This window comes from Anser cygnoides, chromosome 4 (genome assembly GCF_040182565.1).
Source record: "Anser cygnoides isolate HZ-2024a breed goose chromosome 4, Taihu_goose_T2T_genome, whole genome shotgun sequence".
Classification (NCBI taxonomy): domain Eukaryota; kingdom Metazoa; phylum Chordata; class Aves; order Anseriformes; family Anatidae; genus Anser; species Anser cygnoides.
The window spans coordinates 43,142,660-43,214,748 of record NC_089876.1 but is presented as its reverse complement, the minus strand read 5'-3'; the positions used below and the strand labels follow the sequence as shown (position 1 = coordinate 43,214,748).

The 72,089-nt window shown below is 54.6% G+C and overlaps 2 pseudogenes; both read left to right on the top strand.

Annotated features, from left to right (window-relative positions):
- The first annotated feature begins 29,857 nt into the window (after positions 1 to 29,857).
- Positions 29,858 to 31,456, top strand: LOC136790707 (cytochrome c oxidase subunit 3-like; annotated as a pseudogene).
- A 12,266-nt stretch (positions 31,457 to 43,722) lies between these two features.
- On the top strand, positions 43,723 to 45,136 carry LOC136790706 (cytochrome c oxidase subunit 3-like; annotated as a pseudogene).
- Positions 45,137 to 72,089: the final 26,953 nt, after the last annotated feature.

The following is a 72,089-nucleotide window of genomic DNA, read 5'->3' as shown; positions in this document are numbered from 1 at the left end:
GGGATGCAGTGCAGTGAGTCCAGAGAGTGCACTGGTACCACTTGGGATGCAGTGCAGTGAGTCCAGTGAGTGCACTGGCACCACTGGGGATGCACTGCAGTGAGTCCAGAGAGTGCACTGGCACCACTTTTGATGCAGTGCAGTGAGTCCAGAGAGTGCACTGGCACCACTGGGGATGCAGTGCAGTGAGTCCAGAGAGTGCACTGGCACCACTGGGGATGCAGTGCAGTGAGTCCAGAGAGTGCACTGGCACCACTGGGGATGCACTGCAGTGAGTCCAGAGAGTGCTCTGGCACCACTGGGGATGAAGTGCAGTGAGTCCAGAGAGTGCAGTGGCACCACTGGGGATGCAGTGCAGTGAGTCCAGAGAGTGCACTGACACCACAGGTGATGCACTGCAGTTACTCCAGAGAGTTCACTGGCACCACTGGGGATGCACCTCAGTGAGTCCAGAGAGTGCACTGGCACCACTGGGGATGCAGTGCAGTCAGTCCAGTGAGTGTACTGGCACCACTGGGGATGCACTGCAGTTAGCCCAGAGAGTGCACTGGCACCACTGAGAATGCCCTTCAGTGAGTCCAGAGAGTGCACTGGCACCACTGGGGATGCACTGCAGTGAGTCCACAGAGTGCACTAGCACCACTGGGGATGCACTGCAGTGAGCCCAGAGAGTGCACTGGCACCACTGGGGATGCACTTCAGTGAGTCCAGAGAGTGCACTGGCACCACTGGGGATGCAGTGCAGTGAGTCCAGAGAGTGCACTGGCACCACTGGGGATGCAGTGCAGTGAGTCCAGAGAGTGCACTGGCACCACTGGGGATGCACTGCAGTGAGTCCACAGAGTGCACTGGTACCACTGGGGATGCAGTGCAGTGAGTCCAGAGAGTACACTGGCACCACTGGGGATGCACTGCAGTGAGTCCAGAGAGTGCACTGGCACCACTGGGGATGCAGTGCAGTGAGTCCAGAGAGTGCACTGGCACCACTGGGGATGCACTGCAGTGAGTCCAGAGAGTGCACTGGCAGCACTGGGGATGCACTGCAGTGAGTCCAGAGAGCGCACTGGCACCACTGGGGATGCACTGCAGTGAGTCCACAGAGTGCACTGGCACCACTGAGAATGCACTTCAGTGAGTCCAGAGAGTGCACTGGTACCACTGGGGATGCACTGCAGTGAGTCCAGAGAGTGCACTAGCACCACTGGGGATGCAGTGCAGTGAATCCAGTGAGTGCACTGGCACCACTGGGGATGCAGTGCAGTGAGTCAAGAGAGTGCACTGGCAGCACTGGGGATGCAGTGCAGTGAGTCCAGAGAGTGCACTGGCACCACTGGGGATGCAGTTCAGTGAGTCCAGAGAGTGCACTGGCACCACTGGGGATGCAGTGCAGTGAGTCCAGAGAGTGCACTGGCACCACTGGGGATGCACTGCAGTGAGTCCAGAGAGTGCTCTGGCACCACTGGGGATGCAGTGCAGTGAGTCCAGAGAGTGCATTGGCACCACTGGGGATGCAGTGTAGTGAGTCCAGAGAGTGCACTGGCACCACTGGTGATGCACTGCAGTTACTCCAGAGAGGGCACTGGCACCACTGGGGATGCGGTGCGGTGAGTCCAGAGAGTGCACTGGCACCACTGGGGATGCAGTGCAGTCAGTCCAGTGAGTGTACTGGCACCACTGGGGATGCACTGCAGTGAGTCCAGAGAGTGCACTGGCACCACTGAGAATGCCCTTCAGTGAGTCCAAAGACTTCACTGTCACCACTGGGAATGCAGTGCAGTGAGTCCAGGGAGTGCACTTGCACCACTGGGGATGCAGCGCAGTGACTCCAGAGAGTGCACTGACACCACTGGGGATGCACTTCAGTCAGTCCAGTGAGTGTACTGGCACCACTGGGGATGCACTGCAGTGAGTCCAGAGAGTGCACTGGCTCCACTGAGATTGCACTTCAGTGAGTCCAGAGAGTGCACTGGCACCACTGGGGATGCAGTGCAGTGAGTCAAGAGAGTGCACTGGCAGGACTGGGGATGCAGTGCAGTGAGTCCAGAGAGTGCACTGGCACCACTGGGGATGCAGTGCAGTGAGTCCAGAGAGTGCACTGGCACCACTGGGGATGCACTTCAGTGAGTCCAGAGAGTGCACTGGCACCACTGGGGATGCACTGCAGTGAGTCCAGAGAGTGCACTGGCACCACTGGGGATGCACTTCAGTGAGTCCAGAGAGTACACTGGCACCACTGGGGATGCACTGCAGTGAGTCCAGAGAGTGCACTGACACCACTGGGGATGCAGTGCAGTGCGTCCAGAGAGTGCACTGGCACCAGAGGGAATGCACTGCAGTGAGTCCAGTGAGTGCACTGGCACCACTGGAGATGCAGTGCAGTGAGTGCAGAGAGTGCACTGGCACCACTGGACATGCAATGCAGTGAGTCCAGAGAGTGCAGTGGCACCACTGGGGATGCAGTGCAGTGAGTCCAGAGAGTGCACTGGCAATACTGGGGATGCAGTGCAGTGAGTCCAGAGAGTGCACTGGCACCACTGGGGATGCAGTGCAGTGAGGCCAGAGAGTGCACTGGCACCACTGAGAATGCACTTCAGTGAGTCCAAAGAGTGCACTGGCACCACTGGGGATGCACTTCAGTGAGTCCAGAGAGTGCACTAGCACCACTGGGAATGCAGTACAGTGAGTCCAGTGAGTGCACTGGCACCACTGGGGATGCAGTGCAGTGAGTCCAGAGAGTGCACTGGTACCACTTGGGATGCAGTGCAGTGAGTCCAGTGAGTGCACTGGCACCACTGGGGATGCAGTGCAGTGAGTCCAGAGAGTGCACTGGCACCACTTGGGATGCAGTGCAGTGAGTCCAGAGAGTGCACTGGCACCACTGGGGATGCAGTGCAGTGAGTCCAGAGAGTGCATTGGCACCACTGGGGATGCAGTGCAGTGAGTCCAGAGAGTGCACTGGCACCACTGGGGATGCACTGCTCTGAGTCCAGAGAGTGCACTGGCAGCAGTGGGGATGCACTGCAGTGAGTCCAGAGAGTGCACTGGCACCACTGGGGATGCACTGCAGTGAGTCCAGAGAGTGCAGTGGCACCACTGGGGATGCAGTGCAGTGAGTCCAGAGAGTGCACTGGCACCACTGGGGATGCACTGCTCTGAGTCCAGAGAGTGCACTGGCAGCAGTGGGGATGCACTGCAGTGAGTCCAGAGAGTGCACTGGCACCACTGGGGATGCACTGCAGTGAGTCCAGAGAGTGCAGTGGCACCACTGGGGATGCACTGCTCTGAGTCCAGAGAGTGCACTGGCAGCAGTGGGGATGCACTGCAGTGAGTCCAGAGAGTGCACTGGCACCACTGGGGATGCACTGCAGTGAGTCCAGAGAGTGCAGTGGCACCACTGGGGATGCACTGCAGTGAGTCCAGAGAGTGCACTGGCACCACTGGGGATGCAGTGCAGTGAGTCCAGAGAGTGCACTGGCAGCACTGGGGATGCAGTGCAGTGAGTCCAGAGAGTGCACTGGCACCACTGGGGATGCAGTGCAGTGAGTCCAGAGAGCGCACTGGCCCCACTGGGGATGCACTGCAGTGAGTCCACAGAGTGCACTGGAACCACTGAGAATGCACTTCAGTGAGTCCAGAGAGTGCACTGGCACCACTGGGGATGCACTGCAGTGAGTCCAGAGAGTGCACTAGCACCACTGGGGAATGCAGTGCAGTGAGTCCAGTGAGTACACTGGCACCACTGGGGATGCAGTGCAGTGAGTCAAGAGAGTGCACTGGCAGCACTGGGGATGCACTGCAGTGAGCCCAGAGAGTGCACTGGCACCACTGGGGATGCGGTGCCGGGAGTCAAGAGAGTGCTTTGGCACCACTGGGGATGCACTGCAGTTACTCCAGAGAGTGCACTGGCAACACTGGGGATGCACTGCAGTGAGTCCAGAGAGTGCACTGGCACCACTGGGGATGCACTGCAGTGAGTCCAGAGAGTGCACTGGCACCACTCAGGGTGCAGTGCGGTGAGTCCAGAGAATGCACTGGCACCAATGGGGATGCAGTGCAGTGAGTCCAGAGAGCGCACTGGCTCCACTGGGGATGCATTGCAGTAAGTCCTGTGAGTGTACTGGCACCACTGGGGATGCAGTGCAGTGAGTCCAGAGAGTGCAGTGGCACCACTGGGGATGCACTGCAGTGAGTCCAGAGAGTGCACTGGCACCAACGGGGATGCACTGCAGTGAGTCCAGAGAGTGCACTGGCACCACTGGGGATGCACTTCAGTGAGTCCAGAGAGTGCACGGGCTCCACTGGGGATGCAGTGCAGTGAGTCCAGAGAGTGCACTGGCACCACTGGGGATGCAGTGCAGTGAGTCCAGAGAGTGCACTGACACCACTGGGGATGCAGTGCAGTGAGTCCACAGAGTGCACTGGCACCACTGGGGATGCACCTCAGTGAGTCCAGAGAGTGCACTGGCACCACTGGGGATGCAGTGTAGTGAGTGCAGAGAGTGCACTGTGAACACTGGGGATGCTGTGCAGTGAGTCCAGAGAGTGCACTGGCACCACTGGGGATGCAGTGCAGTGAGTCCAGAGTGTGCACTGGCACCACTGGGGATGCACTGCAGTGAGTCCAGAGATTGCACTGGCACCACTGGGGATGCACCTCAGTGAGTCCAGAGAGTGCACTGGCACCACTGGTGATGCACTGCAGTGAGTCCAGAGAATGCACTGGCACCACTGGGGATGCAGTGCAGTGAGTCCAGAGAGTGCACTGGCACCACTGGGGATGCAGTGCAGTGAGTCCAGTGAGTGCACTGGCACCAGAGGGAATGCACTGCAGTGAGTCCAGTGAGTGCACTGGCACCACTGTGGATGCACTGCAGTGAGTCCAGAGAGTGCACTGGCACCACTGGGGATGCAGTGCAGTGAGTCCAGAGAGTGCACTGGCACCACTGGGGATGCAGTGCAGTGAGTCCAGAGAGTGCACTGGCACCACTGGGGATGCACTGCAGTGAGTCCAGAGAGTGCACTGTCACCACTGGGAATGCAGTACAGTGAGTCCACAGAGTGCACTGGTACCAGTGGGGATGCTGTACAGTGAGTCCAGAGAGTGCAGTGGCACCACTGGGCATGCAGTGCAGTGAGTCCAGAGAGTGCACTGGCACCACTGGGGATGCACTTCAGTGACTCCAGAGAGTGCACTGGCACCACTGGGGATGCAGTGCAGTGAGTCCAAAGACTTCACTGGCAAAACTGGGGATGCAGTGCAGTGAGTCCAGAGCGTGCACTGGCACCACTGGGGATGCACTGCAGTGAGTCCAGAGAGTGCACTGGCACCACTGGGGATGCAGTGCAGTGAGTCCAGAGAGTGCACTGTCACCACTGGGAATGCAGTACAGTGAGTCCACAGAGTGCACTGGTACCAGTGGGGATGCTGTACAGTGAGTCCAGAGAGTGCAGTGGCACCACTGGGGATGCAGTGCAGTGAGTCCTGAGAGTGCACTGGCACCACTGGGGATGCAGTGCAGTGAGTCCAAAGACTTCACTGGCAAAACTGGGGATGCAGTGCAGTGAGTCCAGAGAGTGCACTGGCACCACTGGGGATGCAGTGCAGTGAGTCCAGAGATTGCACTGGCACCACCGGGGCTGCAGTGCAGTGAGTCCAGAGAGTGCACTGGCACCACTGGGGATGCACTGCAGTGAGTCCAGAGAGTGCACTGGCACCACTGGTGATGCAGTACAGTGAGTCCAGAGAGTGCACTGGCACCACTGGGGATGCACTGCAGTGAGTCCAGAGAGTGCACTGGCACCACTGGGGATGCACTACAGTGAGTCCAGAGAGTGCACTGGCACCACTGGTGATGCAGTGCACTGAGTCCAGAGAGTGCACTGGCACCACTGGGGATGCAGTGCATTGAGTCCAGAGAGTGCACTGGCACAACTGGGGATGCACTTCAGTGAGTCCAGAGAGTGCACTGACACCACTGGGGATGCAGTGCAGTGAGTCCAGAGAGTGCACTGGCACCACTGGGGATGCAGTGCAGTGAGTCCAGAGAGTGCTCTGGCACCACTGGGGATGCACTGCAGTGAGTCCAGAGAGTACACTGGCACCACTGGGGATGCAGTGCAGTGAGTCCAGAGAGTTCACTGGCACCACTGGGGATGCAGTCCAGTGAGTCCAGTGAGTGCACTGGCACCACTGGGGATGCAGTGCAGTGACTGCAGAGAGTACACTGGCACCACCGGGGATTCACTGCAGTGAGTCCAGAGAGTGCACTGGCACCACCTGTGATGCAGTGCAGTGAGTCCAGTGAGTGCACTGGCACCACTGGGGATGCAGTGCTGTGACTCCAGAGAGCGCACTGGCACCACTGGGGATGCAGTGCAGTCAGTCCAGTGAGTGCACTGGCACCACTGGGGGTGCAGTACAGTGAGTCCAGAGAGTGCACTGACACCACTGGGGATGCACTGCAGTGAGTCCAGACAGTGCACTGGCACCACTGGGGATGCAGTGCAGTGAGTCCAGAGACAGCACTGGCACCACTGGGGATGCAGTGCAGTGAGACCAGAGAGTGCACTGGCACCACTGGGGATGCACTGCAGTGAGTCCAGAGAGTGCACTGGCACCACTGGGGATGCACTGCAGTTAGTCCAGAGAGTGCACTGTCACCACTGGGGATGCAGTACAGTGAGTCCACATAGTGCACTGGCACCAGTGGGGATGCAGTACAGTGAGTCCAGAGAGTGCACTGGCACCACTGGGGATGCAGTGCAGTGAGTCCTGAGAGTGCACTGGCACCACTGGGGATGCACTTCAGTGACTCCACAGAGTGCACTGGCACCACTGGCGATGCAGTGCAGTGAGTCCAAAGACTTCACTGGCACCACTGGGGATGCACTGCAGTGAGCACAGAGAGTGCACTGGCACCACTGGGGATGCGGTGCCGGGAGTCCAGAGAGTGCACTGGCACCACTGGGGATGCAGTGCAGTGAGTCCAGAGAGTGCACTGGCACCACTGGGGATGCAGTGCAGTGAGTCCAGAGAGTGCACTGGCACCACTGGGGATGCACTGCAGTGAGTCCAGAGAGTGCTCTGGCACCACTGGGGATGCAGTGCAGTGAGTCCACAGAGTGCACTAGCACCACTGGGGATGCACTTCAGTGAGTCCAGAGAGTGCACTGGCACCACTGGGGATGCACTGCAGTGAGTCCAGAGAGTGCACTGGCACCACTGGGGATGCGCTACAGTGAGTCCAGAGAGTGCACTGGCACCACTGGGGATGCAGTGCAGTGAGTCCAGAGAGTGCACTGGCACCACTGGGGATGCAGTGCAGTGAGTCCAGTGAGTGTACTGGCACCACTGGTGATGCACTTCAGTGAGCCCAGAGAGTGCACTGGCACCACTGGGGATGCACTTCAGTGAGTCCACAGAGTGCACTGGCACCACTGGGGATGCACTGCAGTGAGTCCAGAGAGTGCACTAGCACCACTGGGGATGCAGTGCAGTGAATCCTGTGAGTACACTGGCACCACTGGGGATGCAGAGCAGTGAGTCCAGAGAGTGCACTGGCACCACTGGGGATGCAGTGCAGTGAGTCCAGAGAGTGCACTGGCACCACTGGAGATGCAGTACAGTGAGTCCAGTGAATGCACTGGAACCACTGGTGATGCAGTGCAGTGAGTCCAGAGAGTGCACTGGCACCACTGGTGATGCAGTACAGTGAGTCCAGTGAGTGCACTGGTACCACTGGGCCTGCAGTGCAGTGAGTCCAGAGAGTGCACTGGCACCACTGGGGATGCAGTGAAGTGAGTCCAGAGAGTGCACTGGCACCACCGATGATGCAGTACAGTGAGTCCAGTGGGTGCACTGGCACTACTGGGGATGTAGTGCAGTGACTCGAGAGAGTGCACTGGCACCACTGGGGATGCAGTGCAGTGAGTCCAGAGAATGCACTGGCACCACTGGGGATGCACTGCAGTGAGTCCAGAGAGTGCACTGGCACCACTGGGGATGCAGTGCAGTGAGTCCAGAGAGTGCACTGGCACCACTGGGGATGCAGTGCAGTGAGTCCAGAGACTTCACTGGCACCACTGGGAATGCAGTGCAGTGAGTGCAGAGAGTGCACTGGCACCACTGGGGATGCAGTGCAGTGAGTCCAGAGAGTGCACTGGCACCACTGGGGATGCACTGCAGTGAGTCCAGAGAGTGCACTGGCACCACTGGGGATGCACTACATTGAGTCCAGAGATTGCACTGGTACCACTGGGGATGCAGTGCAGTGAGTCCAGAGAGTGCACTGGCACCACTGGTGATGCAGTTTAGTGAGTCCAGAGAGTGCACTGGCACCACTGGGGATGCACTTCAGTGAGTCCAGAGAGTGTACTGACACCACTGGGGATGCGGTGCAGTGAGTCCAGAGAGTGCACTGGCACCACTGGGGATGCAGTGCAGTGAGTCCAGAGAGTGCTCTGGCACCACTGGGGATGCACTGCAGTGAGTCCAGAGACTGCACTGGCACCACTGGGGATGCAGTGCAGTGAGTCCAGAGAGTGCACTGGCACCACTGGGGATGCAGTGCACTGAGTCCAGAGAGCGCACTGGCACCACTGGGGATGCAGTGCATTGAGTCCAGAGAGTGCACTGGCACAACTGGGGATGCACTTCAGTGAGTCCAGAGAGTGCACTGACACCACTGGGGATGCAGTGCAGTGAGTCCAGAGAGTGCACTGGCACCACTGGGGATGCAGTGCAGTGAGTCCAGAGAGTGCACTGGCACCACTGGGGATGCACTGCAGTGAGTCCAGAGAGTACACTGGCACCACTGGGGATGCAGTGCAGTGAGTCCAGAGAGTTCACTGGCACCACTGGGGATGCAGTCCAGTGAGTCCAGTGAGTGCACTGGCACCACTGGGGATGCAGTGCAGTGACTGCAGAGAGTACACTGGCACCACCGGGGATTCACTGCAGTGAGTCCAGAGAGTGCACTGGCACCACCTGTGATGCAGTGCAGTGAGTCCAGTGAGTGCACTGGCACCACTGGGGATGCAGTGCTGTGACTCCAGAGAGCGCACTGGCACCACTGGGGATGCAGTGCAGTCAGTCCAGTGAGTGCACTGGCACCACTGGGGGTGCAGTACAGTGAGTCCAGAGAGTGCACTGACACCACTGGGGATGCACTGCAGTGAGTCCAGACAGTGCACTGGCACCACTGGGGATGCAGTGCAGTGAGTCCAGAGACTGCACTGGCACCACTGGGGATGCAGTGCAGTGAGACCAGAGAGTGCACTGGCACCACTGGGGATGCACTGCAGTGAGTCCAGAGAGTGCACTGGCACCACTGGGGATGCACTGCAGTTAGTCCAGAGAGTGCACTGTCACCACTGGGGATGCAGTACAGTGAGTCCACATAGTGCACTGGCACCAGTGGGGATGCAGTACAGTGAGTCCAGAGACTGCACTGGCACCACTGGGGATGCAGTGCAGTGAGTCCAAAGACTTCACTGGCACCACTGGGGATGCACTGCAGTGAGCACAGAGAGTGCACTGGCACCACTGGGGATGCGGTGCCGGGAGTCCAGAGAGTGCACTGGCACCACTGGGGATGCAGTGCAGTGAGTCCAGAGAGTGCACTGGCACCACTGGGGATGCAGTGCAGTGAGTCCAGAGAGTGCACTGGCACCACTGGGGATGCACTGCAGTGAGTCCAGAGAGTGCTCTGGCACCACTGGGGATGCAGTGCAGTGAGTCCAGAGAGTGCAGTGGCACCACTGGGGATGCACTTCAGTGAGTCCAGAGAGAGCACTGGCACCACTGGGGATGCACTGCAGTGAGTCCAGAGAGTGCACTGGCACCACTGGGGATGCGCTACAGTGAGTCCAGAGAGTGCACTGGCACCACTGGGGATGCAGTGCAGTGAGTCCAGAGAGTGCACTGGCACCACTGGGGATGCAGTGCAGTGAGTCCAGTGAGTGTACTGGCACCACTGGGGATGCACTTCAGTGAGCCCAGAGAGTGCACTGGCACCACTGGGGATGCACTTCAGTGAGTCCACAGAGTGCACTGGCACCACTGGGGATGCAGTGCAGTGAGTCCAGTGAGTGTACTGGCACCACTGGGGATGCACTTCAGTGAGCCCAGAGAGTGCACTGGCACCACTGGGGATGCACTTCAGTGAGTCCACAGAGTACACTGGCACCACTGGGGATGCAGAGCAGTGAGTCCAGAGAGCTCACTGGCACCACTGGGGATGCAGTGCAGTGAGTCCAGAGAGTGCACTGGCACCACTGGAGATGCAGTACAGTGAGTCCAGTGAATGCACTGGAACCACTGGTGATGCAGTGCAGTGAGTCCAGAGAGTGCACTGGCACCACTGGTGATGCAGTACAGTGAGTCCAGTGAGTGCACTGGTACCACTGGGCCTGCAGTGCAGTGAGTCCAGAGAGTGCACTGGCACCACTGGGGATGCAGTGAAGTGAGTCCAGGGAGTGCACTGGCACCACCGATGATGCAGTACAGTGAGTCCAGTGAGTGCACTGGCACTACTGGGGATGTAGTGCAGTGACTCGAGAGAGTGCACTGGCACCACTGGGGATGCAGTGCAGTGAGTCCAGAGAGTGCACTGGCACCACTGGGGATGCAGTGCAGTGAGTGCAGAGAGTGCACTGGCACCACTGGGGATGCAGTGCAGTGAGTCCAGAGAGTGCACTGGCACCACTGGGGATGCACTGCAGTGAGTCCAGAGAGTGCACTGGCACCACTGGGGATGCACTACAGTGAGTCCAGAGATTGCACTGGTACCACTGGGGATGCAGTGCAGTGAGTCCAGAGAGTGCACTGGCACCACTGGTGATGCAGTTTAGTGAGTCCAGAGAGTGCACTGGCACCACTGGGGATGCACTTCAGTGAGTCCAGAGAGTGTACTGACACCACTGGGGATGCGGTGCAGTGAGTCCAGAGAGTGCACTGGCACCACTGGGGATGCAGTGCAGTGAGTCCAGAGAGTGCTCTGGCACCACTGGGGATGCACTGCAGTGAGTCCAGAGACTGCACTGGCACCACTGGGGATGCAGTGCAGTGAGTCCAGAGAGTGCACTGGCACCACTGGGGATGCAGTGCAGTGAGTCCAGAGAGTGCACTGGCACCACTGGTGATGCAGTCCAGTGTGTCCAGTGAATGCACTGGCACCACTGGGGATGCTGTGCAGTGAGTGCAGAGAGTGCACTGGCACCACCTGTGATGCAGTACAGTGTGTCCAGTGAGTGCACTGGCACCACTGGGGATGCAGTGCTGTGACTCCGGAGAGCGCACTGGCACCACTGGGGATGCAGTGCAGTCAGTCCAGTGAGTGCACTGGCACCACTGGGGATGCACTGCAGTGAGTGCAGAGAGTGCAATGGCACCACTGGGGATGCAGTGCAGTGAGTCCAGAGATTGCACTGGCACCACTGGGGATGCAGTGCTGTGACTCCAGAGAGCGCACTGGCAGCACTGGGGATGCAGTGCAGTGAGTCCAGAGAGTGCACTGGCACCACTGGGGATGCACTGCAGTGAGTCCAGAGAGTGCACTGGCACCACTGGGGATGCACTGCAGTGAGTCCAGAGATTGCACTGGCACCACTGGGGATGCACTGCAGTGAGTCCAGAGATTGCACTGGCACCACTGGGGATGCAGTGCAGTGAGTCCAGAGAGTGCACTGGCACCACTGGGGATGCACTACAGTGAGTCCACAGAGTGCACTGGCACCACTGGGGATGCTCTGCAGTGAGTCCAGAGATTGCACTGGCACCACTGGGGATGCAGTGCAGTGAGTGCAGAGAGTGCACTGGCACCACTGGGGATGCACTTCAGTGAGTTCAGAGAGTGCACTTGCACCGCTGGGGATGGGTTTCAAGCCAACTGCATTAACCGCTCATGCTTCTTTCTTATGAGACGTTAGTAAACCAATTACATAGCCTTGTCAAGACTAAATCACAGGTAAAAATCCTGTACATCTCATGTGGCCAACCACTCCCAACTAGGATTCCAAGAACCAGGAGGTTCGGTGAAAATAGGGCTAGTGCTATTAGAGGGGTGATTATTAGGGTAAGCCCTAAGCTGTCTTTAATGGAGAAGTATGGGTGGAATGGGATTTTGTCGCAGTCTGATACGATTCCTAGTGGGTTATTTGAGCCTGATTCGTGTAGGAAGTTTAGGTGGACTAGGGTGATTCCTGCAATTAGGAAGGGCAGTAGGAAGTGGATGGCGAAGAATCGGGTTAAGGTTGGATTGTCTACTGAGAATCCTCCTCAGGCTCATTCTACTAGAATTTGCCCAATGTACGGGATGGCTGAGAATAGGTTGGTGATTACGGTGGCCCCTCAGAATGACATTTGTCCTCATGGTAGGACATACCCTACGAAGGCAGTTGCTATTAGGGTGAGTAGGAGGATTACTCCTGTGTTTCAGGTTTCTTTGTATAGGTAGGAGCCGTAGTAGAGGCCTCGTCCGATGTGTAAGTAGATGCAGATAAAGAAGAGCGAAGCACCGTTGGCGTGGAGGTTGCGGATGAGCCATCCGTACTGGACGTCTCGGCATGTGTGAGCTACTGAGGAGAAGGCGAGTGAAGTGTCTGCGGTGTAGTGTATGGCTAGTAGCAGGCCTGTTAGGATTTGTGTGGCTAAGCAGATGGCTAGAAGGGAGCCGAAGTTTCATCAGGCAGAGATGTTGGAGGGGGCGGGTAGGTCGATTAGGGAGTTGTTGATTATTTTTAGTAGGGGATGGGATTTGCGGATGTTAGGGGCCATTAGTGAGTCTGTGTGTTATTAGGATTATTACCAGGATGGAGAGGGCGAAGGATCCTAGGTAGGCCTTAATTAGCCCTGTGTGTATTGAGGTTGCGGCTTTGCTTGCGGCTACTTGTAGTTCAGCAAGGCCCTCTGGCCCTATTTTTTTGAGTCAGGAGAGGTCGATCAAGTGTAGGGCAATGTTTTGTCCCTTTTCTAGTAGGTTTTTGGAGAAGAATCGGTGTACTAGGGGGTTGAAGTACCCTAATGCAGAGGAGAAGTTTATGAGGGGGTTTGGTTTGGGGTGAGTGAGGGTGTGTGTTATGTTCGATAGTTCTAGGGCTAGGATGATTCCTAGGATTGTTATGAGGATGGCAGCGGTTTTGGTGATAAGGGGTATGGTTATTGGGGGGGTTTTGGTTGGTGTGATGAAAGAGGTAATGATTATTCCTGCTGTAATGCTGCCTAGGGCGAGTCGGGTTAGGGGGGCGGTGATTAGTGGGTTGTTTTCGTTTATTGATACTATTGGGGGGATTCGGGTTTGTCCAGCTTGGACTAGGATGGTTATGCGGATGCTGTAGGTTGCGGTGAATGCTGTGGCTATAAGGGTTAGGAGTAGGGCTCAAGTATTTAGGTATGATGTGTTTAAGCTTTCGATGATGAGGTCTTTTGAGTAGAATCCGGCTAGGAATGGGGTTCCTATCAGCGCCAGGTTTCCGATGGTTAGGCAGGAAGTAGTGACTGGGAGTATTTTCTGTAGGCCTCCTATCTTTCGGATATCTTGTTCTCCGTTTAGGTTGTGGATGATAGACCCTGAGCATAGGAATAGTATGGCTTTAAAGAAGGCATGGGTTGAGATGTGTAGGAAGGCTAGTTGTGGGAGGTTTAGTCCGATAGTGACTATTATTAGTCCTAGTTGGCTGGATGTTGAGAAAGCAATGATTTTTTTGATGTCATTTTGGGTTAGGGCGCATGTGGCAGTGAATAGGGTTGATAGAGCACCTAGGCATAGGCAGGCAGTTAGGGCTGTCTGGTTGGTGGCTAGCAGGGGGTGCATGCGGATGAGCAGGAAGATTCCGGCTACTACTATGGTACTGGAGTGCAGTAGGGCTGATACTGGGGTGGGGCCTTCTATTGCTGCGGGCAGTCATGGGTGGAGTCCAAATTGGGCGGATTTTCCTGCGGCTGCGAGGATTAATCCTATGAGGGGGAGGATTGGGGTTTGGTGGGGGTGTATGGCTTGTTGGATCTCTCAGGTGTTGAATGTTGAAGCTAGTCATGCTATGCTCAGGATCAGTCCGATGTCTCCGATTCGGTTGTAGATTACGGCTCGTAGGGCGGCGGTGTTGGCATCTGCTCGGCCTTGTCATCAGCCGATGAGAAGGAAGGACATGATTCGTACTCCTTCCCAGCCTACGAATAGGAGGAATATGTTGTTTGCGGTTGTTAGGAGGAGTATGGCGACTAGGAATGTCAGTAGGTAGGTGAAAAATTTTGTTACGTATGGCTCTGAGGCCATGTATCATATGGCGAATTGTAGGATTGATCATGTTACAAATAGGGCGATTGGAAGAAATGTTATTGAGTATTGGTCTATTTTTAGGCTCAGGGGGATTTTAAAGTTTATAATGAATTTTCACTCCCAGTGGCAGGTGACAGATTCTACTCCCGAGTAGATGAATGCGGTTGTAGGGGCTAGGCTAATTAGGAATGCGGTTTTAACAGCGCGGGTGGTGGCTTGTGGGGTGTTTTTAAAGTTTTTAAATAGAAATGGCAGGATGATTGGGGTTAGGAGGATTGTCAGCGTGAGTAGTGTGAGGGAGTTGATTAGTAGTGTGGGGTTCACTACTTTTACTTGGATTTGCACCAAGATGGGTGGTTCCTAAGACCAGTGGATTGCTGTTATCCTTTAAAAGTAAGGGGGCTGAGGTTTTAGGCTCAGATGTAAGAGTTAGCAGCTCTTGTTGGTTAAACCCTCCCCTCGGCAGGTAAGAAGGTTTGAACTTCTATTCTTAGAATCACAGTCTAATGTTTGGTTTAAACTATACTTGCATGAGGGGATTCCGGAGATCAGTTCGGGTTTGAGGATTAGGAGGAATATTGGGATAATGTGGAGTGTTATGAGCAGGTGTTCTCGCGTGGTTGAGTTTTGCGTAGATGTGATGTGGGAGGGGATTGAGCCTCGTTGGGTCATTAGTAGTATGAATAAGGTGTAGGAGGCGGTTAGTAGGGTTGCGATTCCTGTTAGGATGATCGTGAAGGCAGATCAGTTGAATAAGGTGATTATAATGGTTAGCTCTGCTATGAGGTTTGTTGTTGGGGGTAAGGCTATGTTTGTTAGATTGGCCAGCAATCATCAGGTAGCTATGAGTGGTAGGAGAGGTTGTAGGCCTCGTGTGAGTAGTAGAATTCGGCTGTGCGTACGTTCATAGTTTGTGTTGGCTAGGCAGAATAGTATGGAGGAAGTTAGTCCATGGGAAATTATTAGGATCATTGCCCCTGAGAATGATCAGTGGGTTTGGATTATTCCTGCGGCGATAACTAGGCCTATGTGGCTAACGGATGAATAAGCGATTAGTGATTTTAGGTCTGTCTGTCGTAGGCAGATTGAGCTAGTCATTAGGGCGCCTCATAGGGCCAGGGTTAGGAAGGGGTAGTGCAGGAGGTTGGACAGTGGGCCCATAAATAGAGTGACTCGTATAATTCCGTATCCTCCTAGCTTTAGTAGTAGGGCGGCGAGGAGTATTGAGCCTGCGATGGGTGCTTCTACGTGGGCTTTTGGCAGTCAGAGGTGTAGGCCGTATAGTGGGGCTTTTACTATGAATGCTATGAGCAGTGCTAGACCTGATAGTATTCCTGTCCATGAGGTGGATAGGGTTGGGTGGGTTAGTTGTAGGGTTGGCAGGTGCAGGGTGCCAATTTTCACGTATAGGTGTATGATTGTGATTAGCAGGGGTAGAGAGCTTACTGGCGTGTAGAATAGCAGGTAGATGCCAGCGCTTAGGCGTTCTGGTTGGTTCCCCCATCGGGTGATTAAGATTAGGGTGGGAATGAGGGTTGCTTCAAATGAGATGTAAAATAGTGCTAGTTCTGTGGTGGAAAAGGCTAGTAGGATGAATGGCTGGACTGCGACTAAGGTTGAGATAAAGATTCGTTTGCGTTGTAGGGGTTCTTGTTGCAGGTGGTTTTGGCTTGCTATGATTATGAGTGGGAGTAGTCAGCAGGATAGTACTAGGAGGGGGGATGAGATTTGGTCAATTCCTGTTCAGTTGGATAAAAATTTGTAGGGGTAGTAGGTTGGGATTAATCACTGTAGGCTTAGGGCAGCGATTAGGAGGCTGTATAAGGTGGTGTTAGTCCATAGAAATTTTGGTGGAGACAGCAGGGCTGTTGGAAGAAGTATGATTGTGGGTAGGATGATTTTTAGCATTGCAGGAGGTTTAGGTTGTGTAGATGGTCGGAGCCATGTGTGCGGGTGGAGGCTACTAGGATGGCCAGGCCTGTGCCCGCCTCACACGCTGAGAAGGTTAGCATGAGAATTGGTACCATGGTGAATGAGGAGACTTGGTTTTCGATGGATCATATTGATAGGCCTACGAATATCGATAATATTATGCTTTCAAGGCGTAGTAGGGCGGATACTAGGTGGGTTCGGTGGAAGGCTAGTCCTAGTCCGCTGAAAATGAAGGCTGAGTAGAAGCTTAAATGTAGGGGCGACATAAAAAAGTTACAGGGTTGGCTGTAATCTGCTGGGTCGAAACCAGCTATCTTTTTGGTTAGACTAACTTTCTGTTATTCTGCTCATTCTAGGCCCCCTTGAATTCACTCGTAGGCCAGTCCGAGTGTTAGGAGAAGGAGGATCACTACAGTTCAGGTGAGGGTCATTAGGGGGGATTGGAGTTGGACGGCTCATGGCAGGGGGAGTAGGAGGGCGATTTCTAGGTCGAATAGGACGAACAGGATGGCTACTGAGGAAGAATCGGACTGAGAATGGTAATCGAGCAGATCCAAGTGGGTCGAATCCACATTCGTACGGTGAGAGTTTCTCTGAGTCGGGGTTTATTTGGGCGAGTCAGAAGTTTAATGCGGTTAGGGCGGCGCTTAGGATTGATGATAGGGCGAATATGAACATGAGTGCGTTCATTGCTCTCCTCTGGGTTTATACCAGATTCTAGAGATTGGAAGTCAATTGTAATTAATATACTAGAAGAGCAAGATCCTCATCAGTAGATGGTTATGTAGAGGAATAGTCAGATGATGTCTACGAAGTGTCAGTATCAGGCTGCTGCCTCGAATCCGAAGTGGTGGTCTGATGTAAAGTGGAACTTGATCAGTCGGAAGAGGCAGACGGTCAGGAAGGAGGATCCGATGATTACGTGGAGTCCGTGGAATCCAGTGGCAACGAAGAAGGTAGATCCGTAGACGCTATCGGCGATTGAGAATGGGGCTTCGTGGTATTCTATTGCTTGTAGGGCTGTGAAGTAGAATCCCAGGAGGATCGTTAGGGTTAGGGCGTGGATGGCGTGTTTTCGGTTTCCTTCTGTGATGCTGTGATGGGCTCACGTTACGGTAACGCCTGAGGCTAGTAGGATGGCTGTGTTTAGTAGGGGGACTTCTATCGGGTTGAGTGGTTTAATTCCTGTTGGGGGTCATTGGCCTCCTAGTTCTGGGGTTGGGGCCAGGCTCGAGTGGAAGAACGCTCAGAAGAACCCTAAGAAGAAGAATGCTTCGGATGTGATGAAAAGGATTATGCCGTATCGTAGGCCTTTTTGGACTGTGGGAGTGTGATGGCCTTGGAAGGTGCTTTCTCGTACAATGTCTCGTCATCATTGGAGTATTACTAGGAGTATTGAGATGAGGCCTAGGGTTAGTAGTATGGATGAGTTGTAGTGGAATCACATGATTAATCCTGAGGTTGTGAGTAGGGCGGCGGCTGCCCCGAAGATTGGTCAAGGGCTTGGGTCAACTATGTGGTATGAGTGTGCTTGGTGTGCCATTAGATGTTTTCTTGTAAGTATAGGCTTAGAAGGAGCACGAAGACGTAGGCCTGGATTATGGCTACTGCTACTTCTAGGATGGTTAGGAGTAGTAGGATGATTATTGTTAGGATGGATACTGCAGGAAGGGTGGGTATTAATGCAATGGAGGCTGTAGAGATGAGTTGGATGAGTAAGTGTCCTGCTGTAAGGTTGGCTGTAAGGCGGACTCCGAGGGCTAGGGGGCGGATTAGTAGGCTGGTTGTTTCGATCAGGATTAGTGCGGGGATTAGGGGTGTAGGGGTACCTTCGGGTAATAGGTGGGCTAAAGAGGCTGATGGTTGGTTTCGTAGGCCTGTTAGTAGTGTGGCGAGCCATAGTGGGAAGGCTAGGGCTATGTTCATAGATAGTTGGGTGGTTGGGGTGAATGTATATGGAAGGAGGCCTAGAAGGTTGATTGTAAGAAGTATGATTATTAGGGATGTAAATATTATGGCTCATTTGTGGCCATTTTTGTTGAGTGGGACTATTAGTTGTTTTGTGATTAGGTGAAGGAGTCATGTTTGGATAGTAGAAAGGCGGTTGTTGATTCATCGGTTGTTTGGGGACGGGAATAGTAGGGCTGGGAAGAGTAGGGATAGTAGGATTAAGGGGATGCCAAATAGATTGGGGCTGGAAAATTGGTCAAAGAAGCTTAGGTTCATGGTCAGGATCATGGTGTGGGTTTGGTAGTGAGGGAGGTCTTATTTGATGGGGGGTTGGTTGTGGTGAAGGCTAGTAGTTTTGGTTGGATGAGGAGTGCTAGGGTTAATCAGGTTATAATTATGATTGAAAATCATGGTGCGGGGTTAAGCTGTGGCATATCATTAAGGAGGGGGAAGTCCCTCTTTGGCTAGCTTAAAAGGCTAGTGCTGTTGCATAGCTTCTTAATGATTAGGATGATGATAGAAGGGACGATCAGGCCTCAAAATGTGGGAGTGGGGTTGATTCTACTACAATGGGTATGTAGCTGTGATTAGCCCCGCAAATTTCTGAGCATTGTCCGTAAAAAATCCCAGGCCGGGTGGTAATGAATGAAGTTTGGTTTAGTCGGCCTGGGATTGCGTCTGTTTTAACTCCGAGCGTTGGGACTGCTCAGGAGTGGAGTACGTCTCCTGCAGTAATGATCACGCGGATGGGGGATTCTATTGGGATAACTACGCGGTGGTCAACTTCTAGCAGTCGGAAGTGGCCGTTGGGTAAGTCTGGGGTGGGCACTATGTAGGAGTCGAATGATAGGTCTTTGAAGTCTGTGTATTCGTAGCTTCAGTATCATTGGTGGCCGATGGCTTTTAGGGTGAGGTCTGGTTCATCGATTTTGTCCATTATGTAGAGGATTTGTAGGGATGGGAGGGCGAGGAGTACCAGGACGATAGCAGGTAGGATTGTCCAGATCAGCTCTGCTTCTTGGGCGTCTACAGCATTGGACGAGAGTTTTTCTGTTAGTATGTGGGCTAAAAGGTAGAGAACTAGGCTGCAGATAGCTAGGGCAACGATTAGGGCGTGGTCGTGGAATTCAACGAGTTCTTCTATGATGGGTGATGAGGCGTCTTGGAATCCTAGTTGGGAGTGGTTGGCCACATGAGATGTACAGGATTTTTACCTGTGATTTAGTCTTGACAAGGCTATGTAATTGGTTTACTAACGTCTCATAAGAAAGAAGCATGAGCGGTTAATGCAGTTGGCTTGAAACCAGCATGTGAGGGTTCGATTCCTTCCTTTCTTGTACTTGGACGAAGGCCGGTTCCTCGAAAGTATGGTATGGGGGAGGGCAGCCGTGGATTCATTCAACGTTTGTGGTAGTTAGTTCTGGTTGTAGGACTTTTCGTTTGGCCGGAAAGGCTTCTCAGATGATGAATATTAGTATGATTACGGCTACTATTGAGATTAGGGAGCCGATGGAGGAAATGGTGTTTCATAGTGTGTAGGCGTCGGGATAGTCCGAGTATCGTCGGGGTATTCCTGCTAGGCCTAGGAAGTGCTGGGGGAAGAACGTTAGGTTTACTCCTGTAAATATTACCCCGAAGTGGGCTTTTGCTCATGTTTGGTGTAGGGTAAACCCAGTGAGTAGTGGGAATCAGTGAGTAAATCCTGCTAGAATGGCAAAGACGGCGCCTATGGATAGGACGTAGTGGAAGTGGGCAACTACGTAGTACGTGTCGTGCAGGGCGATGTCTAGGGAAGAGTTTGCAAGAACGATTCCTGTTAATCCTCCGATGGTAAATAGGAAGATAAATCCTAGAGCTCATAGTATTGGGGGGGTCTCATTTGATTGTTCCTCCGTGCAGGGTGGCTAGTCAGCTAAATACTTTGATTCCGGTAGGGATGGCAATGATTATAGTGGCTGATGTAAAGTAGGCTCGGGTATCAACGTCTATTCCTACTGTAAACATGTGGTGAGCTCAGACGATGAATCGTAGGAAGCCGATGGATAGTATGGCTCAGACTATTCCCATGTAGCCGAAGGGCTCCTTTTTGCCTGAGTAGTACGTGACTACGTGTGAGATGATTCCGAACCCCGGTAGGATCAGAATATAGACTTCTGGGTGTCCGAAGAATCAGAATAGGTGTTGGTACAGGATTGGGTCTCCTCCTCCAGCGGGGTCGAAGAATGTGGTGTTTAGGTTTCGATCAGTTAGTAATATTGTAATACCGGCGGCGAGTACGGGGAGTGATAGAAGGAGTAGGATGGCGGTAATTAGTACGGATCAGACAAATAGTGGGGTTTGGTATTGTGAGAGTGCGGGGGGTTTTATGTTGATGGCTGTGGTGATAAAGTTGATGGCCCCAAGGATGGAGGAGATACCGGCTAAGTGGAGTGAGAAGATAGCCAGGTCTACTGAAGCTCCGGCGTGGGCAAGGTTACCTGCTAGGGGAGGGTAGACAGTTCAGCCTGTGCCGGCGCCAGCTTCTACAGTGGATGAGACTAGTAGTAGGAGGAATGATGGGGGGAGGAGTCAAAAGCTTATGTTGTTTATTCGCGGGAATGCTATGTCGGGGGCACCGATTATGAGGGGGACTACACAGTTGCCGAATCCTCCGATCATGAGCGGATGCAGTGCAGTGAGTCCAGAGAGTGCACTGGCACCACTGGGCATGCAGTGCAGTGAGTCCAGAGAGTGCACTGGCACCACTGGGGATGCACTTCAGTGACTCCAGAGAGTGCACTGGCACCACTGGGGATGCAGTGCAGTGAGTCCAAAGACTTCACTGGTAAAACTGGGGATGCAGTGCAGTGAGTCCAGAGAGTGCACTGGCACCACTGGGGATGCAGTGCAGTGAGTCCAGAGATTGCACTGGCACCACCGGGGCTGCAGTGCAGTGAGTCCAGAGAGTGCACTGGCACCACTGGGGATGCACTGCAGTGAGTCCAGAGAGTGCACTGGCACCACTGGTGATGCAGTACAGTGAGTCCAGAGAGTGCACTGGCACCACTGGGGATGCACTGCAGTGAGTCCAGAGAGTGCACTGACACGACTGGGGATGCAGTGCAGTAACTGCAGAGAGTACACTGGCACCACCGGGGATTCACTGCAGTGAGTCCAGAGAGTGCACTGGCACCACTGGGGATGCACTGCAGTGAGTCCAGAGAGTGCACTGGCACCACTGGGGATGCACTGCAGTTAGTCCAGAGAGTGCACTGGCACCACTGGGGATGCAGTACAGTGAGTCCAGAGAGTGCACTGGCACCAGTGGGGATGCAGTACAGTGAGTCCACAGAGTGCACTGGCACCACTGGACATGCAGTGCAGTGAGTCCAGAGAGTGCACTGGCACCACTGGGGATGCACTTCAGTGACTCCAGAGAGTGCACTGGCACCACTGGGGATGCAGTGCAGTGAGTCCAAAGACTTCACTGGCACCACTGGGGATGCAGTGCAGTGAGTCCAGAGAGTGCACTGGCACCACTGGGGATGCAGTGAAGTGAGTGCAGAGAGTGCACTGGCACCACTGGGGATGCACTGCAGTGAGTCCAGAGAGTGCACTGGCACCACTGGGGATGCACTACAGTGAGTCCAGAGAGTGCACTGGCACCACTGGGGATGCAGTGCAGTGAGTCCAGAGAGTGCACTGGCACCACTGGCGATGCAGTGCAGTGAGTCCAGTGAGTGTACTGGCACCACTGGGGATGCACTTCAGTGAGCCCAGAGAGTGCACTGGCACCACTGAGAATGCACTTCAGTGAGTCCAGAGAGTGCACTGGCACCACTGGGGATGCACTGCAGTGAGTCCAGAGAGTGCACTGGCACCACTGGGGATGCAGTGCAGTGAATCCTGTGAGTACACTGGCACCACTTGGGATGCAGTGCAGTGAGTCCAGAGAGTGCACTGGCACCACTGGGGATGCAGTGCAGTGAGTCCAGAGAGTGCACTGGCACCACTGGAGATGCAGTACAGTGAGTCCAGTGAATGCACTGGAACCACTGGGGATGCAGTGCAGTGAGTCCAGAGAGTGCACTGGCACCACTGGTGATGCAGTACAGTGAGTCCAGTGAGTGCACTGGTACCACTGGGCCTGCAGTGCAGTGAGTCCAGAGAGTGCACTGGCACCACTGGGGATGCAGTGCAGTGAGTCCAGAGAGTGCACTGGCACCACTGGGGATGCAGTACAGTGAGTCCAGTGAGTGCACTGGCACCACTGGGGATGTAGTGCAGTGACTCGAGAGAGTGCACTGGCACCACTGGGGATGCAGTGCAGTGAGTCCAGAGAGTGCACTGGCACCACTGGGGATGCAGTGCAGTGAGTCCAGAGACTTCACTGGCACCACTGGGGATGCAGTGCAGTGAGTCCAGAGAGTGCATTGGCACCACTGGGGATGCAGTGCAGTGAGTCCAGAGAGTGCACTGGCACCACTGGGGATGCACTGCTGTGAGTCCAGAGAGTGCACTGGCACCACTGGTGATGCAGTACAGTGAGTCCAGAGAGTGCACTGGCACCACTGGGGATGCACTGCAGTGAGTCCAGAGAGTGCACTGGCACCACTGGGGATGCACTACAGTGAGTCCAGAGATTGCACTGGCACCACTGGGGATGCAGTGCAGTGAGTCCAGAGAGTGCACTGGCACCACTGGGGATGCAGTGCAGTGAGTCCAGAGAGTGCACTGGCACCACTGGGGATGCACTTCAGTGAGTACAGAGAGTGCACTGACACCACTGCGGATACAGTGCAGTGAGTCCAGAGAGTGCACTGGCACCACTGGGGATGCAGTGCAGTGAGTCCAGAGAGTGCTCTGGCACCACTGGGGATGCAGTGCAGTGAGTCCAGAGAGTACACTGGCACCACTGGGGATGCAGTGCAGTGAGTCCAGAGAGTGCACTGGCACCACAGGGGATGTAGTGCATTGAGTCCAGAGAGTGCAGTGGCACCACTGGTGATGCAGTCCAGTGAGTCCAGTGAATGCACTGGCACCACTGGGGATGCTGTGCAGTGAGTGCAGAGAGTGCACTGGTACCACCTGTGTTGCAGTACAGTGTGTCCAGTGAGTGCACTGGCACCACTGGGGATGCAGTGCTGTGACTCCGGAGAGCGCACTGGCACCACTGGGGATGCAGTGCAGTCAGTCCAGTGAGTGCACTGGCACCACTGGGGATGCAGTGCAGTGAGTGCAGAGAGTGCAATGGCACCACTGGTGATGCACTTCAGTGAGTCCAGAGAGTGCACTGGCACCACTGGGGATGCAGTGCAGTGAGTCCAGAGATTGCACTGGCACCACTGGGGATGCAGTGCTGTGACTCCAGAGAGCGCACTGGCACTGGCAGAGTGCAATCTCTGGACTCACTGTAGTGCATCCCCAGTGGTGCCAGTGCACTCTCTGGACTCACTGCAGTGCATCCCCAGTGGTGCCAGTGCACTCTCTGGACTCACTGTACTGCATCACCAGTGGTGCCAGTGCACTCTCTGGACTCACAGCAGTGCATCCCCAGTGGTGCCAATGCACTCTCTGGACTCACTGCACTGCATCCCCAGTGGTGCCAGTGAAGTCTCTGGACTCACTGCACTGCATCCCCAGTGGTGCCAGTGCACTCTCTGGACTCACTGCACTGCATCCCCAGTGGTGCCAGTGAAGTCTCTGGACTCACTGCACTGCATCCCCACTGCTGCCAGTGCACTCTCTGGACTCACTGCACTGCATCCCCAGTGGTGCCAGTGCACTCTCTGGACTCACTGCACTGCATCCCCAGTGGTGCCAGTGCACTCTCTCGAGTCACTGCACTACATCCCCAGTGGTGCCAGTGCACTCACTGGACTCACTGTACTGCATCATCGGTGGTGCCAGTGCACTCTCTGGACTCACTGCACTGCATCCCCAGTGGAGCCAGTGCACTCTCTGGACTCACTGCACTGCAGGCCCAGTGGTACCAGTGCACTCACTGGACTCACTGTACTGCATCACCAGTGGTGCCAGTGCACTCTCTGGACTCACTGCACTGCATCCCCAGTGGTTCCAGTGCATTCACTGGACTCACTGTACTGCATCTCCAGTGGTGCCAGTGCACTCTCTGGACTCACTGCACTGCATCCCCAGTGGTGCCAGTGAGCTCTCTGGACTCACTGCAGTGCATCCCCAGTGGTGCCAGTGCACTCTCTGGACTCACTGAAGTGCATTCTCAGTGGTGCCAGTGCACTCTCTGGGCTCACTGAAGTGCATCCCCAGTGGTGCCAGTACACTCACTGGACTCACTGCACTGCATCCCCAGTGGTGCCAGTGCACTCTCTGAACTCACTGCACTGCATCCCCAGTGGTTCCAGTGCACTCTCTGGACTCACTGTAGTGCATCCCCAGTGGTGCCAGTGCACTCTCTGGACTCACTGCAGTGCATCCCCAGTGGTGCCAGTGCACTCTCTGCACTCACTTCACTGCATCCCCAGTGGTGCCAGTGCACTCTCTGGACTCACTGCACTGCATCCCCAGTGGTGCCAGTGAAGTCTTTGGACTCACTGCACTGCATCCCCAGTGGTGCCAGTGCACTCTCTGGAGTCACTGAAGTGCATCCCCAGTGGTGCCAGTGCACTCTCTGGACTCACTGCACTGCATGTCCAGTGGTGCCAGTGCAATCTCTGGACTCACTGCACTGCATCCCCAGTGGTGCCAGTGCACTCTCTGGACTCACTGAAGTGCATCACCAGTGGTGCCATTGCACTCTCTGCACTCACTGCACTGCATCCCCAGTGGTGCCAGTGCACTCACTGGACTGACTGCACTGCATCCGCAGTGGTGCCAGTGCGCTCTCCGGAGTCACAGCACTGCATCCCCAGTGGTGCCAGTGCACTCACTGGACACACTGTACTGCAACACAGGTGGTGCCAGTGCACTCTCTGGACTCAATGCACTACATCCCCTGTGGTGCCAGTGCACTCTCTGGACTCACTGCACTGCATCCCCAGTGGTGCCAGTGCATTCACTGGACTCACTGGACTGCATCACCAGTGGTGCCAGTGCACTCTCTGGACTCAATGCACTACATCCCCTGTGGTGCCAGTGCACTCTCTGGACTCACTGCACTGCATCCCCAGTGGTGCCAGTGTACTCTCTGGACTCACTGCACTGCATCCCCAGTGGTGCCAGAGCACTCTCTGGACTCACTGCACTGCATCCCCAGTGGTGCCAGTGCACTCTCTGGACTCACTGCACTGTATCCGCAGTGGTGTCAGTGCACTCTCTGTACTCACTGAAGTGCATCCCCAGTGGTGCCAGTGCACTCTCTGGACTCACTGCACTGCATCCCCAGTGGTGCCAGTGCACTCTCTGGACTCACTGCACTGCATCCCCAGTGGTGCCAGTGCAATCTCTGGACTCACTGCACTGCATCCCCAGTGGTGCCAGTGCACTCTCTGGACTCACTGCAGTGCATCCCCAGTGGTGCCAGTGCACTCTCTGGACTCACTGTACTGCATCACCAGTGGTGCCAGTGCACTCTCTGGACTCACAGCAGTGCATCCCCAGTGGTGCCAGTGCACTCTCTGGACTCACTGCACTGCATCCCCAGTGGTGCCAATGCACTCTCTGGACTCACTGCACTGCATCCCCAGTGGTGCCAGTGAAGTCTCTGGACTCACTGCACTGCATCCCCAGTGGTGCCAGTGCACTCTCTGGACTCACTGCACTGCATCCCCAGTGGTGCCAGTGAAGTCTCTGGACTCACTGCACTGCATCCCCACTGCTGCCAGTGCACTCTCTGGACTCACTGCACTGCATCCCCAGTGGTGCCAGTGCACTCTCTGGACTCACTGCACTGCATCCCCAGTGGTGCCAGTGCACTCTCTCGAGTCACTGCACTACATCCCCAGTGGTGCCAGTGCACTCACTGGACTCACTGTACTGCATCATCGGTGGTGCCAGTGCACTCTCTGGACTCACTGCACTGCATCCCCAGTGGTGCCAGTGCACTCTCTGGACTCACTGCACTGCAGGCCCAGTGGTACCAGTGCACTCACTGGACTCACTGTACTGCATCACCAGTGGTGCCAGTGCACTCTCTGGACTCACTGCACTGCATCCCCAGTGGTTCCAGTGCATTCACTGGACTCACTGTAGTGCATCTCCAGTGGTGCCAGTGCACTCTCTGGACTCACTGCACTGCATCCCCAGTGGTGCCAGTGAGCTCTCTGGACTCACTGCAGTGCATCCCCAGTGGTGCCAGTGCACTCTCTGGACTCACTGAAGTGCATCCCCAGTGGTGCCAGTGCACTCTCTGGACTCACTGCAGTGCATCCCCAGTGGTGCCAGTGCACTCTCTGCACTCACTTCACTGCATCCCCAGTGGTGCCAGTGCACTCTCTGGACTCACTGCACTGCATCCCCAGTGGTGCCAGTGAAGTCTTTGGACTCACTGCACTGCATCCCCAGTGGTGCCAGTGCACTCTCTGGAGTCACTGAAGTGCATCCCCAGTGGTGCCAGTGCACTCTCTGGACTCACTGCACTGCATGTCCAGTGGTGCCAGTGCACTCTGTGGACTCACTGTACTGCATCCCCACTGGTGCCAGTGCACTCTCTGGACTCACTGTACTGCATCCCCAGTGGTGACAGTGCACTCTCTGGACTAACTGCAGCGCATCCCCAGTGGTGCCAGTGCACTCTCTGGTCTCACTGCACTGAAGCCCCAGTGGTGCCAGTGCACTCTCTGGACTCACTGCACTGCATCCCCAGTGGTGCCAGTGCACTGTCTGGACTCACTGCACTGCATCCCCAGTGGTGCCAGTGAAGTCTCTGGACTCACTGTACTGCACCCCCAGTGGTGCCAGTGCACTCACTGGACTGACTGCAGTGCATCCCCAGTGGTGCCAGTGCGCTCTCTGGAGTCACAGCACTGCATCCCCAGTGGTGCCAGTGCACTCTCTGGACTCAGTGCACTGCATCCCCAGTGGTGCCAGTGCAATCTCTGGACTCACTGTAGTGCATCCCCAGTGGTGCCAGTGCACTCTCTGGACTCACTGCAGTGCATCCCCAGTGGTGCCAGTGCACTCTCTGGACTCACTGTACTGCATCACCAGTGGTGCCAGTGCACTCTCTGGACTCACTGAAGTGCATTCTCAGTGGTGCCAGTGCACTCTCTGGACTCACTGCACTGCATCCCCAGTGGTGCCAGTGCAATCTCTGGACTCACTGCACTGCATCCCCAGTGGTGCCAGTGCACTCTCTGGACTCACTGCACTGCATCCCCAGTTTTGCCAGTGAAGTCTTTGGACTCACTGCACTGCATCCCCAGTGGTGCCAGTGCACTCTCTGGAGTCACTGAAGTGCATCCCCAGTGGTGCCAGTGCACTCTCTGGACTCACTGCACTGCATGCCCAGTGGTGCCAGTGCACTCTCTGGACTCACTGCACTGCATCCGCTCATGATCGGAGGATTCGGCAACTGAGTAGTCCCCCTCATAATCGGTGCCCCCGACATAGCATTCCCGCGAATAAACAACATAAGCTTTTGACTCCTCCCCCCATCATTCCTCCTCCTACTAGCCTCATCCACTGTAGAAGCTGGCGCCGGCACAGGCTGAACTGTCTACCCTCCCCTAGCAGGTAACCTTGCCCACGCCGGAGCTTCAGTAGACCTGGCTATCTTCTCACTCCACTTAGCCGGTATCTCCTCCATCCTTGGGGCCATCAACTTTATCACCACAGCCATCAACATAAAACCCCCCGCACTCTCACAATACCAAACCCCACTATTTGTCTGATCCGTACTAATTACCGCCATCCTACTCCTTCTATCACTCCCCGTACTCGCCGCCGGTATTACAATATTACTAACTGATCAAAACCTAAACACCACATTCTTCGACCCCGCTGGAGGAGGAGACCCAATCCTGTACCAACACCTATTCTGATTCTTCGGACACCCAGAAGTCTATATTCTGATCCTACCGGGGTTCGGAATCATCTCACACGTAGTCACGTACTACTCAGGCAAAAAGGAGCCCTTCGGCTACATGGGAATAGTCTGAGCCATACTATCCATCGGCTTCCTACGATTCATCGTCTGAGCTCACCACATGTTTACAGTAGGAATAGACGTTGATACCCGAGCCTACTTTACATCAGCCACTATAATCATTGCCATCCCTACCGGAATCAAAGTATTTAGCTGACTAGCCACCCTGCACAGAGGAACAATCAAATGAGACCCCCCCAATACTATGAGCTCTAGGATTTATCTTCCTATTTACCATCGGAGGATTAACAGGAATCGTTCTTGCAAACTCTTCCCTAGACATCGCCCTGCACGACACGTACTACGTAGTTGCCCACTTCCACTACGTCCTATCCATAGGCGCCGTCTTTGCCATTCTAGCAGGATTTACTCACTGATTCCCACTACTCACTGGGTTTACCCTACACCAAACATGAGCAAAAGCCCACTTCGGGGTAATATTTACAAGAGTAAACCTAACGTTCTTCCCCCAGCACTTCCTAGGCCTAGCAGGAATACCCCGACGATACTCGGACTATCCCGACGCCTACACACTATGAAACACCATTTCCTCCATCGGCTCCCTAATCTCAATAGTAGCCGTAATCATACTAATATTCATCATCTGAGAAGCCTTTCCGGCCAAACGAAAAGTCCTACAACCAGAACTAACTACCACAAACGTTGAATGAATCCATGGCTGCCCTCCCCCATACCATACTTTCGAGGAACCGGCCTTCGTCCAAGTACAAGAAAGGAAGGAATCGAACACTCACATGCTGGTTTCAAGCCAACTGCATTCACCGCTCATGCTTCTTTCTTATGAGACGTTAGTAAACCAATTACATAGCCTTGTCAAGACTAAATCACAGGTAAAAATCCTGTACATCTCATGTGGCCAACCACTCCCAACTAGGATTCCAAGACGCCTCATCACCCATCATAGAAGAACTCGTTGAATTCCACGACCACGCCCTAATCGTTGCCCTAGCTATCTGCAGCCTAGTTCTCTACCTTTTAGCCCACATACTAACAGAAAAACTCTCGTCCAATGCTGTAGACGCCCAAGAAGTAGAGCTGATCTGGACAATCCTACCTGCTATCGTCCTGGTACTCCTCGCCCTCCCATCCCTACAAATCCTCTACATAATGGACGAAATCGACGAACCAGACCTCACCCTAAAAGCCATCGGCCACCAATGATACTGAAGCTACGAATACACAGACTTCAAAGACCTATCATTCGACTCCTACATAGTGCCCACCCCAGACTTACCCAACGGCCACTTCCGACTGCTAGAAGTTGACCACCGCGTAGTTATCCCAATAGAATCCCCCATCCGCGTGATCATTACTGCAGGAGACGTACTCCACTCCTGAGCAGTCCCAACGCTCGGAGTTAAAACAGACGCAATCCCAGGCCGACTAAACCAAACTTCATTCATTACCACCCGGCCTGGGATTTTTTACGGACAATGCTCAGAAATTTGCGGGGCTAATCACAGCTACATACCCATTGTAGTAGAATCAACCCCACTCCCACATTTCGAGGCCTGATCGTCCCTTCTATCATCATCCTAATCATTAAGAAGCTATGCAACAGCACTAGCCTTTTAAGCTAGCCAAAGAGGGACTTCCCCCTCCTTAATGATATGCCACAGCTTAACCCCGCACCATGATTTTCAATCATAATTATAATCTGATTAACCCTAGCACTCCTCATCCAACCAAAACTACTAGCCTTCACCACAACCAACCCCCCATCAAATAAGACCTCCCTCACTACCAAACCCACACCATGATCCTGACCATGAACCTAAGCTTCTTTGACCAATTTTCCAGCCCCAATCTATTCGGCATCCCCTTAATCCTACTATCCCTACTCTTCCCAGCCCTACTATTCCCGTCCCCAAACAACCGATGAATCAACAACCGCCTTTCTACTATCCAAACATGACTCCTTCACCTAATCACAAAACAACTAATAGTCCCACTCAACAAAAATGGCCACAAATGAGCCATAATATTTACATCCCTAATAATCATACTTCTTACAATCAACCTTCTAGGCCTCCTTCCATATACATTCACCCCAACCACCCAACTATCTATGAACATAGCCCTAGCCTTCCCACTATGGCTCGCCACACTACTAACAGGCCTACGAAACCAACCATCAGCCTCTTTAGCCCACCTATTACCCGAAGGTACCCCTACACCCCTAATCCCCGCACTAATCCTGATCGAAACAACCAGCCTACTAATCCGCCCCCTAGCCCTCGGAGTCCGCCTTACAGCCAACCTTACAGCAGGACACTTACTCATCCAACTCATCTCTACAGCCTCCATTGCATTAATACCCACCCTTCCTGCAGTATCCATCCTAACAATAATCATCCTACTACTCCTAACCATCCTAGAAGTAGCAGTAGCCATAATCCAGGCCTACGTCTTCGTGCTCCTTCTAAGCCTATACTTACAAGAAAACATCTAATGGCACACCAAGCACACTCATACCACATAGTTGACCCAAGCCCTTGACCAATCTTCGGGGCAGCCGCCGCCCTACTCACAACCTCAGGATTAATCATGTGATTCCACTACAACTCATCCATACTACTAACCCTAGGCCTCATCTCAATACTCCTAGTAATACTCCAATGATGACGAGACATTGTACGAGAAAGCACCTTCCAAGGCCATCACACTCCCACAGTCCAAAAAGGCCTACGATACGGCATAATCCTTTTCATCACATCCGAAGCATTCTTCTTCTTAGGGTTCTTCTGAGCGTTCTTCCACTCGAGCCTGGCCCCAACCCCAGAACTAGGAGGCCAATGACCCCCAACAGGAATTAAACCACTCAACCCGATAGAAGTCCCCCTACTAAACACAGCCATCCTACTAGCCTCAGGCGTTACCGTAACGTGAGCCCATCACAGCATCACAGAAGGAAACCGAAAACACGCCATCCACGCCCTAACCCTAACGATCCTCCTGGGATTCTACTTCACAGCCCTACAAGCAATAGAATACCACGAAGCCCCATTCTCAATCGCCGATAGCGTCTACGGATCTACCTTCTTCGTTGCCACTGGATTCCACGGACTCCACGTAATCATCGGATCCTCCTTCCTGACCGTCTGCCTCTTCCGACTGATCAAGTTCCACTTTACATCAGACCACCACTTCGGATTCGAGGCAGCAGCCTGATACTGACACTTCGTAGACGTCATCTGACTATTCCTCTACATAACCATCTACTGATGAGGATCTTGCTCTTCTAGTATATTAATTACAATTGACTTCCAATCTCTAGAATCTGGTATAAACCCAGAGGAGAGCAATGAACGCACTCATGTTCATATTCGCCCTATCATCAATCCTAAGCGCCGCCCTAACCGCATTAAACTTCTGACTCGCCCAAATAAACCCCGACTCAGAGAAACTCTCACCGTACGAATGTGGATTCGACCCACTTGGATCTGCTCGATTACCATTCTCAGTCCGATTCTTCCTCAGTAGCCATCCTGTTCGTCCTATTCGACCTAGAAATCGCCCTCCTACTCCCCCTGCCATGAGCCGTCCAACTCCAATCCCCCCTAATGACCCTCACCTGAACTGTAGTGATCCTCCTTCTCCTAACACTCGGACTGGCCTACGAGTGAATTCAAGGGGGCCTAGAATGAGCAGAATAACAGAAAGTTAGTCTAACCAAAAAGATAGCTGGTTTCGACCCAGCAGATTACAGCCAACCCTGTAACTTTCTTATGTCGCCCCTACATTTAAGCTTCTACTCAGCCTTCATTTTCAGCGGACTAGGACTAGCCTTCCACCGAACCCACCTAGTATCCGCCCTACTATGCCTTGAAAGCATAATATTATCGATATTCGTAGGCCTATCAATATGATCCATCGAAAACCAAGTCTCCTCATTCACCATGGTACCAATTCTCATGCTAACCTTCTCAGCGTGTGAGGCGGGCACAGGCCTGGCCATCCTAGTAGCCTCCACCCGCACACATGGCTCCGACCATCTACACAACCTAAACCTCCTGCAATGCTAAAAGTCATCCTACCCACAATCATACTTCTTCCAACAGCCCTGCTGTCTCCACCAAAATTTCTATGGACTAACACCACCTTATACAGCCTCCTAATCGCTGCCCTAAGCCTACAGTGATTAATCCCAACCTACTACCCCTACAAATTTTTATCCAACTGAACAGGAATTGACCAAATCTCATCCCCCCTCCTAGTACTATCCTGCTGACTACTCCCACTCATAATCATAGCAAGCCAAAACCACCTGCAACAAGAACCCCTACAACGCAAACGAATCTTTATCTCAACCTTAGTCGCAGTCCAGCCATTCATCCTACTAGCCTTTTCCACCACAGAACTAGCACTATTTTACATCTCATTTGAAGCAACCCTCATTCCCACCCTAATCTTAATCACCCGATGGGGGAACCAACCAGAACGCCTAAGCGCTGGCATCTACCTGCTATTCTACACGCCAGTAAGCTCTCTACCCCTGCTAATCACAATCATACACCTATACGTGAAAATTGGCACCCTGCACCTGCCAACCCTACAACTAACCCACCCAACCCTATCCACCTCATGGACAGGAATACTATCAGGTCTAGCACTGCTCATAGCATTCATAGTAAAAGCCCCACTATACGGCCTACACCTCTGACTGCCAAAAGCCCACGTAGAAGCACCCATCGCAGGCTCAATACTCCTCGCCGCCCTACTACTAAAGCTAGGAGGATACGGAATTATACGAGTCACTCTATTTATGGGCCCACTGTCCAACCTCCTGCACTACCCCTTCCTAACCCTGGCCCTATGAGGCGCCCTAATGACTAGCTCAATCTGCCTACGACAGACAGACCTAAAATCACTAATCGCTTATTCATCCGTTAGCCACATAGGCCTAGTTATCGCCGCAGGAATAATCCAAACCCACTGATCATTCTCAGGGGCAATGATCCTAATAATTTCCCATGGACTAACTTCCTCCATACTATTCTGCCTAGCCAACACAAACTATGAACGTACGCACAGCCGAATTCTACTACTCACACGAGGCCTACAACCTCTCCTACCACTCATAGCTACCTGATGATTGCTGGCCAATCTAACAAACATAGCCTTACCCCCAACAACAAACCTCATAGCAGAGCTAACCATTATAATCACCTTATTCAACTGATCTGCCTTCACGATCATCCTAACAGGAATCGCAACCCTACTAACCGCCTCCTACACCTTATTCATACTACTAATGACCCAACGAGGCTCAATCCCCTCCCACATCACATCTATGCAAAACTCAACCACGCGAGAACACCTGCTCATAACACTCCACATTATCCCAATATTCCTCCTAATCCTCAAACCCGAACTGATCTCCGGAATCCCCTCATGCAAGTATAGTTTAAACCAAACATTAGACTGTGATTCTAAGAATAGAAGTTCAAACCTTCTTACCTGCCGAGGGGAGGGTTTAACCAACAAGAGCTGCTAACTCTTACATCTGAGCCTAAAACCTCAGCCCCCTTACTTTTAAAGGATAACAGCAATCCACTGGTCTTAGGAACCACCCATCTTGGTGCAAATCCAAGTAAAAGGAGTGAACCCCACACTACTAATCAACTCCCTCACACTACTCACGCTGACAATCCTCCTAACCCCAATCATCCTGCCATTTCTATTTAAAAACTTTAAAAACACCCCACAAGCCACCACCCGCGCTGTTAAAACCGCATTCCTAATTAGCCTAGCCCCTACAACCGCATTCATCTACTCGGGAATAGAATCTGTCACCTGCCACTGGGAGTGAAAATTCATTATAAACTTTAAAATCCCCCTGAGCCTAAAAATAGACCAATACTCAATAACATTTCTTCCAATCGCCCTATTTGTAACATGATCAATCCTACAATTCGCCATATGATACATGGCCTCAGAGCCATACGTAACAAAATTTTTCACCTACCTACTGACATTCCTAGTCGCCATACTCCTCCTAACAACCGCAAACAACATATTCCTCCTATTCGTAGGCTGGGAAGGAGTACGAATCATGTCCTTCCTTCTCATCGGCTGATGACAAGGCCGAGCAGATGCCAACACCGCCGCCCTACAAGCCGTAATCTACAACCGAATCGGAGACGTCGGACTGATCCTGAGCATAGCATGACTAGCTTCAACATTCAACACCTGAGAGATCCAACAAGCCGTACACCCCCACCAAACCCCAATCCTCCCCCTCATAGGATTAATCCTCGCAGCCGCAGGAAAATCCGCCCAATTTGGACTCCACCCATGACTGCCCGCAGCAATAGAAGGCCCCACCCCAGTATCAGCCCTACTGCACTCCAGTACCATAGTAGTAGCCGGAATCTTCCTGCTCATCCGCATGCACCCCCTGCTAGCCACCAACCAGACAGCCCTAACTGCCTGCCTATGCCTAGGTGCTCTATCAACCCTATTCGCTGCCACATGCGCCCTAACCCAAAATGACATCAAAAAAATCATTGCTTTCTCAACATCCAGCCAACTAGGACTAATAATAGTCACTATCGGACTAAACCTCCCACAACTAGCCTTCCTACACATCTCAACCCATGCCTTCTTTAAAGCCATACTATTCCTATGCTCAGGGTCTATCATCCACAACCTAAACAGAGAACAAGATATCCGAAAGATAGGAGGCCTACAGAAAATACTCCCAGTCACTACTTCCTGCCTAACCATCGGAAACCTGGCGCTGATAGGAACCCCATTCCTAGCCGGATTCTACTCAAAAGACCTCATCATCGAAAGCTTAAACACATCATACCTAAATACTTGAGCCCTACTCCTAACCCTTATAGCCACAGCATTCACCGCAACCTACAGCATCCGCATAACCATCCTAGTCCAAGCTGGACAAACCCGAATCCCCCCAATAGTATCAATAAACGAAAACAACCCACTAATCACCGCCCCCCTAACCCGACTCGCCCTAGGCAGCATTACAGCAGGAATAATCATTACCTCTTTCATCACACCAACCAAAACCCCCCCAATAACCATACCCCTTATCACCAAAACCGCTGCCATCCTCATAACAATCCTAGGAATCATCCTAGCCCTAGAACTATCGAACATAACACACACCCTCACTCACCCCAAACCAAACCCCCTCATAAACTTCTCCTCTGCATTAGGGTACTTCAACCCCCTAGTACACCGATTCTTCTCCAAAAACCTACTAGAAAAGGGACAAAACATTGCCCTACACTTGATCGACCTCTCCTGACTCAAAAAAATAGGGCCAGAGGGCCTTGCTGAACTACAAGTAGCCGCAAGCAAAGCCGCAACCTCAATACACACAGGGCTAATTAAGGCCTACCTAGGATCCTTCGCCCTCTCCATCCTGGTAATAATCCTAATAACACACAGACTCACTAATGGCCCCTAACATCCGCAAATCCCATCCCCTACTAAAAATAATCAACAACTCCCTAATCGACCTACCCGCCCCCTCCAACATCTCTGCCTGATGAAACTTCGGCTCCCTTCTAGCCATCTGCTTAGCCACACAAATCCTAACAGGCCTGCTACTAGCCATACACTACACCGCAGACACTTCACTCGCCTTCTCCTCAGTAGCTCACACATGCCGAGACGTCCAGTACGGATGGCTCATCCGCAACCTCCACGCCAACGGTGCTTCGCTCTTCTTTATCTGCATCTACTTACACATCGGACGAGGCCTCTACTACGGCTCCTACCTATACAAAGAAACCTGAAACACAGGAGTAATCCTCCTACTCACCCTAATAGCAACTGCCTTCGTAGGGTATGTCCTACCATGAGGACAAATGTCATTCTGAGGGGCCACCGTAATCACCAACCTATTCTCAGCCATCCCGTACATTGGGCAAATTCTAGTAGAATGAGCCTGAGGAGGATTCTCAGTAGACAATCCAACCTTAACCCGATTCTTCGCCATCCACTTCCTACTGCCCTTCCTAATTGCAGGAATCACCCTAGTCCACCTAAACTTCCTACACGAATCAGGCTCAAATAACCCACTAGGAATCGTATCAGACTGCGACAAAATCCCATTCCACCCATACTTCTCCATTAAAGACAGCTTAGGGCTTACCCTAATAATCACCCCTCTAATAGCACTAGCCCTATTTTCACCGAACCTCCTGGTTCTTGGAATCCTAGTTGGGAGTGGTTGGCCACATGAGATGTACAGGATTTTTACCTGTGATTTAGTCTTGACAAGGCTATGTAATTGGTTTACTAACGTCTCATAAGAAAGAAGCATGAGCGGTTAATGCAGTTGGCTTGAAACCCATCCCCAGCGGTGCAAGTGCACTCTCTGAACTCACTGAAGTGCATCCCCAGTGGTGCCAGTGCACTCTCTGCACTCACTGCACTGCATCCCCAGTGGTGCCAGTGCAATCTCTGGACTCACTGCAGAGCATCCCCAGTGGTGCCAGTGCACTCTGTGGACTCACTGTAGTGCATCCCCAGTGGTGCCAGTGCACTCTCTGGACTCACTGCACTGCATCCCCAGTGGTGCCAGTGCAATCTCTGGACTCACTGCAGTGCATCCCCAGTGGTGCCAGTGCACTCTCTGGACTCACTGCACTGCAGCCCCAGTGGTGCCAGTGCACTCTCTGGACTCACTGCACTGCATCCCCAGTGGTGCCAGTGCACTCTCTGGACTCACTGAAGTGCATCCCCATTGGTGCCATTGCACTCTCTGCACTCACTGCACTGCATCCCCAGTGGTGCCAGTGCACTCACTGGACTCACTGTACTGCATCATCGGTGGTGCCAGTGCACTCTCTGGACTCACTGCACTGCATCCCCAGTGGTGCCAGTGCACTCTCTGGACTCACTGCACTGCAGGCCCAGTGGTACCAGTGCACTCACTGGACTCACTGTACTGCATCACCAGTGGTGCCAGTGCACTCTCTGGACTCACTGCACTGCATCCCCAGTGGTTCCAGTGCATTCACTGGACTCACTGTACTGCATCTCCAGTGGTGCCAGTGCACTCTCTGGACTCACTGCACTGCATCCCCAGTGGTGCCAGTGCACTCTCTGGACTCACTGCACTGCATCCCAAGTGGTGCCAGTGTACTCACAGGATTCACTGCACTGCATCCCCAGTGGTGCCAGTGCACTCTCTGGACTCACTGCAGTGCATCCCCAGTGGTGCCAGTGCACTCTCTGGACTCACTGAAGTGCATTCTCAGTGGTGCCAGTGCACTCTCTGGGCTCACTGAAGTGCATCCCCAGTGGTGCCAGTACACTCACTGGACTCACTGCACTGCATCGCCAGTGGTGCCAGTGCACTCTCTGGACTCACTGCACTGCATCCCCAGTGGTGCCAGTGCACTCTCTGGACTCACTGTAGTGCATCCCCAGTGGTGCCAGTGCACTCTCTGGACTCACTGCAGTGCATCCCCAGTGGTGCCAGTGCACTCTCTCGAATAACTGCACTACATCCCCAGTGGTGCCAGTGCGCTCACTGGACTCACTGTACTGCATCATCAGTGGTGCCAGTGCACTCTCTGGAGTGACTGCAGTGCATCCCCAGTGGTGCCAGTGCACTCTCTGGACTCAATGCACTGCATCCCCAGTGGTGCCAATGCACTCTCTGGACTCACTGCACTGCATCCCCAGTGGTGCCAGTGCACTCACTGGACTCACTGCACTGCATCCCAAGTGGTACCAGTGCACTCTCTGGACTCACTGCAGTGCATCCCCAGTGGTGCCAGTGCACTCTCTCGAGTCACTGCACTACATCCCCAGTGGTGCCAGTGCAATCACTGGACTCACTGTACTGCATTCCCAGTGGTGCTAGTGCACTCTCTGGACTCACTGCAGTGCATCCCCAGTGGTGCCAGTGCACTCTTTGGACTCACTGAAGTGCATTCTCAGTGGTGCCAGTGCACTCTCTGGACTCACTGCACTGCATCCCCAGTGGTGCCAGTGCACTCTCTGAACTCACTGAAGTGCATCCCCAGTGGTGCCAGTGCACTCTCTGCACTCACTGCACTGCATCCCCAGTGGTGCCAGTGCTCTCTCTGGAGTCACAGAACTGCATCCCCAGTGGTGCCAGTGCACTCGCTGGACTCACTGCACTGCATCCCCAGTGGTGCCAGTGCACTCTCTGGACTCACTGCACTGCATCACCAGTGGTGCCAGTGCACTCTCTGGACTCACTGCAGTGCATCCCCAGTGGTGCCAGTGCACTCTCTGGACTCACTGCACTCCATCCCCAGTGGTGCCAGTGCAATCTCTGGACTCACTGAAGTGCATCCCCAGTGGTGCCAGTGCACTCTCTGCACTCACTGCACTGCATCCACAGTGGTGCCAGTGCGCTCTCTGGAGTCACAGCACTGCATCCCCAGTGGTGCCAGTGCAATCTCTGGACTCACTGCACTGCATCCCCAGTGGTGCCAGTGCACTCTCTGGACTCACTGAAGTGCATCACCAGTGGTGCCATTGCACTCTCTGCACTCACTGCACTGCATCCCCAGTGGTGCCAGTGCACTCACTGGACTGACTGCACTGCATCCCCAGTGGTGCCAGTGCGCTCTCCGGAGTCACAGCACTGCATCCCCAGTGGTGCCAGTGCACTCACTGGACACACTGTACTGCAACACAGGTGGTACCAGTGCACTCTCTGCACTCACTGCACAGCATCCCCAGTGGTGCCAGTGCATTCACTGGACTCACTGGACTGCATCACCAGTGGTGCCACTGCACTCTCTGGACTCAATGCACTACATCCCCTGTGGTGCCAGTGCACTCTCTGGACTCACTGCACTGCATCCCCAGTGGTGCCAGTGTACTCTCTGCACTCACTGCACTGCATCCCCAGTGGTGCCAGAGCACTCTCTGGACTCACTGCACTGCATCCCCAGTGGTGCCAGTGCACTCTCTGGACTCACTGCACTGTATCCGCAGTGGTGTCAGTGCACTCTCTGTACTCACTGAAGTGCATCCCCAGTGGTGCCAGTGCACTCTCTGGACTCACTGCACTGCATCCCCAGTGGTGCCAGTGCACTCTCTGGACTCACTGCACTGCATCCCCAGTGGTGCCAGTGCAATCTCTGGACTCACTGTAGTGCATCCCCAGTGGTGCCAGTGCACTCTCTGGACTCACTGCAGTGCATCCCCAGTGGTGCCAGTGCACTCTCTGGACTCACTGTACTGCATCACCAGTGGTGCCAGTGCACTCTCTGGACTCACAGCAGTGCATCCCCAGTGGTGCCAGTGCACTCTCTGGACTCACTGCACTGCATCCCCAGTGGTGCCAATGCACTCTCTGGACTCACTGCACTGCATCCCCAGTGGTGCCAGTGAAGTCTCTGGACTCACTGCACTGCATCCCCAGTGGTGCCAGTGCACTCTCTGGACTCACTGCACTGCATCCCCAGTGGTGCCAGTGCACTCTCTCGAGTCACTGCACTACATCCCCAGTGGTGCCAGTGCACTCACTGGACTCACTGTACTGCATCATCGGTGGTGCCAGTGCACTCTCTGGACTCACTGCACTGCATCCCCAGTGGTGCCAGTGCACTCTCTGGACTCACTGCACTGCAGGCCCAGTGGTACCAGTGCACTCACTGGACTCACTGTACTGCATCACCAGTGGTGCCAGTGCACTCTCTGGACTCACTGCACTGCATCCCCAGTGGTTCCAGTGCATTCACTGGACTCACTGTACTGCATCTCCAGTGGTGCCAGTGCACTCTCTGGACTCACTGCACTGCATCCCCAGTGGTGCCAGTGCACTCTCTGGACTCACTGCACTGCATCCCAAGTGGTGCCAGTGTACTCACAGGATTCACTGCACTGCATCCCCAGTGGTGCCAGTGCACTCTCTGGACTCACTGCAGTGCATCCCCAGTGGTGCCAGTGCACTCTCTGGACTCACTGAAGTGCATTCTCAGTGGTGCCAGTGCACTCTCTGGGCTCACTGAAGTGCATCCCCAGTGGTGCCAGTACACTCACTGGACTCACTGCACTGCATCGCCAGTGGTGCCAGTGCACTCTCTGGACTCACTGCACTGCATCCCCAGTGGTGCCAGTGCACTCTCTGGACTCACTGTAGTGCATCCCCAGTGGTGCCAGTGCACTCTCTGGACTCACTGCAGTGCATCCCCAGTGGTGCCAGTGCACTCTCTGCACTCACTTCACTGCATCCCCAGTGGTGCCAGTGCACTCTCTGGACTCACTGCACTGCATCCCCAGTGGTGCCAGTGAAGTCTTTGGACTCACTGCACTGCATCCCCAGTGGTGCCAGTGCACTCTCTGGAGTCACTGAAGTGCATCCCCAGTGGTGCCAGTGCACTCTCTGGACTCACTGCACTGCATGTCCAGTGGTGCCAGTGCACTCTGTGGACTCACTGTACTGCATCCCCACTGGTGCCAGTGCACTCTCTGGACTCACTGTACTGCATCCCCAGTGGTGCCAGTGCACTCTCTGGACTAACTGCAGTGCATCCCCAGTGGTGCCAGTGCACTCTCTGGACTCACTGCAGTGCATCCCCAGTGGTGCCAGTGCACTCTCTGGACTCACTGCAGTGAATCCCCGGTGGTGCCAGTGTACTCTCTGCAGTTACTGCACTGCATCCCCAGTCGTGTCAGTGCACTCTCTGGACTCACTGCAGTGCATCCCCAGTGGTGCCAGTGCACTCTCTGGACTCACTGTACTGCATCACCAGTGGTGCCAGTGCACTCTCTGGACTCACTGCAGTGCATCCCCAGTGGTGCCAGTGCACTCTCTGGACTCACTGCACTGCAGCCCCGGTGGTGCCAGTGCAATCTCTGGACTCACTGCACTGCATCCCCAGTGGTGCCAGTGCACTCTCTGGACTCACTGCACTGCATCCCCAGTTTTACCAGTGAAGTCTTTGGACTCACTGCACTGCATCCCCAGTGGTGCCAGTGCACTCTCTGGAGTCACTGAAGTGCATCCCCAGTGGTGCCAGTGCACTCTCTGGACTCACTGCACTGCATGCCCAGTGGTGCCAGTGCACTCTCTGGACTCACTGCACTGCATCCGCTCATGATCGGAGGATTCGGCAACTGTGTAGTCCCCCTCATAATCGGTGCCCCCGACATAGCATTCCCGCGAATAAACAACATAAGCTTTTGACTCCTCCCCCCATCATTCCTCCTACTACTAGTCTCATCCACTGTAGAAGCTGGCGCCGGCACAGGCTGAACTGTCTACCCTCCCCTAGCAGGTAACCTTGCCCACGCCGGAGCTTCAGTAGACCTGGCTATCTTCTCACTCCACTTAGCCGGTATCTCCTCCATCCTTGGGGCCATCAACTTTATCACCACAGCCATCAACATAAAACCCCCCGCACTCTCACAATACCAAACCCCACTATTTGTCTGATCCGTACTAATTACCGCCATCCTACTCCTTCTATCACTCCCCGTACTCGCCGCCGGTATTACAATATTACTAACTGATCGAAACCTAAACACCACATTCTTCGACCCCGCTGGAGGAGGAGACCCAATCCTGTACCAACACCTATTCTGATTCTTCGGACACCCAGAAGTCTATATTCTGATCCTACCGGGGTTCGGAATCATCTCACACGTAGTCACGTACTACTCAGGCAAAAAGGAGCCCTTCGGCTACATGGGAATAGTCTGAGCCATACTATCCATCGGCTTCCTACGATTCATCGTCTGAGCTCACCACATGTTTACAGTAGGAATAGACGTTGATACCCGAGCCTACTTTACATCAGCCACTATAATCATTGCCATCCCTACCGGAATCAAAGTATTTAGCTGACTAGCCACCCTGCACGGAGGAACAATCAAATGAGACCCCCCCAATACTATGAGCTCTAGGATTTATCTTCCTATTTACCATCGGAGGATTAACAGGAATCGTTCTTGCAAACTCTTCCCTAGACATCGCCCTGCACGACACGTACTACGTAGTTGCCCACTTCCACTACGTCCTATCCATAGGCGCCGTCTTTGCCATTCTAGCAGGATTTACTCACTGATTCCCACTACTCACTGGGTTTACCCTACACCAAACATGAGCAAAAGCCCACTTCGGGGTAATATTTACAGGAGTAAACCTAACGTTCTTCCCCCAGCACTTCCTAGGCCTAGCAGGAATACCCCGACGATACTCGGACTATCCCGACGCCTACACACTATGAAACACCATTTCCTCCATCGGCTCCCTAATCTCAATAGTAGCCGTAATCATACTAATATTCATCATCTGAGAAGCCTTTCCGGCCAAACGAAAAGTCCTACAACCAGAACTAACTACCACAAACGTTGAATGAATCCACGGCTGCCCTCCCCCATACCATACTTTCGAGGAACCGGCCTTCGTCCAAGTACAAGAAAGGAAGGAATCGAACCCTCACATGCTGGTTTCAAGCCAACTGCATTAACCGCTCATGCTTCTTTCTTATGAGACGTTAGTAAACCAATTACATAGCCTTGTCAAGACTAAATCACAGGTAAAAATCCTGTACATCTCATGTGGCCAACCACTCCCAACTAGGATTCCAAGACGCCTCATCACCCATCATAGAAGAACTCGTTGAATTCCACGACCACGCCCTAATCGTTGCCCTAGCTATCTGCAGCCTAGTTCTCTACCTTTTAGCCCACATACTAACAGAAAAACTCTCGTCCAATGCTGTAGACGCCCAAGAAGCAGAGCTGATCTGGACAATCCTACCTGCTATCGTCCTGGTACTCCTCGCCCTCCCATCCCTACAAATCCTCTACATAATGGACAAAATCGATGAACCAGACCTCACCCTAAAAGCCATCGGCCACCAATGATACTGAAGCTACGAATACACAGACTTCAAAGACCTATCATTCGACTCCTACATAGTGCCCACCCCAGACTTACCCAACGGCCACTTCCGACTGCTAGAAGTTGACCACCGCGTAGTTATCCCAATAGAATCCCCCATCCGCGTGATCATTACTGCAGGAGACGTACTCCACTCCTGAGCAGTCCCAACGCTCGGAGTTAAAACAGACGCAATCCCAGGCCGACTAAACCAAACTTCATTCATTACCACCCGGCCTGGGATTTTTTACGGACAATGCTCAGAAATTTGCGGGGCTAATCACAGCTACATACCCATTGTAGTAGAATCAACCCCACTCCCACATTTTGAGGCCTGATCGTCCCTTCTATCATCATCCTAATCATTAAGAAGCTATGCAACAGCACTAGCCTTTTAAGCTAGCCAAAGAGGGACTTCCCCCTCCTTAATGATATGCCACAGCTTAACCCCGCACCATGATTTTCAATCATAATTATAACCTGATTAACCCTAGCACTCCTCATCCAACCAAAACTACTAGCCTTCACCACAACCAACCCCCCATCAAATAAGACCTCCCTCACTACCAAACCCACACCATGATCCTGACCATGAACCTAAGCTTCTTTGACCAATTTTCCAGCCCCAATCTATTTGGCATCCCCTTAATCCTACTATCCCTACTCTTCCCAGCCCTACTATTCCCGTCCCCAAACAACCGATGAATCAACAACCGCCTTTCTACTATCCAAACATGACTCCTTCACCTAATCACAAAACAACTAATAGTCCCACTCAACAAAAATGGCCACAAATGAGCCATAATATTTACATCCCTAATAATCATACTTCTTACAATCAACCTTCTAGGCCTCCTTCCATATACATTCACCCCAACCACCCAACTATCTATGAACATAGCCCTAGCCTTCCCACTATGGCTCGCCACACTACTAACAGGCCTACGAAACCAACCATCAGCCTCTTTAGCCCACCTATTACCCGAAGGTACCCCTACACCCCTAATCCCCGCACTAATCCTGATCGAAACAACCAGCCTACTAATCCGCCCCCTAGCCCTCGGAGTCCGCCTTACAGCCAACCTTACAGCAGGACACTTACTCATCCAACTCATCTCTACAGCCTCCATTGCATTAATACCCACCCTTCCTGCAGTATCCATCCTAACAATAATCATCCTACTACTCCTAACCATCCTAGAAGTAGCAGTAGCCATAATCCAGGCCTACGTCTTCGTGCTCCTTCTAAGCCTATACTTACAAGAAAACATCTAATGGCACACCAAGCACACTCATACCACATAGTTGACCCAAGCCCTTGACCAATCTTCGGGGCAGCCGCCGCCCTACTCACAACCTCAGGATTAATCATGTGATTCCACTACAACTCATCCATACTACTAACCCTAGGCCTCATCTCAATACTCCTAGTAATACTCCAATGATGACGAGACATTGTACGAGAAAGCACCTTCCAAGGCCATCACACTCCCACAGTCCAAAAAGGCCTACGATACGGCATAATCCTTTTCATCACATCCGAAGCATTCTTCTTCTTAGGGTTCTTCTGAGCGTTCTTCCACTCGAGCCTGGCCCCAACCCCAGAACTAGGAGGCCAATGACCCCCAACAGGAATTAAACCACTCAACCCGATAGAAGTCCCCCTACTAAACACAGCCATCCGACTAGCCTCAGGCATTACCGTAACGTGAGCCCATCACAGCATCACAGAAGGAAACCGAAAACACGCCATCCACGCCCTAACCCTAACGATCCTCCTGGGATTCTACTTCACAGCCCTACAAGCAATAGAATACCACGAAGCCCCATTCTCAATCGCCGATAGCGTCTACGGATCTACCTTCTTCGTTGCCACTGGATTCCACGGACTCCACGTAATCATCGGATCCTCCTTCCTGACCGTCTGCCTCTTCCGACTGATCAAGTTCCACTTTACATCAGACCACCACTTCGGATTCGAGGCAGCAGCCTGATACTGACACTTCGTAGACGTCATCTGACTATTCCTCTACATAACCATCTACTGATGAGGATCTTGCTCTTCTAGTATATTAATTACAATTGACTTCCAATCTCTAGAATCTGGTATAAACCCAGAGGAGAGCAATGAACGCACTCATGTTCATATTCGCCCTATCATCAATCCTAAGCGCCGCCCTAACCGCATTAAACTTCTGACTCGCCCAAATAAACCCCGACTCAGAGAAACTCTCACCGTACGAATGTGGATTCGACCCACTTGGATCTGCTCGATTACCATTCTCAGTCCGATTCTTCCTCAGTAGCCATCCTGTTCGTCCTATTCGACCTAGAAATCGCCCTCCTACTCCCCCTGCCATGAGCCGTCCAACTCCAATCCCCCCTAATGACCCTCACCTGAACTGTAGTGATCCTCCTTCTCCTAACACTCGGACTGGCCTACGAGTGAATTCAAGGGGGCCTAGAATGAGCAGAATAACAGAAAGTTAGTCTAACCAAAAAGATAGCTGGTTTCGACCCAGCAGATTACAGCCAACCCTGTAACTTTCTTATGTCGCCCCTACATTTAAGCTTCTACTCAGCCTTCATTTTCAGCGGACTAGGACTAGCCTTCCACCGAACCCACCTAGTATCCGCCCTACTATGCCTTGAAAGCATAATATTATCGATATTCGTAGGCCTATCAATATGATCCATCGAAAACCAAGTCTCCTCATTCACCATGGTACCAATTCTCATGCTAACCTTCTCAGCGTGTGAGGCGGGCACAGGCCTGGCCATCCTAGTAGCCTCCACCCGCACACATGGCTCCGACCATCTACACAACCTAAACCTCCTGCAATGCTAAAAATCATCCTACCCACAATCATACTTCTTCCAACAGCCCTGCTGTCTCCACCAAAATTTCTATGGACTAACACCACCTTATACAGCCTCCTAATCGCTGCCCTAAGCCTACAGTGATTAATCCCAACCTACTACCCCTACAAATTTTTATCCAACTGAACAGGAATTGACCAAATCTCATCCCCCCTCCTAGTACTATCCTGCTGACTACTCCCACTCATAATCATAGCAAGCCAAAACCACCTGCAACAAGAACCCCTACAACGCAAACGAATCTTTATCTCAACCTTAGTCGCAGTCCAGCCATTCATCCTACTAGCCTTTTCCACCACAGAACTAGCACTATTTTACATCTCATTTGAAGCAACCCTCATTCCCACCCTAATCTTAATCACCCGATGGGGGAACCAACCAGAACGCCTAAGCGCTGGCATCTACCTGCTATTCTACACGCCAGTAAGCTCTCTACCCCTGCTAATCACAATCATACACCTATACGTGAAAATTGGCACCCTGCACCTGCCAACCCTACAACTAACCCACCCAACCCTATCCACCTCATGGACAGGAATACTATCAGGTCTAGCACTGCTCATAGCATTCATAGTAAAAGCCCCACTATACGGCCTACACCTCTGACTGCCAAAAGCCCACGTAGAAGCACCCATCGCAGGCTCAATACTCCTCGCCGCCCTACTACTAAAGCTAGGAGGATACGGAATTATACGAGTCACTCTATTTATGGGCCCACTGTCCAACCTCCTGCACTACCCCTTCCTAACCCTGGCCCTATGAGGCGCCCTAATGACTAGCTCAATCTGCCTACGACAGACAGACCTAAAATCACTAATCGCTTATTCATCCGTTAGCCACATAGGCCTAGTTATCGCCGCAGGAATAATCCAAACCCACTGATCATTCTCAGGGGCAATGATCCTAATAATTTCCCATGGACTAACTTCCTCCATACTATTCTGCCTAGCCAACACAAACTATGAACGTACGCACAGCCGAATTCTACTACTCACACGAGGCCTACAACCTCTCCTACCACTCATAGCTACCTGATGATTGCTGGCCAATCTAACAAACATAGCCTTACCCCCAACAACAAACCTCATAGCAGAGCTAACCATTATAATCACCTTATTCAACTGATCTGCCTTCACGATCATCCTAACAGGAATCGCAACCCTACTAACCGCCTCCTACACCTTATTCATACTACTAATGACCCAACGAGGCTCAATCCCCTCCCACATCACATCTACGCAAAACTCAACCACGCGAGAACACCTGCTCATAACACTCCACATTATCCCAATATTCCTCCTAATCCTCAAACCCGAACTGATCTCCGGAATCCCCTCATGCAAGTATAGTTTAAACCAAACATTAGACTGTGATTCTAAGAATAGAAGTTCAAACCTTCTTACCTGCCGAGGGGAGGGTTTAACCAACAAGAGCTGCTAACTCTTACATCTGAGCCTAAAACCTCAGCCCCCTTACTTTTAAAGGATAACAGCAATCCACTGGTCTTAGGAACCACCCATCTTGGTGCAAATCCAAGTAAAAGTAGTGAACCCCACACTACTAATCAACTCCCTCACACTACTCACGCTGACAATCCTCCTAACCCCAATCATCCTGCCATTTCTATTTAAAAACTTTAAAAACACCCCACAAGCCACCACCCGCGCTGTTAAAACCGCATTCCTAATTAGCCTAGCCCCTACAACCGCATTCATCTACTCGGGAGTAGAATCTGTCACCTGCCACTGGGAGTGAAAATTCATTATAAACTTTAAAATCCCCCTGAGCCTAAAAATAGACCAATACTCAATAACATTTCTTCCAATCGCCCTATTTGTAACATGATCAATCCTACAATTCGCCATATGATACATGGCCTCAGAGCCATACGTAACAAAATTTTTCACCTACCTACTGACATTCCTAGTCGCCATACTCCTCCTAACAACCGCAAACAACATATTCCTCCTATTCGTAGGCTGGGAAGGAGTACGAATCATGTCCTTCCTTCTCATCGGCTGATGACAAGGCCGAGCAGATGCCAACACCGCCGCCCTACGAGCCGTAATCTACAACCGAATCGGAGACATCGGACTGATCCTGAGCATAGCATGACTAGCTTCAACATTCAACACCTGAGAGATCCAACAAGCCATACACCCCCACCAAACCCCAATCCTCCCCCTCATAGGATTAATCCTCGCAGCCGCAGGAAAATCCGCCCAATTTGGACTCCACCCATGACTGCCCGCAGCAATAGAAGGCCCCACCCCAGTATCAGCCCTACTGCACTCCAGTACCATAGTAGTAGCCGGAATCTTCCTGCTCATCCGCATGCACCCCCTGCTAGCCACCAACCAGACAGCCCTAACTGCCTGCCTATGCCTAGGTGCTCTATCAACCCTATTCACTGCCACATGCGCCCTAACCCAAAATGACATCAAAAAAATCATTGCTTTCTCAACATCCAGCCAACTAGGACTAATAATAGTCACTATCGGACTAAACCTCCCACAACTAGCCTTCCTACACATCTCAACCCATGCCTTCTTTAAAGCCATACTATTCCTATGCTCAGGGTCTATCATCCACAACCTAAACGGAGAACAAGATATCCGAAAGATAGGAGGCCTACAGAAAATACTCCCAGTCACTACTTCCTGCCTAACCATCGGAAACCTGGCGCTGATAGGAACCCCATTCCTAGCCGGATTCTACTCAAAAGACCTCATCATCGAAAGCTTAAACACATCATACCTAAATACTTGAGCCCTACTCCTAACCCTTATAGCCACAGCATTCACCGCAACCTACAGCATCCGCATAACCATCCTAGTCCAAGCTGGACAAACCCGAATCCCCCCAATAGTATCAATAAACGAAAACAACCCACTAATCACCGCCCCCCTAACCCGACTCGCCCTAGGCAGCATTACAGCAGGAATAATCATTACCTCTTTCATCACACCAACCAAAACCCCCCCAATAACCATACCCCTTATCACCAAAACCGCTGCCATCCTCATAACAATCCTAGGAATCATCCTAGCCCTAGAACTATCGAACATAACACACACCCTCACTCACCCCAAACCAAACCCCCTCATAAACTTCTCCTCTGCATTAGGGTACTTCAACCCCCTAGTACACCGATTCTTCTCCAAAAACCTACTAGAAAAGGGACAAAACATTGCCCTACACTTGATCGACCTCTCCTGACTCAAAAAAATAGGGCCAGAGGGCCTTGCTGAACTACAAGTAGCCGCAAGCAAAGCCGCAACCTCAATACACACAGGGCTAATTAAGGCCTACCTAGGATCCTTCGCCCTCTCCATCCTGGTAATAATCCTAATAACACACAGACTCACTAATGGCCCCTAACATCCGCAAATCCCATCCCCTACTAAAAATAATCAACAACTCCCTAATCGACCTACCCGCCCCCTCCAACATCTCTGCCTGATGAAACTTCGGCTCCCTTCTAGCCATCTGCTTAGCCACACAAATCCTAACAGGCCTGCTACTAGCCATACACTACACCGCAGACACTTCACTCGCCTTCTCCTCAGTAGCTCACACATGCCGAGACGTCCAGTACGGATGGCTCATCCGCAACCTCCACGCCAACGGTGCTTCGCTCTTCTTTATCTGCATCTACTTACACATCGGACGAGGCCTCTACTACGGCTCCTACCTATACAAAGAAACCTGAAACACAGGAGTAATCCTCCTACTCACCCTAATAGCAACTGCCTTCGTAGGGTATGTCCTACCATGAGGACAAATGTCATTCTGAGGGGCCACCGTAATCACCAACCTATTCTCAGCCATCCCGTACATTGGGCAAATTCTAGTAGAATGAGCCTGAGGAGGATTCTCAGTAGACAATCCAACCTTAACCCGATTCTTCGCCATCCACTTCCTACTGCCCTTCCTAATTGCAGGAATCACCCTAGTCCACCTAAACTTCCTACACGAATCAGGCTCAAATAACCCACTAGGAATCGTATCAGACTGCGACAAAATCCCATTCCACCCATACTTCTCCATTAAAGACAGCTTAGGGCTTACCCTAATAATCACCCCTCTAATAGCACTAGCCCTATTTTCACCGAACCTCCTGGTTCTTGGAATCCTAGTTGGGAGTGGTTGGCCACATGAGATGTACAGGATTTTTACCTGTGATTTAGTCTTGACAAGGCTATGTAATTGGTTTACTAACGTCTCATAAGAAAGAAGCATGAGCGGTTAATGCAGTTGGCTTGAAACCCATCCCCAGCGGTGCAAGTGCACTCTCTGAACTCACTGAAGTGCATCCCCAGTGGTGCCAGTGCACTCTCTGCACTCACTGCACTGCATCCCCAGTGGTGCCAGTGCAATCTCTGGACTCACTGCAGAGCATCCCCAGTGGTGCCAGTGCACTCTGTGGACTCACTGTAGTGCATCCCCAGTGGTGCCAGTGCACTCTCTGGACTCACTGCACTGCATCCCCAGTGGTGCCAGTGCAATCTCTGGACTCACTGCAGTGCATCCCCAGTGGTGCCAGTGCACTCTCTGGACTCACTGCACTGCAGCCCCAGTGGTGCCAGTGCACTCTCTGGACTCACTGCACTGCATCCCCAGTGGTGCCAGTGCACTCTCTGGACTCACTGAAGTGCATCCCCATTGGTGCCATTGCACTCTCTGCACTCACTGCACTGCATCCCCAGTGGTGCCAGTGCACTCACTGGACTGACTGCACTGCATCCCCAGTGGTGCCAGTGCGCTCTCCGGAGTCACAGCACTGCATCCCCAGTGGTGCCAGTGCACTCACTGGACACACTGTACTGCATCACAGGTGGTGCCAGTGCACTCTCTGGACTCACTGCACAGCATCCCCAGTGGTGCCAGTGCATTCACTGGACTCACTGGACTGCATCCCCAGTGGTGCCAGAGCACTCTCTGGACTCACTGCACTGCATCCCCAGTGGAGCCAGTGCACTCTCTGGACTCACTGCACTGCATCCCCAGTGGTGCCAGTGCACTCTCTGGACTCACTGAAGTGCATTCTCAGTGGTGCCAGTGCACTCTCTGGACTCACTGAAGTGCATCCCCAGTGGTGCCAGTACACTCACTGGACTGACTGCACTGCATCCCCAGTGGTGCTAGTGCACTCTCTGGACTCACTGCACTGCATCGCCAGTGGTGCCAGAGCACTCTCTGGACTCACTGCACTGCATCCCCAGTGGTGCCAGTGCACTCTCTGGACTCACTGTACTGCATCCCCAGTGGTGCCAGTGCACTCTGTGGACTCACTGCTGTGCATCCCCATTGGTGCCAGTGCACTCTCTGGACTCACTGCAGTGCATCCCCAGTGGTGCCAGTGCACTCTCTGGACTCACTGCACTGCATCCCCAGTGGTGCAAGTGCGCTCTCTGGACTCACTGCAGTGCATCCCCAGTGGTGCCAGTGCAATCTCTGGACTCACTGCACTGCATCCCTAGTATTGCCAGTGCACTCTCTGGACTCACTGCACTGCATCCCCAGTGGTGCCAATGCACTCTCTGGACTCACTGCACTGCATGTCCAGTGGTGCCAGTGCACTCTCTGGACTCACTGCACTGCATCCCCAGTGGTGCCAGTGCACTCTCTGGACTCACTGCACTGCATGTCCAGTGGTGCCAGTGCACTCTCTGCACTCACTGCACTGCATCCCCAGTGGTGCCAGTGCACTCACTGGACTCACTGCACCGCATCCCCAGTGGTGCCAGTGCACTCTCTGGACTCACTGCACTGCATCCCCAGTGGTGCCAGTGCACTCTCTGGACTCACTGCAGTGCATCCCCAGTGGTGCCAGTGCACTCTCTGGACTCACTGCAGTGCATCACCAGTGGTGCCAGTGCACTCTCTGGACTCACTGAAGTGCATCCCCAGTGGTGCCAGTGCACTCTCTGGACTCACTGCAGTGCATCCCCAGTGGTGCCAGTGCACTCTCTGGACTCACTGCACTGCATCCCCAGTGGTGCCAGAGCACTCTCTGGACTCACTGCACTGCATCCTCTGTGCTGCCAGTGCACTCTCTGGACTCACTGCACTGCATCCCCAGTGGTGCCAGTGCACTCTCTGGACTCACTGTACTGCATCCCCAGTGGAGCGCGTGCACTCTCTGGACTCACTGAAGTGCATCCCCAGTGGTGCCAGTGCACTCTCTGGACTCACTGCACTGCATCCCCAGCGGTGCTAGTGCACTCTGTGGACTCACTGCAGTGCATCCCCAGTGGTGCCAGTGCACTCTCTGGACTCACTGAAGGGCATTCTCAGTGGTGCCAGTGCACTCTCTGGACTCACTGCAGTGCATCCCCAGTGGTGCCAGTACACTCACTGGACTGACTGCACTGCATCCCCAGTGGTGCCAGTGCACTCTCTGGACTCACCGCACCGCATCCCCAGTGGTGCCAGTGCACTCTCTGGAGTAACTGCAGTGCATCACCAGTGGTGCCAGTGCACTCTCTGGACTCACTGCACTGCATCCCCAGTGGTGCCAGTGCACTCTCTGGACTCACTGCACTGCATCCCCAGTGGTGCCAGAGCACTCTCTGGACTCACTTCAGTGCATCCCCATGGGTGCCAGTGCACTCTCTGGACTCACTGCACTGCATCCCCAGTGGTGCCAGTGCACTCTCTTGACTCACTGCACTGCATCCCCAGTGGTGCCAGTGCACTCACTGGATTCACTGCACTGCATCCCCAGTGGTGCTAGTGCACTCTCTGGACTCACTGCAGTGCATCCCCAGTGGTACCAGTGCACTCTCTGGACTCACTGAAGTGCATTCTCAGTGGTGCCAGTGCACTCTGTGGACTCACTGCAGTGCATCCCCAGTGGTGCCAGTGCGCTCTCTGGACTCACTGCAGTGCATCCCCAGTGGTGCCAGTGCACTCTCTGGACTCACTGCACTGCATCCCCAGTGGTGCCAGTGCACTCTCTGGACTCACTGCACTGCATCCCCAGTGGTGCCAGTGCACTCTCTGGACTCACTGCAGTGCATCCCCAGTGGTGCCAGTGCACTCTCTAGAGTCACTGCGCTGCATCCCCAGTTGTGCCAGTGCACTCTCTGGAGTGACCGCAGTGCATCCCCAGTGGTGCCAGTGCACTCTCTGGACTCACTGCACTGCATCCCCAGTGGTACCAGTGCACTCTGTGGACTCACTGCAGTGCATCCCCAGTGGTGACAGTGCACTCTCTGGACTCACTGCACTGCATCCCCAGTGGTGCCAATGCACTCTCTGGACTCACTGCACTGCATCCCCAGTGGTGCCAGTGCACTCTCTGGACTCACTGAAGTGCATCCCCAGTGGTGCCAGTGCACTCTCTGGACTCACTGCACTGCATCCCCAGTGGTGCTAGTGCACTCTGTGGACTCACTGCAGTGCATCCCCAGTGGTGCCAGTGCACTCTCTGGACTCACTGAAGGGCATCCCCAGTGGTGCCAGTGCACTCTCTGGACTCACTGCAGTGCATCCCCAGTGGTGCCAGAACACTCACTGGACTGACTGCACTGCATCCCCAGTGGTGCCAGTGCACTCTCTGGAGTAACTGCAGTGCATCACCAGTGGTGCCAGTGCACTCTCTGGACTCACTGCACTGCATCCCCAGTGGTGCCAGTGCACTCTCTGGACTCACTGCACTGCATCCCCAGTGCTGCCAGAGCACTCTCTGGACTCACTGCAGTGCATCCCCAGTGGTGCCAGTGCACTCTCTGGACTCACTGCACTGCATCCCCAGGTGTGCCAGTGCACTCTGTGAACTCACTGCTGTGCATCCCAATTGGTGCCAGTGCACTCTCTGGACTCACTGCACTGCATCCCCAGTGGTGCCAGTGCACTCTCTGGGCTCACTGCAGTGCATCCCCAGTGGTGCCAGTGCACTCTCTTGACTCACTGCACTGCATCCCCAGTGGTGCCAGTGCACTCACTGGATTCACTGCACTGCATCCCCAGTGGTGCTAGTGCACTCTCTGGACTCACTGCAGTGCATTCCCCGTGGTACCAGTGCACTCTCTGGACTCACTGAAGTGCATTCTCAGTGGTGCCAATGCACTCTGTGGACTCACTGCAGTGCATCCCCAGTGGTGCCAGTGCGCTCTCTGGACTCACTGCAGTGCATCCCCAGTGGTGCCAGTGCACTCTCTGGACTCACTGCACTGCATCCCCAGTGGTGCCAGTGAGCTCTCTGGACTCACTGCACTGCATCCCCAGTGGTGCCAGTGCACTCTCTGGACTCACTGCACTGCATCCCCAGTGGTGCCAGTGCACTCTCTGGACTCCCGGCACCGCATCCCCAGTGGTGCCAGTGCACTCTCTGGGCTCACTGCAGTGCATCCCCAGTGGTGCCAGTGCACTCTCTTGACTCACTGCACTGCATCCCCAGTGGTGCCAGTGCACTCTCTGGACTCACTGCACTGCATCCCCAGTGGTGCTAGTGCACTCTCTGGACTCACTGCAGTGCATCCCCAGTGGTACCAGTGCACTCTCTGGACTCACTGAAGTGCATTCTCAGTGGTGCCAGTGCACTCTGTGGACTCACTGCAGTGCATCCCCAGTGGTGCCAGTGCGCTCTCTGGACTCACTGCAGTGCATCCCCAGTGGTGCCAGTGCACTCTCTGGACTCACTGCACTGCATCCCCAGTGGTGCCAGTGCACTCTCTGGACTCACTGCACTGCATCCCCAGTGGTGCCAGTGCACTCTCTGGACTCACTGCAGTGCATCCCCAGTGGTGCCAGTGCACTCTCTAGAGTCACTGCGCTGCATCCCCAGTTGTGCCAGTGCACTCTCTGGAGTGACCGCAGTGCATCCCCAGTGGTGCCAGTGCACTCTCTGGACTCACTGCACTGCATCCCCAGTGGTACCAGTGCACTCTGTGGACTCACTGCAGTGCATCCCCAGTGGTGCCAGTGCACTCTCTGGACTCACTGCACTGCATCCCCAGTGGTGCCAATGCACTCTCTGGACTCACTGCACTGCATCCCCAGTGGTGCCAGTGCACTCTCTGGACTCACTGAAGTGCATCCCCAGTGGTGCCAGTGCACTCTCTGGACTCACTGCACTGCATCCCCAGTGGTGCTAGTGCACTCTGTGGACTCACTGCAGTGCATCCCCAGTGGTGCCAGTGCACTCTCTGGACTCACTGAAGGGCATTCTCAGTGGTGCCAGTGCACTCTCTGGACTCACTGCAGTGCATCCCCAGTGGTGCCAGTACACTCACTGGACTGACTGCACTGCATCCCCAGTGGTGCCAGTGCACTCTCTGGACTCACCGAACCGCAACCCCAGTGGTGCCAGTGCACTCTCTGGAGTAACTGCAGTGCATCACCAGTGGTGCCAGTGCACTCTCTGGACTCACTGCACTGCATCCCCAGTGGTGCCAGTGCACTCTCTGGACTCACTGCACTGCTTCCCCAGTGGTGCCAGAGCACTCTCTGGACTCACTGCAGTGCATCCCCAGTGGTGCCAGTGCACTCTCTGGACTCACTGCACTGCATCCCCAGGTGTGCCAGTGCACTCTGTGAACTCACTGCTGTGCATCCCAATTGGTGCCAGTGCACTCTCTGGACTCACTGCACTGCATCCCCAGTGGTGCCAGTGCACTCTCTGGGCTCACTGCAGTGCATCCCCAGTGGTGCCAGTGCACTCTCTTGACTCACTGCACTGCATCCCCAGTGGTGCCAGTGCACTCACTGGATTCACTGCACTGCATCCCCAGTGGTGCTAGTGCACTCTCTGAACTCACTGCAGTGCATCCCCAGTGGTACCAGTGCACTCTCTGGACTCACTGAAGTGCATTCTCAGTGGTGCCAGTGCACTCTGTGGACTCACTGCAGTGCATCCCCAGTGGTGCCTGTGCGCTCTCTGGACTCACTGCAGTGCATCCCCAGTGGTGCCAGTGCACTCTCTGGACTCACTGCACTGCATCCCCAGTGGTGCCAGTGAGCTCTCTGGACTCACTGCACTGCATCCCCAGTGGTACCAGTGCACTCTGTGGACTCACTGCAGTGCATCCCCAGTGGTGCCAGTGCACTCTCTGGACTCACTGCAGTGCATCCCCAGTGGTGCCAGTGCACTCTCTGGACTCACTGCACTGCATCCCCAGTGGTGCCAGTGCACTCTCTGGAGTCACTGCACTGCATCCCCAGTGGTGCCAGTGCACTCACTGGACTCACTGTACTGCATCATCAGTGGTGCCAGTGCACTCTCTGGACTCACTGCAGTACATCCCCAGTGGTGCCAGTGCACTCTCTGGACTCACTGCAGTGCATCCCCAGTGGTGCCAGTGCACTCACTGGACTCACTATACTGCATCACCAGTGGTGCCAGTGCACTCTCTGGAGTCACTGCACTGCATCGCCAGTGTTGCCAGTGCATTCACTGGACTCACTGTACTGCATCTCCAGTGGTGCCAGTGCACTCACTGGGCTCACTGCAGTGCATCCCCAGTGGTGCCAGTGCACTCTCTGGACTCACTGCACTGCATCCCCACTGGTGCCAGTGCACTCACTGGATTCACTGCACTACATTCCCAGTGGTGCTAGTGCACTCTCTGGACTCACTGCAGTGCATCCCCAGTGGTGCCAGTGCACTCTTTGGACTCACTGAAGTGCATTCTCAGTGGTGCCAGTGTACTCTCTGGACTCACTGCACTGCATCCCCAGTGGTGCCAGTGCGCTCTCTGGACTCACTGAAGTGCATCCCCAGTGGTGCCAGTGAACTCTCTGGACTCACTGCAGTGCATCCCCAGTGGTGCCAGTACACTCTATGGACTCACTGCACTGCATCATCCCCAGTGGTGCTAGTGCACTCTGTGGACTCACTGCAGTGCATCCACCGTGGTGCCAGTGCACTCTCTGGACTCACTGAAGGGCATTCTCAGTGGTGCCAGTGCACTCTCTGGACTGACTGCACTGCATCCCCAGTGGTGCTAGTGCACTCTCTGGACTCACTGCACTGCATCGCCAGTGGTGCCAGAGCACTCTCTGGACTCACTGCAGTGCATCCCCAGTGGTGCCAGTGCACTCTCTGGACTCACTGCACTGCATCCCCAGGTGTGCCAGTGCACTCTGTGAACTCACTGCTGTGCATCCCCATTGGTGCCAGTGCACTCTCTGGACTCACTGCACTGCATCCCCAGTGGTGCCAGTGCACTCTCTGGACTCACTGCACTGCATCCCCAGTGGTGCAAGTGCGCTCTCTGGACTCACTGCAGTGCATCCCAAGTGGTGCCAATGCACTCTCTGGACTCACTGCAGTGCATCCCCAGTGGTGCCAGTACACTCACTGGACTCACTGCACTGCATCCCCAGTGGTGCCAGTGCAGTCTCTGCACTCACTGAAGTGCATCCCCAGTGGTGCCAGTGAACTCTCTGGACTCACTGCAGTGCATCCCCAGTGGTGCCAGTGCACTCTCTGGACTCACTGCATTGCATCCCCAGTGGTGCCAGTGCACTCTCTGGACTCACTGCACTGCATCTCCAGTGGTGCCAGTGCACTCTCTGGACTCACTGCACTGCATCTCCAGTGGTGCCAGTGCACTCTCTGGACTCACTGCAGTGCATCCCCAGTGGTGCCAGTGCACTCTCTGGACTCACTGCAGTGCATCCCCATTGGTGCCAGTGCACTCTCTGGACTCACTGCACTGCATCCCCAGTGGTGCAAGTGCACTCTCTGGACTCACTGCAGTGCATCCCAAGTGGTGCCAATGCCCTCTCTGGACTCACTGCAGTGCATCCCCAGTGGTTCCAGTACACTCACTGGACTTACTGCACTGCATCCCCAGTGGTGCCAGTGCAGTCTCTGCACTCACTGAAGTGCATCTCCAGTGGTGCCAGTGAACTCTCTGGACTCACTGCAGTGCATCCCCAGTGGTGCCAGTGCACTCTCTGGACTCACTGCACTGCATCCCCAGTGGTGCCAGTGCACTCTCTGGACTCACTGCACTGCATCCCCAGTGGTGCCAGTGCACTCTCTGGACTCACTGCACTGCATCCCCAGTGGTGCCAGTGCACTCTCTGGACTCACTGCACTGCATCCCCAGTGGTGCCAATGCACTCTCTGGACTCACTGCTGTGCATCCCCAGTGGTGCCAGTGCACTCTCTGGACTCACTGTAGTGCATCCCCAGTGGTGCCAGTGCACTCTCTGGACTCACTGCACTGCATCCCCAGTGGTGCCAGTGCACTCTCTGGACTCACTGCTGTGCATCCCCATTGGTGCCAGTGCACTCTCTGGACTCACTGCACTGCATCCCCAGTGGTGTCAGTGCACTCTCTGGACTCACTGCAGTGCATCCCCAGTGGTGCAAGTGCACTCTCTGGACTCACTGCAGTGCATCCCAAGTGGTGCCAATGCACTCTCTGGACTCACTGCAGTGCATCCCCAGTGGTGCCAGTACACTCACTGGACTCACTGCACTGCATCCCCAGTGGTGCCAGTGCAGTCTCTGCACTCACTGAAGTGCATCTCCAGTGGTGCCAGTGAACTCTCTGGACTCACTGCAGTGCATCCCCAGTGGTGCCAGTGCACTCTCTGGACTCACTGCAGTGCATCCCCAGTGGTGCCAGTGCACTCTCTGGACTCACTGCACTGCATCCCCAGTGGTGCCAGTGCACTCACTGGACTCACTGCACTGCATCTCCAATGGTGCCAGTGCACTCTCTGGACTCACTGCACTGCATCCCCAGTGGTGCCAATGCACTCTCTGGACTCACTGCTGTGCATCCCCAGTGGTGCCAGTGCACTCTCTGGACTCACTGTACTGCATCCCCAGTGGTACCAGTGCACTCTCTGGACTCACTGCACTGCATCTCCAGTGGTGCCAGTGCACTCTGTGGACTCACTGCTGTGCATCCCCAGTGGTGCCAGTGCACTCTCTGGACCTACTGCACTGCATCCCCAGTGGTGTCAGTGCACTCTCTGGACTCACTGCACTGCATCCCCAGTGGTGCCAGTGCACTCTCTGGACTCACTGCAGTGCATCCCCAGTGGTGCCAGTGCACTCTCTGGACTCACTGAAGTGCATTCTCAGTGGTGCCAGTGCACTCTCTGGACTCACTGCAGTGCATCCCCAGTGGTGCCAGTGCACTCACTGGACTGACTGCACTGCATCCCCAGTGGTGCTAGTGCACTCTCTGGACTCACTGCACTGCATCGCCAGTGGTGCCAGAGCACTCTCTGGACTCACTGCAGTGCATCCCCAGTGGTGCCAGTGCACTCTCTGGACTCACTGTACTGCATCTCCAGTGGTGCCAGTGCACTCTCTGGACTCACTGCTGTGCATCCCCATTGGTGCCAGTGCACTCTCTGGACTCACTGGAGTGCATCACCTGTGGTGCCAGTGCACTCTGTGGACTCACTGCTGTGCATCCCCATTGGTGCCAGTGCACTCTCTGGACCTACTGCACTGCATCCCCAGTGGTGTCAGTGCACTCTCTGGACTCACTGCACTGCATCCCCAGTGGTGCCAGTGCACTCTCTGGACTCACTGCAGTGCATCCCCAGTGGTGCCAGTGCACTCTCTGGACTCACTGAAGTGCATTCTCAGTGGTGCCAGTGCACTCTCTGGACTCACTGCAGTGCATCCCCAGTGGTGCCAGTACACTCACTGGACTGACTGCACTGCATCCCCAGTGGTGCTAGTGCACTCTCTGGACTCACTGCACTGCATCGCCAGTGGTGCCAGAGCACTCTCTGGACTCACTGCAGTGCATCCCCAGTGGTGCCAGTGCACTCTCTGGACTCACTGTACTGCATCCCCAGTGGTGCCAGTGCACTCTGTGGACTCACTGCTGTGCATCCCCATTGGTGCCAGTGCACTCACTGGACTCACTGCACTGCATCCCCAGTGGTGCCAGTGCAGTCTCTGCACTCACTGAAGTGCATCCCCAGTGGTGCCAGTGAACTCTCTGGACTCACTGCAGTGCATCCCCAGTGGTGCCATTGCACTCTCTGGACTCACTGCACTGCATCCCCAGTGGTGCCAGTGCACTCTCTGGACTCACTGCACTGCATCCCCAGTGGTGCCAGTGCACTCTCTGGACTCACTGCACTGCATCCCCACTGCTGCCAGTGCACTCTCTGGACTCACTGCACTGCATCCCCAGTGGTGCCAGTGCACTCTGTGGACTCACTGCACTGCATCTCCAATGGTGCCAGTGCACTCTCTGGACTCACTGCACTGCATCCCCAGTGGTGCCAATGCACTCTCTGGACTCCCTGCTGTGCATCCCCAGTGGTGCCAGTGCACTCTCTGGACTCACTGTACTGCATCCCCAGTGGTGCCAGTGCACTCTCTGGACTCACTGCACTGCATCCCCAGTGGTGCCAGTGCACTCTCTGGACTCACTGCTGTGCATCCCCAGTGGTGCCAGTGCACTCTCTGGACCTACTGCACTGCATCCCCAGTGGTGTCAGTGCACTATCTGGACTCACTGCACTGCATCCCCAGTGGTGCCAGTGCACTCTCTGGACTCACTGCAGTGCATCCCCAGTGGTGCCAGTGCACTCTCTGGACTCACTGAAGGGCATTCTCAGTGGTGCCAGTGCACTCTCTGGACTCACTGCAGTGCATCCCCAGTGGTGCCAGTACACTCACTGGACTGACTGCACTGCATCCCCAGTGGTGCCAGTGCACTCTCTGGACTCACTGCACTGCATCGCCAGTGGTGCCAGAGCACTCTCTGGACACACTGCAGTGCATCCCCAGTGGTGCCAGTGCACTCTCTGGACTCACTGTACTGCATCCCCAGTGGTGCCAGTGCACTCTGTGGACTCACTGCTGTGCATCCCCATTGGTGCCAGTGCACTCTCTGGACTCACTGCACTGCATCCCCAGTGGTGCCAGTGCACTCTGTGGACTCACTGCTGTGCATCCCCATTGGTGCCAGTGCACTCTCTGGACCTACTGCACTGCATCCCCAGTGGTGTCAGTGCACTCTCTGGACTCACTGCACTGCATCCCCAGTGGTGCCAGTGCACTCTCTGAACTCACTGCAGTGCATCCCCAGTGGTGCCAGTGCACTCTCTGGACTCACTGAAGTGCATTCTCAGTGGTGCCAGTGCACTCTCTGGACTCACTGCAGTGCATCCCCAGTGGTGCCAGTACACTCACTGGACTGACTGCACTGCATCCCCAGTGGTGCTAGTGCACTCTCTGGACTCACTGCACTGCATCGCCAGTGGTGCCAGAGCACTCTCTGGACTCACTGCAGTGCATCCCCAGTGGTGCCAGTGCACTCTCTGGACTCACTGTACTGCATCCCCAGTGGTGCCAGTGCACTCTGTGGACTCACTGCTGTGCATCCCCATTGGTGCCAGTGGACTCACTGGACTCACTGCACTGCATCCCCAGTGGTGCCAGTGCAGTCTCTGCACTCACTGAAGCGCATCCCCAGTGGTGCCAGTGAACTCTCTGGACTCACTGCAGTGCATCCCCAGTGGTGCCAGTGCACTCTCTGGACTCACTGCACTGCATCCCCAGTGGTGCCAGTGCACTCTCTGGACTCACTGCACTGCATCCCCAGTGGTGCCAGTGCACTCTCTGGACTCACTGCACTGCATCTCCAGTGGTGCCAGTGCACTCTCTGGACTCACTGCACTGCATCCCCAGTGGTGCCAGTGCACTCTCTGGACTCACTGCAGTGCATCCCCATTGGTGCCAGTGCACTCTCTGGACTCACTGCACTGCATCCCCACTGGTGCCAGTGCACTCTCTGTACTCACTGCACTGCATCCCCAGTGGTGCAAGTGCACTCTCTGGACTCACTGCAGTGCATCCCAAGTGGTGCCAGTGCACTCTCTGGACTCACTGCAGTGCATCTCCAATGGTGCCAGTGCACTCTCTGGACTCACTGCACTGCATCCCCAGTGGTGCCAATGCACTCTCTGGACTCACTGCTGTGCATCCCCAGTGGTGCCAGTGCACTCTCTGGACTCACTGTAGTGCATCCCCAGTGGTGCCAGTGCACTCTCTGGACTCACTGCACTGCATCCCCAGTGGTGCCAGTGCACTCTGTGGACTCACTGCTGTGCATCCCCATTGGTGCCAGTGCACTCTCTGGACTCACTGCACTGCATCCCCAGTGGTGTCAGTGCACTCTCTGGACTCACTGCACTGCATCCCCAGTGGTGCAAGTGCACTCTCTGGACTCACTGCAGTGCATCCCCAGTGGTGCCAGTACACTCACTGGACTCACTGCACTGCATCCCCAGTGGTGCCAGTGCAGTCTCTGCACTCACTGAAGTGCATCTCCAGTGGTGCCAGTGAACTCTCTGGACTCACTGCAGTGCATCCCCAGTGGTGCCAGTGCACTCTCTGGACTCACTGCACTGCATCCCCAGTGGTGCCAGTGCACTCTCTGGACTCACTGCACTGCATCCCCAGTGGTGCCAGTGCACTCTCTGGACTCACTGCACTGCATCCCCAGTGGTGCCAGTGCACTCTCTGGACTCACTGCACTGCATCCCCAGTGGTGCCAATGCACTCTCTGGACTCACTGCTGTGCATCCCCAGTGGTGCCAGTGCACTCTCTGGACTCACTGTAGTGCATCCCCAGTGGTGCCAGTGCACTCTCTGGACTCACTGCACTGCATCCCCAGTGGTGCCAGTGCACTCTCTGGACTCACTGCTGTGCATCCCCATTGGTGCCAGTGCACTCTCTGGACTCACTGCACTGCATCCCCAGTGGTGTCAGTGCACTCTCTGGACTCACTGCAGTGCATCCCCAGTGGTGCAAGTGCACTCTCTGGACTCACTGCAGTGCATCCCAAGTGGTGCCAATGCACTCTCTGGACTCACTGCAGTGCATCCCCAGTGGTGCCAGTACACTCACTGGACTCACTGCACTGCATCCCCAGTGGTGCCAGTGCAGTCTCTGCACTCACTGAAGTGCATCTCCAGTGGTGCCAGTGAACTCTCTGGACTCACTGCAGTGCATCCCCAGTGGTGCCAGTGCACTCTCTGGACTCACTGCAGTGCATCCCCAGTGGTGCCAGTGCACTCTCTGGACTCACTGCACTGCATCCCCAGTGGTGCCAGTGCACTCACTGGACTCACTGCACTGCATCTCCAATGGTGCCAGTGCACTCTCTGGACTCACTGCACTGCATCCCCAGTGGTGCCAATGCACTCTCTGGACTCACTGCTGTGCATCCCCAGTGGTGCCAGTGCACTCTCTGGACTCACTGTACTGCATCCCCAGTGGTACCAGTGCACTCTCTGGACTCACTGCACTGCATCTCCAGTGGTGCCAGTGCACTCTGTGGACTCACTGCTGTGCATCCCCAGTGGTGCCAGTGCACTCTCTGGACCTACTGCACTGCATCCCCAGTGGTGTCAGTGCACTCTCTGGACTCACTGCACTGCATCCCCAGTGGTGCCAGTGCACTCTCTGGACTCACTGCAGTGCATCCCCAGTGGTGCCAGTGCACTCTCTGGACTCACTGAAGTGCATTCTCAGTGGTGCCAGTGCACTCTCTGGACTCACTGCAGTGCATCCCCAGTGGTGCCAGTGCACTCACTGGACTGACTGCACTGCATCCCCAGTGGTGCTAGTGCACTCTCTGGACTCACTGCACTGCATCGCCAGTGGTGCCAGAGCACTCTCTGGACTCACTGCAGTGCATCCCCAGTGGTGCCAGTGCACTCTCTGGACTCACTGTACTGCATCTCCAGTGGTGCCAGTGCACTCTCTGGACTCACTGCTGTGCATCCCCATTGGTGCCAGTGCACTCTCTGGACTCACTGGAGTGCATCACCTGTGGTGCCAGTGCACTCTGTGGACTCACTGCTGTGCATCCCCATTGGTGCCAGTGCACTCTCTGGACCTACTGCACTGCATCCCCAGTGGTGTCAGTGCACTCTCTGGACTCACTGCACTGCATCCCCAGTGGTGCCAGTGCACTCTCTGGACTCACTGCAGTGCATCCCCAGTGGTGCCAGTGCACTCTCTGGACTCACTGAAGTGCATTCTCAGTGGTGCCAGTGCACTCTCTGGACTCACTGCAGTGCATCCCCAGTGGTGCCAGTACACTCACTGGACTGACTGCACTGCATCCCCAGTGGTGCTAGTGCACTCTCTGGACTCACTGCACTGCATCGCCAGTGGTGCCAGAGCACTCTCTGGACTCACTGCAGTGCATCCCCAGTGGTGCCAGTGCACTCTCTGGACTCACTGTACTGCATCCCCAGTGGTGCCAGTGCACTCTGTGGACTCACTGCTGTGCATCCCCATTGGTGCCAGTGCACTCACTGGACTCACTGCACTGCATCCCCAGTGGTGCCAGTGCAGTCTCTGCACTCACTGAAGTGCATCCCCAGTGGTGCCAGTGAACTCTCTGGACTCACTGCAGTGCATCCCCAGTGGTGCCATTGCACTCTCTGGACTCACTGCACTGCATCCCCAGTGGTGCCAGTGCACTCTCTGGACTCACTGCACTGCATCCCCAGTGGTGCCAGTGCACTCTCTGGACTCACTGCACTGCATCCCCACTGCTGCCAGTGCACTCTCTGGACTCACTGCACTGCATCCCCAGTGGTGCCAGTGCACTCTGTGGACTCACTGCACTGCATCTCCAATGGTGCCAGTGCACTCTCTGGACTCACTGCACTGCATCCCCAGTGGTGCCAATGCACTCTCTGGACTCACTGCTGTGCATCCCCAGTGGTGCCAGTGCACTCTCTGGACTCACTGTACTGCATCCCCAGTGGTGCCAGTGCACTCTCTGGACTCACTGCACTGCATCCCCAGTGGTGCCAGTGCACTCTCTGGACTCACTGCTGTGCATCCCCAGTGGTGCCAGTGCACTCTCTGGACCTACTGCACTGCATCCCCAGTGGTGTCAGTGCACTATCTGGACTCACTGCACTGCATCCCCAGTGGTGCCAGTGCACTCTCTGGACTCACTGCAGTGCATCCCCAGTGGTGCCAGTGCACTCTCTGGACTCACTGAAGGGCATTCTCAGTGGTGCCAGTGCACTCTCTGGACTCACTGCAGTGCATCCCCAGTGGTGCCAGTACACTCACTGGACTGACTGCACTGCATCCCCAGTGGTGCTAGTGCACTCTCTGGACTCACTGCACTGCATCGCCAGTGGTGCCAGAGCACTCTCTGGACACACTGCAGTGCATCCCCAGTGGTGCCAGTGCACTCTCTGGACTCACTGTACTGCATCCCCAGTGGTGCCAGTGCACTCTGTGGACTCACTGCTGTGCATCCCCATTGGTGCCAGTGCACTCTCTGGACTCACTGCACTGCATCCCCAGTGGTGCCAGTGCACTCTGTGGACTCACTGCTGTGCATCCCCATTGGTGCCAGTGCACTCTCTGGACCTACTGCACTGCATCCCCAGTGGTGTCAGTGCACTCTCTGGACTCACTGCACTGCATCCCCAGTGGTGCCAGTGCACTCTCTGAACTCACTGCAGTGCATCCCCAGTGGTGCCAGTGCACTCTCTGGACTCACTGAAGTGCATTCTCAGTGGTGCCAGTGCACTCTCTGGACTCACTGCAGTGCATCCCCAGTGGTGCCAGTACACTCACTGGACTGACTGCACTGCATCCCCAGTGGTGCTAGTGCACTCTCTGGACTCACTGCACTGCATCGCCAGTGGTGCCAGAGCACTCTCTGGACTCACTGCAGTGCATCCCCAGTGGTGCCAGTGCACTCTCTGGACTCACTGTACTGCATCCCCAGTGGTGCCAGTGCACTCTGTGGACTCACTGCTGTGCATCCCCATTGGTGCCAGTGGACTCACTGGACTCACTGCACTGCATCCCCAGTGGTGCCAGTGCAGTCTCTGCACTCACTGAAGCGCATCCCCAGTGGTGCCAGTGAACTCTCTGGACTCACTGCAGTGCATCCCCAGTGGTGCCAGTGCACTCTCTGGACTCACTGCACTGCATCCCCAGTGGTGCCAGTGCACTCTCTGGACTCACTGCACTGCATCCCCAGTGGTGCCAGTGCACTCTCTGGACTCACTGCACTGCATCTCCAGTGGTGCCAGTGCACTCTCTGGACTCACTGCACTGCATCCCCAGTGGTGCCAGTGCACTCTCTGGACTCACTGCAGTGCATCCCCATTGGTGCCAGTGCACTCTCTGGACTCACTGCACTGCATCCCCACTGGTGCCAGTGCACTCTCTGTACTCACTGCACTGCATCCCCAGTGGTGCAAGTGCACTCTCTGGACTCACTGCAGTGCATCCCAAGTGGTGCCAGTGCACTCTCTGGACTCACTGCAGTGCATCTCCAATGGTGCCAGTGCACTCTCTGGACTCACTGCACTGCATCCCCAGTGGTGCCAATGCACTCTCTGGACTCACTGCTGTGCATCCCCAGTGGTGCCAGTGCACTCTCTGGACTCACTGTAGTGCATCCCCAGTGGTGCCAGTGCACTCTCTGGACTCACTGCACTGCATCCCCAGTGGTGCCAGTGCACTCTGTGGACTCACTGCTGTGCATCCCCATTGGTGCCAGTGCACTCTCTGGACTCACTGCACTGCATCCCCAGTGGTGTCAGTGCACTCTCTGGACTCACTGCACTGCATCCCCAGTGGTGCAAGTGCACTCTCTGGACTCACTGCAGTGCATCCCCAGTGGTGCCAGTACACTCACTGGACTCACTGCACTGCATCCCCAGTGGTGCCAGTGCAGTCTCTGCACTCTCTGAAGTGCATCTCCAGTGGTGCCAGTGCACTCTCTGGACTCACTGCAGTGCATCCCCAGTGGTGCCAGTGTACTCTCTGGACTCACTGCAGTGCATCCCCAGTGCTGCCAGTGCACTCTCTGGACTCACTGCACTGCATCCCCAGTGGTGCCAGTGCACTCTGTGGACTCACTGCACTGCATCTCCAATGGTGCCAGTGCACTCTCTGAACTCACTGCACTGCATCCCCAGTGGTGCCAATGCACTCTCTGGACTCACTGCTGTGCATCCCCAGTGGTGCCAGTGCACTCTCTGGACTCACTGTACTGCATCCCCAGTGGTGCCAGTGCACTCTCTGGACTCACTGCACTGCATCTCCATTGGTGCCAGTGCACTCTCTGGACTCACTGCAGTGCAACCCCAGTGGTGCCAGTGCACTCTCTGGACTTGCTGCACTGCATCCCCAGTGGTGCCAGTGCACTCTCTGGACTCACTGCACTGCATCCCCAGTGTTGCCAGTGCACTCTCTGGACTCACTGCACTGCATCCCCAGTGGAGCCCGTGCACTCTCTGGACTCACTGCACTGCATCGCCAGTGGTGCCAGTGCACTCTCTGGACTCACTGCAGTGCATCCCCAGTGGTGCCAGTGCATTCTTTGGACTCACTGAAGTGCATTCTCAGTCGTGCAAGTGCACTCTCTGGACTCACTGCACTGAATCCCCAGTGGTGCCAGTGCGCTCTCTGGACTCACTGAAGTGCATACCCAGTGGTGCCAGTACACTCTCTGGACTCACTGAAGGGCATTCTCAGTGGTGCCAGTGCACTCTCTGGAGTAACTGCAGTGCATCACCAGTGGTGCCACTGCACTCTCTGGACTCACTGCACTGCATCCACAGTGGTGCCAGAGCACTCTCTGGACTCACTGCACTGCATGCCCAGTGGTGCCAGTGCACTCTCTGGACTCACTGCACTGCATCCCCAGTGGTGCCAGAGCACTCTCTGGACTCACTGCACTGCATCCCCTGTGGAGCCAGTGCACTCTGTGGACTCACTGCAGTGCATCCCCAGTGGAGCCCGTGCACTCTGTGGACTCACTGGAGTGCATCCCCAGTGGTGCCAGTGCACTCTCTGGACTCACTGAAGGGCATTCCCAGTGGTGCCAGTACACTCACTGGACTGACTACACTGCATCCCCAGTGGTGCTAGTGCACTCTCTGGACTCACTGCACTGCATCTCCAGTGGTGCCAGAGCACTCTCTGGACTCACTGCAGTGCATCCCCAGTGGTGCCAGTGCACTCTGTGGACTCACTGCTGTGCATCCCCATTGGTGCCAGTGCACTCTCTGGACTCACTGCACTGCATCCCCAGTGGTGCCAGTGCACTCTGTGGACTCACTGCAGTGCATCCCCAGTGGTGCAAGTGCACTCTCTGGACTCACTGCAGTGCATCCCAAGTGGTGCCAATGCAGTCTCTGGACTCACTGCAGTGCATCCACAGTGGTGCCAGTACACTCACTGGACTCACTGCACTGCATCCCCAGTGGTGCCAGTGAACTCTCTGGACTTGCTGCACTGCACCCCAGTGGTGCCAGTGCACTCTCTGGACTCACTGATGTGCATGCCCATTGGTGCCTGTGCACTCTCTGGACTCACTGCAGTGCATCCCCAGCGGTGCCAAAGCACTCTCTGGACTCCCGGCACCGCATCCCCAGTGGTGCCAGTGCACTCTCTGGGCTCACTGCAGTGCATCCCCAGTGGTGCCAGTGCACTCTCTGGACTCACTGCACTGCATCCCCAGTGGTGCCAATGCACTCTCTGGACCTCCGGCACCGCATCCCCAGTGGAGCCAGTGCACTCTCTGGACTCGCGGCACTGCATCCCCAGTGGTTCCAGTGCACTCTCTCGAGTCACTGCACTACATCCCCAGTTGTGCCAGTGCACTCACTGGACTCACTGTACTGCATCATCAGTGGTGCCAGTGCACTCTCTGGACTCACTGCACTGCATCACCAGTGGTGCCAGTGCACTCTCTGGACTCACTGCACTGCATCCCCAGTGGTGCCAGTGCACTCTCTGGACTCACTGAAGTGCATTCTCTGTGGTGCCAGTGCACTCTCTGGACTCACTGCACTGCATCCCCAGTGGTGCCAGTGCTATCCCTGGACTCACTGTAGTGCATCCCCAGTGGTGCCAGTGCACTCTCTGGACTCACTGCAGGGCATCCCCAGTGGTGCCAGTGCACTCTCTGGACTCACTGCGCTGCATCCCCAGTGGTGCCAGTGCACTCTCTGGACTCACTGCACTGCATCCCCAGTGCTGCCAGTGCACTCTCTGGACTCACTGCAGGGCATCCCCGGTGGAGCCAGTGTACTCTCAGGACTCACTGCAGTGCATCCCCAATGGTGCCAGTGCACTCTCTGGCGTCACTGCACTGCAACCCCCGTGGTGCAAGTGCACTCTCTGGACTCACTGGAGTGCATCACCTGTGGTGCCAGTGCACTCTCTGGACTCACTGCACTGCATCCCCAGTGCTGCCAGTGCACTCTCTGGACTCACTGCACTGCATCACCTGTGGTGCCAGTGCACTCTCTGGACTCACTGCACCGCATCCGCAGTGGTGCCAGTGCACTCTCTAGAGTCACTGCGCTGCATCCCCAGTTGTGCCAGTGCACTCTCTGGACTCACTGCACTGCATCCCCAGTGGTGCCAGTGCACTCTCTGGACTCACTGCAGTGCATCCCCAGTGGAGCCAGTGCACTCTCTGGACTCACTACACTGCAGCCCCAGTGGTGCCAGTGCACTCTCTGCACTCACTTCACTGCATCCCCCGTGGTGCAAGTGCACTCTCTGGACTCACTGTAGTGCATCCCCAGTGGTGCCAGTGCACTCTCTGGACTCACTGCAGTGCATTCCCGGTGGTGCCAGTGCACTCTCTGGACTCACTGCACTACATCCCCAGTGCTGCCAGTGCACTCTCTGGACTCACTGCACTGCATCACCTGTGGTGCCAGTGCACTCTCTGGACTCACTGCAGTGCATCCGCAGTGGTGCCAGTGCACTCTCTAGAGTCACTGCAGTGCATCCCCAGTTGTGCCAGTGCACTCTCTGGAGTGACCGCAGTGCATCCCCAGTGGTGCCAGTGCACTCTCTGGACTCGCTTCACTGCATCCCCAGTGGTGCCAGTGCACTCTCTGGACTCACTGTACTGCATCCCCAGTGGTGCCAGTGCACTCTCTGGACTCACTGCACTGCATCCCCAGTGGTGCCAGTGCACTCTCTGGAGTGACTGCAGTGCATCCCCAGTGGTGCCAGTGCACTCTCTGGACTCGCGTCAATGCATCCCCAGTGGTGCTAATGCACTCTCTGGACTCACTGCACTGCATCCCGAGTGGTGCCAGTGCACTCTCTGGACTCACTGCAGTGCATCCCCAGTGGTGCCTGTGCACTCTCTGGACTCACTGCAGTGCATCCCCAGTGCTGCCAGTGCTCTCTCTGGACTCACTGCACTGCATCCACAGTGGTGCCAGTGCACTCTCTGGACTCACTGCAGTGCATCACCATTGGTGCCAGTGCACTCTCTGGACACACTGAAGTGCATTCTCAGTGGTGCCAGTGCACTCTCTGGACTCACTGCGCTGCATCCCCAGTGGTGCCAGTACACTCACTGGACTCACTGCACTGCATCCCCAGTGGTGCCAGTGCAGTCTCTGCACTCTCTGAAGTGCATCTCCAGTGGTGCCAGTGCACTCTCTGGACTCACTGCACTGCATCCCCAGTGGTGTCAGTGCACTCTCTGGACTCACTGCACTGCATCCCCAGTGGTGCAAGTGCACTCTCTGGACTCACTGCAGTGCATCCCCAGTGGTGCCAGTACACTCACTGGACTCACTGCACTGCATCCCCAGTGGTGCCAGTGCAGTCTCTGCACTCTCTGAAGTGCATCTCCAGTGGTGCCAGTGCACTCTCTGGACTCACTGCAGTGCATCCCCAGTGGTGCCAGTGTACTCTCTGGACTCACTGCAGTGCATCCCCAGTGCTGCCAGTTCACTCTCTGGACTCACTGCACTGCATCCCCAGTGGTGCCAGTGCACTCTGTGGACTCACTGCACTGCATCTCCAATGGTGCCAGTGCACTCTCTGAACTCACTGCACTGCATCCCCAGTGGTGCCAATGCACTCTCTGGACTCACTGCTGTGCATCCCCAGTGGTGCCAGTGCACTCTCTGGACTCACTGTACTGCATCCCCAGTGGTGCCAGTGCACTCTCTGGACTCACTGCACTGCATCTCCATTGGTGCCAGTGCACTCTCTGGACTCACTGCAGTGCATCCCCAGTGGTGCCAGTGCACTCTCTGGACTTGCTGCACTGCATCCCCAGTGGTGCCAGTGCACTCTCTGGACTCACTGCACTGCATCCCCAGTGTTGCCAGTGCACTCTCTGGACTCACTGCACTGCATCCCCAGTGGAGCCCGTGCACTCTCTGGACTCACTGCACTGCATCCCCAGTGGTGCCAGTGCACTCACTGGACTCACTGCAGTGCATCCCCAGTGGTGCCAGTGCACTCTTTGGACTCACTGAAGTGCATTCTCAGTCGTGCAAGTGCACTCTCTGGACTCACTGCACTGCATCCCCAGTGGTGCCAGTGCGCTCTCTGGACTCACTGAAGTGCATCCCCAGTGGTGCCAGTACACTCTCTGGACTCACTGAAGGGCATTCTCAGTGGTGCCAGTGCACTCTCTGGAGTACCTGCAGTGCATCACCAGTGGTGCCACTGCACTCTCTGGACTCACTGCACTGCATCCACAGTGGTGCCAGAGCACTCTCTGGACTCACTGCACTGCATCCACAGTGGTGCCAGTGCACTCTCTGGACTCACTGCACTGCATCCCCAGTGGTGCCAGAGCACTCTCTGGACTCACTGCACTGCATCCCCTGTGGAGCCAGTGCGATCTCTGGACTCACTGCACTGCACCCCCAGTGGTGCCAGTGCACTCTGTGGACTCACTGCAGTGCATCCCCAGTGGTGCCAGTGCACTCTCTGGACTCACTGAAGGGCATTCCCAGTGGTGCCAATACACTCACTGGACTGACTACACTGCATCCCCAGTGGTGCTAGTGCACTCTCTGGACTCACTGCACTGCATCTCCAGTGGTGCCAGAGCACTCTCTGGACTCACTGCAGTGCATCCCCAGTGGTGCCAGTGCACTCTCTGGACTCACTGCGCTGCATCCCCAGTGGTGCCAGTGCACTCTGTGGACTCACTGCTGTGCATCCCCATTGGTGCCAGTGCACTCTCTGGACTCACTGCACTGCATCCCCAGTGGTGCCAGTGCACTCTGTGGACTCACTGCACTGCATCTCCAGTGGTGCCAGTGCACTCTCTGGACTCACTGCACTGCATCCCCAGTGGTGCCAGTGCACTCTGTGGACTCACTGCTGTGCATCCCCATTGGTGC